The 72,089-nt window shown below is 37.0% G+C and overlaps 1 protein-coding gene across 1 annotated transcript; it reads left to right on the plus strand.

The window, feature by feature from the left end:
* The first annotated feature begins 9,887 nt into the window (after positions 1 to 9,887).
* On the plus strand, positions 9,888 to 45,423 carry LOC128666159 (olfactory receptor 1019-like). The gene is made up of 3 exons (XM_053720605.1): positions 9,888 to 9,925; positions 17,440 to 17,551; positions 44,461 to 45,423. Exons 1-3 carry the CDS (start codon positions 9,888 to 9,890, stop codon positions 45,421 to 45,423), a joined length of 1,113 nt encoding a protein of 370 aa, XP_053576580.1.
* The last annotated feature ends 26,666 nt before the right edge of the window (positions 45,424 to 72,089 follow it).

The following is a 72,089-nucleotide window of genomic DNA, read 5'->3' on the forward strand; positions in this document are numbered from 1 at the left end:
CCATTATTAACATAACCCATCAAACAAACACACCAATAATGCCCCTGTTTAAATGCCTTTAACAGTCCTAAACATGTTTATGGTTAATTGCACATTATTTATCACATACTGTACAAATGGATTAGTAAACTCACCTTTTATGTAACTGCTAAACCCATGAATTGGACATTTGGAAAAATTTGGTTCGGTTTGGATCGATTCGGACCGATTCGAATTTCGGTTCGGATCGATTCGAATTCGGAAGAAATCAAATGAATTAGTTTCGGATTCATTCGGATTCTTTCGGATTTGTGTGAAATTCAGTTCGGTTCGATTATGTTCGAATCGATTCGGAATTTCGGTACTGTTAAGTGGGATGTGCTGTGTATTACACTAGTATACTGTACAATACTAGTGTAATACATGGCCATCCGAATCCATCTGAATCGATTCGGATTTATTCGGTAGATTTATCACTGCCGCAATTCGGAAATTCAAATCGATCCGAATTTCGAATTCAACAAAATTCATCTGAATTTCGATTCGGTCCAAACCGAATCGCACATGTCTACTTGTCATCATTCATTTAGTTTTTTTAATTCTATTATTGTGAATTTAACAATGAATACCATGTTTTTAATTTACTTTCAGTACAAACAAACCCTTTTCACAGCTGAGGGGATTAATGACAGAAATAATTTGGGATTGTGATCACCCAATAGTGTGCATATGTTCAGTCTCCCTCCAAATAAGAGGGTATTAAAAAGGCAACCAAGAAGAACAAGGATGGTACTGGGTTAAAATTGTGTTGAGGGTCAAAGGAATAGTTTGCTGTGACACATTAACTTTTTTTCAGCAAAAATAAAAGAAGCAAAAATAGTAGTAATATATTTTCTCCAACTATAAATCCTGTTGAAACTGATTATTTATTCAGTGCCACCTGTATCAATCCTGTCCCAGCTGGCAGTGCATCCTGTGCCAATTCTGCCCCAGATGCCAATGCACCTAGCAAAACACAGCCCTCTTTTACTCACTGATGATACTCACAAGAGTAATGTATTTTCAGAACTTAAAGGGATATTAAACCCCAAAATTTTCTTCCATTATTCAGATAGAGAATACAATTTTTAAAAAGTTTCCAATTTACTTCTATTATCAAAAATGTTTCATTCTCATGCTCTTCTTTGTTAAAGAGATACCTAGGTAGGTAGCGTGCACATGCCTGAAGCACTACAGGACAGGAAATAGTGCTGCCATCTAGTGCTCCTGCTAATGTATAACATTGTTACAAAACTGCTACTCTTGAGCTTACATTTCTGCTTTTCGAATAAGGATAACAAGAAAACGAAGACAATATGATAATAGAAGTAAATTAGAAAGTTGTTTAAAATGTTATGTTCTATCTAAATCATGAAAGAAAAAAATTGGGTTTTACGTCCCTTTAACGTGACTGTTCATATTTCGGGTGATCTTTAGCTGCATATTCCATGTCCAATTAAAGTGCTTAAGGAGGGGCAGTGACATTGGCGGATGCTTTGTTTAATGTTTTCAAATGGATATTCCAGTTCTTAAAAGCATCAAACTCATATTATTTATAAGAAAAAATATATAGGCAGGGTCAACTCCCTGTGTAGTAATATACTACCATGTGTCATCATATAACTGGTAAATCATCTGAGTAGTATTGAATCTACCATCTCTCCATTATATCTATGCCAAGCACTGAAGCAAATGTTGTTCATAATCAAGCAACACAAGCAAGTCCACTGTTGTTTTTTTGTGCCAATCTCAGCACTTCTTTGACTTCAAGAGGTTTTCTTTGAAGAAACACTAAAGCCAAAACTAAACTTTCATGGCAGGGGCTTGGCTTAGCAGCAGCCATGCCATGTCGAAAATTATTAAGCTCCCAGCGCATTACTGATAATTTATCTAATATCCCATAAGATATAACTTATCTATGATTCAGCTACCTTACAACTTGACAAAATTGATCATTTTATTTACACATCCTGGGATCTGATCAAGCCCGTTGCGAACTTGGGTAAATACCTTCACTTAGGATCTCAACACACACCCCCTTTGATTACTTGGGTTAGAGTAGCTACTGATCTGCTGTCAAACTGAGCGCTATTGTTCTACTAATATAACAGCCTATTGTGCTATTCAACTGATCTAACAGCCACCGCAGTTGATCATTTAAGCCTAAGCCATACATGGCAAGTAAAAACTATGCACCTTGAGGAATTTTATGAGACACTGAAAGATTTACTGGGCAATTTCAAGAGATGGATGGAGGAAACATTTGATAACCTCTTGGCCCTCTTACGATCAGGGTCCAAGGATCAACCCAATCTGCAGCCACCACTGATCAAAGATTTGAGCTCTACTGAGACTAAACCAATATAACCCACCTTGCTCCGAGCAGAGTCAGGGAACCACGAGACGAACGTGAGCAAAGTTGTAACAATACCTACCTTATCGTCGATGCTGGTTTTAGATAATATTGTCTGGCCCCGACCCAACTCCTTCAAAAGTAAAAGTAATGGGGGTATTGAACTTTCCGGCTCCAGAGAATGTGCAGCTGGCTTCCCGGAGCTCAATAGGCTTTAATCACCACCAAGAGCTTTAACACATTCAGTGGGTCAATTTTTAGAAAGTAGCAAAAGTGAGAATAAACCAAGGCCTACAAGTCTCCACCTGAAACCGGTTGGAACATCCTGGGGTTATACTATCAGATGCCACATTGAGCTCAGCAAATTAGATCCAGAAGTCACTAAAAGAGAAGAAGGCTCAAAAGAACACCATTCTGAAACTCAGAGTAGGCTAAGTGTACTATGAGCCGAAAGAGACTTTTTTGGATTTTACATTGTCTCCAGGGACATCCAGCATACTATCACATATTAATTAATATTGGTTACCTTTCCTCATAAATAAATTGCAAAGTATTATTATTATTATTATTATTATTATTATTATGTTCTAGCCTGTTAAGCCTGTTTGTAATATAGATTCTTAACTGTATCAGGGTAATTAATCTACATATTAACCCAAAGGCCACCTAACTCTCAGCTACTTTTTAGGCTAGTTGTTTAATGTGTAAATGACTGCATTCTCTCTTAAATTAATGATAGTTGTCAACATTTGCTTGGCCCTATTTAGCAGCCCTCTCTAATGGTAGATAGCAGTTTAACTAGACTAAATTATATAGACTTAAGTGCAGGAGTCAGAGAAATAATATATTACTCTTGTTATATATTCTTTATGACATAGTATGTGCACTTACCCCTATTACCTATGAATGAAGCTTGGTTAAAACTTGTTATCCTATACTATCTCCTAATACACAGATACATGTGCAGGATGGGATCTAGAGCTACAATACACTACCATACTAGCTAAAGTCCCTAACCTTCAGTATAACTGGATACACATACTAATCCTGACTGACATTCACATTCAACTGAGACACTATAGCTCCTTATTATATACCTTCCCCCTAGCCTAGACTCCATTTATCCATATTTATGTTTTGAGAAATCCAAAAGTTGCTAGGCCAATCATATATGGGGTATCTTTCAATATATAACAACTATCCTGTTATTAGGGGCCTTTATCCTACAATATAATATTTCAATATAATATATTAATTGTACATCTGGCTGTTAACTCTCATGTACATTTAAACATCTAGCTACCATTTTTGTAGATATAATCACGTTTTTAATTAGCGTTCATATTTTTTAATCTATTATATATTCAATTTATATTATCAGTTTATAGTTCTGCTTAAAATCTTGTACTAAGGTCCAAGAGCAACCTATACCAATACTAGATTACCTCACCTCAGAGCCATAAGATTAACTAGGTTCAAGAGTGTCCCTTTGGTAAATGTGAGGTACAGCTACTAGAAAAATGAGGTTCAATTTATGGAAGACCAACTGTATTCTTGACTAAAATAGTAATGTATTACTAATACGTATATGTACTTATTTTTGTTTATCCTTTCAGCAGGTTAAAGCTGTCTCATTGATATATTCAGTATATGTTTCATTAGTTATGTGCTTTGCTATTTTGATTTGAAACCGACATGAAAACCTGCCTTTATTGTTGAAGGTCAAATATTATTATTTTTTGTCTTGTGATCTACTAAAACCCTCAATAAAAAATGTATGATTTAAAATAAAAAAATAAAAAACTTTCATGATTCAGACAGAGCACCCAATTTTAAACAACTTTTCAATTCAGATTAATTATCCAGTTCCTACTGAGAATGTGCAAGATTCACAGAATATATGTTTATGCATTTTGTGATTGGCTGATGGGTGTCACATGAGGCAGTGGGAAGGAAAATAAAACTAACTTTCGTCAGAAAAAAATCTACTACTCTTGAGAAGTGCTTTTGCATTGTCTATTTATTATGCATTTATTGATTATGCTATCCTACTGCATTTAGTGGTACTTTAATAATTATCTTAATGTCCAATAACTCTTTTTACAGTTTTTTGGATGAAACCTTCTGGATGGAAGTGTCAGGAATGCCTTGTTATCAGAACATAAAGGGCTAGATTACAAGTGTACAAGTAGTTTGCGCTCGCGTTAAAACTACTAAAAGTATTTTTTTGCGCTCATAGATTTACGCTCATATTACAAGTTGAAAGTAAAATGTTTGTTACGTTGCAGTAACTAATAGACTATAAGAAGTCGCAAATACAAAATCACATTCCCCATAGACTTCAATGGAGCCGAAAAAGTAAAAAAAAAAGCCTAACACCAACAAGTCGCGGTCATTTAAAAAATCATTCTAGCGTAAATCACAATTGTACTCACACATTCGCAAATACTTTCAACTTGTAATATGAGTGGAATTTAACTTGCACACAAATGGATGCAAAAACCCGATATCGCTGGGTCATAAACGATAGCGCTCCAATCATAATATAGACAATATTGTAATAAATACTACACTTTGAGTGGAATGCGCTTCTGTTTGTATGTTCCATTTACAATTGGTACTGCCTGCTTGACAGAGTAGCCGGGGAGGATTTTTATTTTTAGAGTTACCAGTATATCGACTATGGATTGTGAAGCTATTTTACCGTAGAATACTACTGTATCAAGGTCCAAGACAGATTCCCCTGTACCCAGTATGCAGACTACAGCTTATTTAGCCTCAGAATCTCCTGCTCCTTGTTCTTATTCTATTCCCTGTAATGCTGTGACCGACACACCTGACTCTGATGCCTATTCCATTATTAATGAGTTCTCTGATCCTGCACACAAAACTCCTCAAACTGCTTTCTGGAGATGCGGTACTGTCAGTTTAACTCACTTTATCAGTAAAACCTAATCCACAGGACCCAATTCTTGCAGCTATCAACAAAGCTCCTGTACTGAAAAAAAAACTTTAGCCAAGTAATTACCTCCAATTGCATTTTTGCCTTTAATAGAACTCTGGTTAGGAAGCAGGTCTTGCATGTTTAGGAAAAATCTAAGTCTGTGCAGAGGTTTTGGATCAACAAGCTGCAAACTTTGAAACCTTATGTTGTTGGTATAAGTTAAAAATGTATACAAAAGTGTCCATGATATCTGTATAAACTGCTTGCATTAACATTTTCTGTATTTACATTCCTGTCCATATGATTGCTGTAATTTTGGTGTGTGCTCTGTATCTGATATCTGGTCTAATTATGATTATATTTTCAAATGCAGCTTCTCATTTTAATTGTATGCATAGTGACTATATGTATATGTTTTAATTGTAATTTTTGTAATTTTGTCATTAAACATTAAACACAATGCTTCTTTAAGATTAGATGTACCATCTTTAGAAATGTTTAACATTTACACTAGATGGCGCTGTGTTTTAATTAATATGTAATAGATTTACACCTGTGCATATGTATAAAGGTAGTCTCTTTTGTTTATTCAGGTAGACATGATTAAGGACCTAATGAGGGTCTGAAACGTTGTTTCTGTTTTTGTGGACCAAGGCACAGTAAAGGTATTTTACATTAATATGCTGGAGTACTCTTTTTGGAGATTTATTGATATGGAGGAGGTGGCTGCCTCCCTGCTCCTGTGCATGATTGTTTGGTTGCTGCTCGCCACCTTTTGCTTATCAGAGGTCATCCTTGGTAGGGGGTTGTGTCATGTCTGTGCCCCCAATTGAACCTGGGTCTCCTGGTTTGTGGCCATTTACTTTGTCTTTGTACCACTGGAGGGCTTTGGCTATACTCACCATATTTGAGACCTGCTGCCTGCACTGGCTTTACAGTTTAGATCTTCCTGCCTGCCAGCTACAGGTAGTTCTCTCATTAGTCAGATTATAAAATACTGCATCACTGTCTCTTCCCTGCTCTGACATTACTGTTCACTCACTTGGTTTGTGCTTCTGACCTGTATCCTTCTATGTTGTTCATTTCCTGGCTTCTTGAACCTGGTAAGTCTTCTGTACATTCTTCTGGATTATCCCTGTAAGACTGGACTGCTTCCTGGTTTACTGAACCCTGGCTTGAACCTGGATTTTGCTTTTGTCTTGTCCTGTAAAACTTATGCCAGTGTATACCGATCTTGTCCTGTTCTAGGCCCCTGTGTGGGCATTAATCATGTCCTAGGCCCCTGTGCAGGCATCACTCCAGTCCCTGGCCCCAGTTTGGGCACTCCAGTCTTTGACCTGTCAAGACATAGATCTTCTTCTAGCATATGATCACCTACCAAACTACAGACCCTGTTACAGTGTAAGTTTATCTGCCAAGACATAGACTCTGTTCCAGTGTAAGTTCAGTGGAAAAATACAAAAAGCAAGGTTGCGCCTATTTAAACCTGAGTGGCCAGGCTAAACTAATTGTCTAAAAGTGAAAAAACAGCACTAAACTGAACTAAATAGTGAATGATTATTTCTTTGTTGAGAATAATACTTGAAAAGAGATAAGGATAGGACTTATAAATATGGTTTATTGAATATTCTTATGAGAGAATAGATAATCCTTTAATGAATAATATATTCTAAAAGCACTATATTAAAAGCAATGGATCATATATGATCCACTTACTGGAAAAAAACAGGAAAAATTGATATAAATAAAAAATAAAGAACATAAATAAAAAATATAAAGAATATATGAAAAATGTATCTAAGAGTTGATTGGCCAATCAATTTAAAATGTTATATAAAATGTATTTTTAATAAATTGGACACATTGCATCAGTAACCTAAGGGAACCATTCGAGCAATATATGCAATAATTCAAAAAGACATATATATATAGATAAATTGTATAATAAATAAATAGATAAAATAAATGAATAATGTGTATGTGATTATACAAAATGTTCACCTTTGATATAAAACCATCTGTTTGACAAAAACAGTTGTAGTTAATATTAAAGAATAAATTGTTTGTATTGTATATACATATATTTGTTAAATCATCAATTCCTTGTGTCTATTAGCATATGCTTATTGTCCAACTTTTGGCAGGGTAAGGCAAGAAATTACTTTTCCAAAAAAAAATTTTGTCCAGATATGATGAGATGTTCAGCGAATACCGGTATAAGCTTAGTCTTTAAACATAATCCTTTGTTAAGGTAAAGATTTATGGTAAGTCTTACTTTCAGATTTGTAGAAGGGAAACGTTATCCTAGGTTCTTATAGATGTTTTGAAATCAACCGCTCCTTTGTTCAGTAGCGTTTTTTACTCACGCTAGCGTTGGTTGTTTCAGAGCCCAGGCCGGTCCGTCACATGTAGTCTTCCATCACTTCCTGTTTAGCAGTGACTCGGTATCATCAGGATGGATGTCCACAGATTTGTGTGTTCTGAATAATTTGGAAAAGTTTTGAACGCTACGCGTTTCAGCTGTCACTACAGTCTTTCTCAAGCAAATTAATTCTTAGCCTTATCTGTCCTGCTTTTATAAACCAAAGTGTGACAATTTAATTGAATAATTGCAATTCTAATAAACATTGGTTAGATTATATGGAAAATGGCGATAATGGCAAAATGGAAGAGGAAAAAGAAAAAGAAAACTTTCAAAAAGTGTAATGATTAAAGAGACACATTATATTAATCAATATCATTCTAGCATCGTTAATAAATGTTCATTAATACAAAAATATAAAATAGTAAAAAAAAAAAATATTTATAAATATATTCTCCAGGTGGGTTTCGAACTCGTGGTTTTATAGTTGGGAGAGTAATGGTTTTTCCACTATGCTAACCCTAAGTCAATTATAGCGGTCGGTATTCATTATATTTAAAGCTCTAATTGTGTAATTTCACTACCAGAATTTTTCCTATATTTGTTCTTAGCAGAACAAGGTACCCCTTTTTTCAAGTTTTATTTAAATATTATTAAGCTTTATTTTTACTGTATTTGTAAAGTAAATATCAGTAGAGACCTAATAGTAAAACTAATAATATTAATTGGGCTTTTTTTCTAATTGGGATTTGAACTCATGGACTTCTGGTTTAGAGGGTGGTTGTTTTACCACTGAGCTAACAAGGATATCAATAACAAACAGGTATTTTTATATATATTTTTTTTAAAAAAACATTTTTTTTAATTTTTTTTAAAAAAGTTAGATTACAATGGATATAAAAGTGCTGTTGAAAAATATAAAAGATAATATAGATATGGAATTAATGTCAGAAATGTTATACAGAACATTAATATAAAAAATTATATAAAAACAATTATTTATGTAAAAAAAAAATATATATATAGATAATTATTAATGCAAAAAAGGGGTTAGGTGAAAATCTATATTCAGACCTTTAGGGTGTTTAGTCTCTAACTCGTATATCCACTTATATTCCAATTTTAAAAGCTTGTTTTGCACATCACCACCCCTCCAATCTGGGTTTAATTTATCTATAGCTATATATTTAAAATGTTTCAGATTACAATTATTACAAGTCAGAAAATGTCTTGGTACAGGGAGGTCTTCGTTTCTTTTTTCTGTGGCGTTCTCTATTGATAAAATATGTTCTCTCACTCTTTCTAAATAGGCGCAACCTTGCTTTTTGTATTTTTCCACTGTATCCATTCAATTATCATTTTTTAAAGGTTTTATTGATATAGCTGGGTTGTTTAGTGAAACTACAGTTCATTATTAGTACTAATATCTTACATCTGCCTTCCAGCGTAAGTTCACCTGTCCAAGGCAAAGCATTCTTCCTTTCCAAGGTGCTGGAGAAGGCAGTCCTGTGTCTCCTGCTGGACAGCATCCACATTTTGAGTCTTCTGCTACACAGCATCTAAGCTCTGTGTCTCCTGTTGCACAACAACCATATCCTGTGTCTCCTGATGCAAGTGTGCTGTAAAATACACTTGTTTTCCATAGTGTTGCCATTATGCCTAAAATGAGAATTTGCTCTATGAAACACATCCAAATGGCACCTTTTACTACACAAGCCAGACACCTCTACCTCAGAGCTACAAACCCATCAGAGCATAGCAATGCTGCTCACAGCTAATTTTCTAATTCTGTGTTGTGTACATTGCATTTTCACACTTAACAAATTTCACGTGTCATGTCATTCCAGACTTCAAATTCATCACTAATTTAAATATGTTCATGTATCAACTGCATTAATTATGCACATTTTTAAAAAATCTATAATATTTTTTGTGATATGTGTGATGGAATCTTGCCATATGTATTCCCTTCTCAGGAAATCTCTAGAAATCCTAGTTTCAGATTATCTCCATAGATATGTCAAATAAGTATAAAAATCATCAGATCCTGAAGAAATGGTGTTCATATAGGCACAATGTAAAAAAAAAAAAATTCAGCTCACTGAATGGAATAGAAATTAAAATTGAAGTTTATGACCATTTAAAGGCAAAATCAAAGCAACTTGGAGATGTGGAAATGTTAGAAATGTAAGTAGCATTACATGAAAACCATGACAGTGAGGCACTGGCAGTTTGAAATGAACACAAGGTAAGTAAGAAATTAAAGGCCCTTCTTTATTGCTCTTTATAAGGTGGTAGGAACTATTATGAAGAACCTATTTTGGTCAATCACACCTCAAACGTTGAACTCAATCACTCATTTTTTTTTACTTTTAAAAGGTTTATTATTATTGATATAGATGCTGTAATAGGCAGCAGATTTTCTATAATGTAGGGACCTATATACCTCCCTCTCCTCTGTGTGCCATAGCATAATGACCTGCCCCTCTCTTTTCACCTCCCACAATGGGCCACCCAGCAGAATCCTTTCATTCATCCCACACCTCCCACCACAGCACCACTGTCTGCAACAATCATTGATCTGATTTCATATGGTAAGACAGCATGATCAGTGCTCCCTAACCATATGAAGGCAGATGCCTTCTTCTCCCTGGTGGTCATGAAGGTACTAAATTAAGACATTGGGCTCCATTTATCACTAGGTAGGAGGACAAGGTTTGCTGTCATGAAACTCGTGCGCTTGTGCTATTCCACTCCCTGTTCGTGTGGCCATTCTTGTAAAGAGGGAACTGTCAATCATCCCAATCAGATCCAATATTATTGAAATCCGACACACTTTAGGTGGTGGAGAGGTTAAGTAGCAGCAGTCATGGTAACATGAAATGCTGGGGCTGCAAAACTACTATCGCAGCTTGGTAAATGGAGCACATTATTCTGGGAAAAGTACTGTGTCAGATAGCACCTATAAAAGAGGCTCAAGGCATTCCTGTATATTGATTTTACCTTCTGGTGTACATTAAATTGTTTACAAATAACTCAAGTACCTTTATTTGAAACTGCCACATATACTAAACATGTCAATACTGTATCAATGGCTAATGAAAAGATATGAACACAAGATATATCAAAATAAATCATCCTCCCAGTTGTGAGGGTGAGAGAGCTCAGCCTTTTTTAAAGGGTGCTCCTACACAAGATATAAATGATATCAAGTCCTATCTGCTGTTTGCCTTAATACACTGTCCCTTTAATGCCATTTATCTGTTGGGAAACTACTACTTTTTTCTACTGCATATTATACTAAAATATATATATCATTTTGTGGTTTTAAAATAGAAATTTCTCAGCACAGAGATGAGAACTGACATTGCACTGAAAGGGTTATAATAATCTATTCCCTGCTTGACTGCACTTTATGTCCTCTACATTAAAGCAAACTTGTTAAGTAAACCAGTGGGAATTTATATTGATACAACAAACCATATAAAATCTTTAAGTTCAACACAAGTAATAATAAGCAAAATAAGCAAAACTGAAAGAAAGGCAACAGGTTGCAAGGCTTCAAGGTACAGTACTATGTGTTATCATTTGAATAAAATGGTCACACTTTGAATTGAGAAACAGTTATAAAGTATTTCTTACTAACAGCAAGATTTAAAAAGATTCTACACCCATTTTGTTAAACAGACAAGCCAAAAATGAATTGATAAAAAAAAACACAGCAACTCACTGTGACTTATTTTTCTTATGGCTGGACAAATATTTTGGACTAAACATGTGCACAGGCAAAATGTCATACTTCATATTTTAAATATTCAGTGCTTGTGCTGTTCGTTATTCGTCTCGTTTTAAACTAAACAAATACAGACCATTTATGGAACATTAACATTTCTTTCTATTAAACAAATGTACATGTTCCACTGCTACAGGTAAAAAAGTTCCCCTTTTAGTAACTAAAATACTTACCTAAGTGCGCTGGAGTGCTGCGCTAACCCACTCCTTTTCTTCAGAGAGCCTTGGTCACGGTATCAGAAGCCTTTGCGTGGTGGCTCCCAGGGCCTACAATAAATTACCTTCTCCTTTAGTGCAGGCCTGAGAGCCACCACACTATGCATCCTGTTAACGCAGCCAAGGCCATGTGAAGAAGAAGAGAAGATTAGCGGGACTCTCTAGCACGCTTAGGTTTAACTATTTAAAGGAACCAAAGGAGTACTATTAAATTTGACATTAATCCTTCATTTTCTTTAAATGTTGTGCTGCATTCAGTTGGATATTTGCCTCATTAAAGCAAGACAAATATCCTTGTTTCATTAACGAATGTGCATTTTTAACAAAACTGTCTATTTTTGGACCAATAAAAAAGTAAGCACAAGTTAAAACCATTTTAAAAATTGTTCATTTGCATGAAAATCATATGAAAACTTGTATCTTTGTGTGCACAAACATGAACATTTCTAATTGGTTCAATTAGCACAGCGGAATCTGTTGGCGCTCTACAAATAACCGATAATAATAATAATAATTATTATTAAGTTTATGTTTTTGGGACTAATGATCAAAACTTTGCTGGCATAACATGAAATCATGCTTTGGGGACATTTTTTATAGTGTAATGTAAGTGTCTAAATACAGAACTCTGTAATTTATTCAGTAATTTTACCTAAAACAATGTTCCATTCTAAGTTACAATTATATGCAGCTGTGGTTACTTTGCACCTTTATGAAGAATCAGTGCCATGAGACAAGTGCTGATACACTTTCAGTGTGTACAGCTATTTTGGCTATGTTTGTCCATTTCCTGTTAATGGAGATCTCCAACAAGCAGATGAAGAACATTTGTAGCATGTTTAGTAGATGTGCATTTCGGCTTTTGTTCACTAAACAAACATCTAAAATGGCTGCAGTCTGTTGCATCTGGCTCTTTTTAGAGCTGGATTTAATCATAAAAAGTGCAACACACAAAATCTTGATTTACACTAATAATTCCAGTACCGACATGAACCAAATGCAACAGACTGAGTTTATTTTGGGCATTTGCTTAGTGAACAAATGCCAAAATGCATAATAATTAGATGGGCTTGTTGCGTGGCTGAGATTTGCTTTTTTTGTTTTTGTTTTATTTATCAGTTCCAGACAATAACGCTGTTTGAGGTGCAAGAATTGCATTTCATTTTTTGCAAAAGTCAACCTGTCTGTGGAAATGAAAGGAAAACACTTTCATCCTATTGGCTGATTTGAATTTGAAGAATCAAACCAGCCAATAGGAATGAAAGATTACCCCTGGACTGGAGACTGCATGAAGAGGACCTCCATGTTGATGGTATGAAGAGGAGGACCAACGTCGCCGCTGCCATCGCCACTGACCTCGCCGCTGGCATGGGGATGAAGATAGAAGATGGACAGCGGTTCAGATGAAGATGAAAGAAGGACCCACGATGGATGAAGATAAAGTGCCACTGGGATGAAGATGGAGCGACGCCATCATCCTCGGTGAGTACCAATTGTGGGGTTAGACTTTGGGGTTTTTTTATTTATTGGGGTGGAATTTGTTTTTTAGATCAGGGTTTTTTATTTTATTTGGGCAGAAAAAGAGCAGAATGCCCTTTTAAGGGCAATGCTCACCCAAATGCCCTTTTCTGGGAAATGGGTAGTTTAGGTTTTTTTAGTTAGTTTTTTTTTTTTATTTTAGGGGGTTGTGGGGTTTAATATTATTAATATCTTTATGCAAAAGAGCTGTTTGCTTTAGGGCAATTCCCTACAAAAGGCCCTTTTAAGGGCTATTGGTAGATTATTTGAAGAATAGGTTTTTTATTTTGGGGTGTTTTTTTATGGGTATTAGAATAAGAATAATCTTTTTTATTTTTGGTAATTTCGGTTGTTATTTTTTTTTGTGTAAATGTTAGGTTTTTTATTTATTGTAATCTATTTTTTTTTTTACGAAATGTTATTTTTTTTTTTAGGGTAAGCTTAGGTTTTAATTTAATCTTACAGGTAAGTTTTAATTTTTTTAAATGTAGTTTAAATAACATTTTTGGGTATTTTAATTGGGGTTAAGTTAGAGGGTGTTAGGTTAGGGGGTTTAGATGTTAGTTTATTACTTCGCATTGTGGTAGATGGCGGTTTAGGGGTTAATAGTTTACTTAGATAGTTTGCGTTGTGGGGAGATGGTGGTTTAGGGGTTAATAGTTTATTTAGATAGTTTGCATTGTGGGAGGGTGGCAGCTTAGGAGTTAACATTTTTATTCAGTGTTTGCAATGAGGGGGGATGGCAGATTAGGAGTTATTAGGCTAGGTGCTTATAGTAGTTTTTTTTTCACTCTGTTGTCATTTTCACAAGCATGGTGTTATTTTTTTTCACTTTATTTTCTCCATTGATTTCTATGGGGGTACACATGCACGTGCATACACCGCTAGCGATTTTTGTGCAAAAAGCATTTAGCTAGCAGTGTTTTCATTAATGCAAAATTTTGATTTACTGTGGCACTTGTACTCTCACCCTAAATGTGGCTAGATTACAAGTGGCACGCAAATGATTGCGCTAGCGTTATCGTGATAGCTTGCACCCCCTTTCCATTGTGCTGACATAACAAGTCGAGTGCAATCGCAATTTTGCTTGTGCAATCTTCATTTACATGAGAATCTTTACCACAATTTCAGAGCTGTGGTTAACTATTTTCTGAAAATAAAAAGTTGCATAAAGCACCTAAAAAATAAATTACAAAGTACACACGTCTAAATATAGATATGTATGTATATATATATATATATATATATATATATATATATATATATATATATATATATATATACAGGGAGTGCAGAATTATTAGGCAAATGAGTATTTTGACCACATCATCCTCTTTATGCATGTTGTCTTACTCCAAGCTGTATAGGCTCGAAAGCCTACTACCAATTAAGCATATTAGGTGATGTGCATCTCTGTAATGAGAAGGGGTGTGGTCTAATGACATCAACACCCTATATCAGGTGTGCATAATTATTAGGCAACTTCCTTTCCTTTGGCAAAATGGGTCAAAAGAAGGACTTGACAGGCTCAGAAAAGTCAAAAATAGTGAGATATCTTGCAGAGGGATGCAGCACTCTTAAAATTGCAAAGCTTCTGAAGCGTGATCATCGAACAATCAAGCGTTTCATTCAAAATAGTCAACAGGGTCGCAAGAAGCGTGTGGAAAAACTGCCCATGAACTGAGAAAAGTCAAGCGTGCAGCTGCCAAGATGCCACTTGCCACCAGTTTGGCCATATTTCAGAGCTGCAACATCACTGGAGTGCCCAAAAGCACAAGGTGTGCAATACTCAGAGACATGGCCAAGGTAAGAAAGGCTGAAAGACGACCACCACTGAACAAGACACACAAGCTGAAACGTCAAGACTGGGCCAAGAAATATCTCAAGACTGATTTTTCTAAGGTTTTATGGACTGATGAAATGAGAGTGAGTCTTGATGGGCCAGATGGATGGGCCCGTGGCTGGATTGGTAAAGGGCAGAGAGCTCCAGTCCGACTCAGACGCCAGCAAGGTGGAGGTGGAGTACTGGTTTGGGCTGGTATCATCAAAGATGAGCTTGTGGGGCCTTTTCGGGTTGAGGATGGAGTCAAGCTCAACTCCCAGTCCTACTGCCAGTTTCTGGAAGACACCTTCTTCAAGCAGTGGTACAGGAAGAAGTCTGCATCCTTCAAGAAAAACATGATTTTCATGCAGGACAATGCTCCATCACACGCGTCCAAGTACTCCACAGCGTGGCTGGCAAGAAAGGGTATAAAAGAAGAAAATCTAATGACATGGCCTCCTTGTTCACCTGATCTGAACCCCATTGAGAACCTGTGGTCCATCATCAAATGTGAGATTTACAAGGAGGGAAAACAGTACACCTCTCTGAACAGTGTCTGGGAGGCTGTGGTTGCTGCTGCACGCAATGTTGATGGTGAACAGATCAAAACACTGACAGAATCCATGGATGGCAGGCTTTTGAGTGTCCTTGCAAAGAAAGGTGGCTATATTGGTCACTGATTTGTTTTTGTTTTGTTTTTGAATGTCAGAAATGTATATTTGTGAATGTTGAGATGTCATATTGGTTTCACTGGTAAAAATAAATAATTGAAATGGGTATATATTTGTTTTTTGTTAAGTTGCCTAATAATTATGCACAGTAAAAGTCACCTGCACACACAGATATCCCCCTAAAATAGCTATAACTAAAAACAAACTAAAAACTTCTTCCAAAACTATTCAGCTTTGATATTAATGAGTTTTTGGGTTCATTGAGAACATGGTTGTTGTTCAATAATAAAATTAATCCTCAAAAATACAACTTGTCTAATAATTCTGCACTCCAGGTATATATATATATATATATATATATATATATATATATATACTGTATATGTGTGTACATATGAATGTATGTATTTATATGTGTATATATATGTATTTAAAGACATATGTACACATATAAACACATACATATATAAGTACAGATATATAGACATATTATCTGTAATGTGCATTGGAGCCCTCTGTAGTTAATTAGAGGAAAACATCTAAAATCATATTTATGCAATATTCATATTTAACAAAAGTTTTAACAATCTATTTACTGTAAATATTTCCCATTCCAATAGTCTGTACATAGGGAAATATGTTCTGAGTATTTATAAATAGATATTCCTATAGATATCTGTATATATCTATACCTATATATAATCATGTATATACAAAGGTATAAATATATATTTGTTTAATAACCATTCAAATTTAAGTAGAAATATTTAATTATGAATAAATAGAAGATATTCTGTTATATAAAGAACATTGGAAAATGAAATATTCCTTGATTCATATCAGGTTAGCATGAATTAGAATATGATATGTTGTTTGCATTATAGTGAGGTGTTTTTTTTCCAACTTTTTTTCGTATATATTTTTTTAAATATATACCTATATATTTGCTTATTGATATAAATATATTGTATATATATATATATATATATATATATATAAATATATATATATATATATATATACACTGTATATATATATATATATATATATATATATATATATATATATATATATATATTATTTTATTTATTTTAATAAAAGAAAATTTTCTTCTAAGTGAAGAACATAGGTATTTGAAGTATTCCTATTAAAAAACCCAAAACATATAAAATTTTGTAAAAATTAAAATTTTATATGACAAGTTGTTTGACTGGGGAGGGCTCAAAAGCGTGTATATGTGTATATATTTATGTGTGTGTGCACATACATATATACACATATAAACACATATATATACCATTGTGAGCTTTTCCCAGTGAAACACTGTGATATATAATATCCCTTTAAACATTTATTTAAAAAATTAAAACTATATTTTATTTTTGTGGCCCTAACACTTTACTTCAGGTATAAAGTCACGCTAGCTTTTTTAGTGCTAATATGTGTTGAGATCATAACACATAACTTTCAACTTGTAATACAAGCAATGGTTAGCACAATTGTTAAATCCATTGGAAGTATAAGGCGTGCTAAAGAGATTTCAGTTTACGCTACACATTCTTATTTTATTCACTTTTAGCATGGACTTGTAAAACCAATTTGTGTGCTAATCTTATCACAGTCCAGCAATATTGATAGTTCACCCTGCCTTTGTGGAATATCACTATTCTGGTAAAGAGTTATTGTGTGCACAGTGGTTTTTGTTATATGCCACAGTATTGTACTATATGTTTTTCTTTTTAGGTTTCATATATCTGGATTTAGGACACAGATCATTAAAGACTTACTAAATCCTCTGGACATCTTTGGATTCTTAAATGGACTGATTTGGGACTTTTTTCACTTTTTAGCCCATGTGTGGTTTTTGTTAGTACTATATGGATCCATATATTTTATTTTGTGAAGTTTTATTCATTATCTGGGACATCCTAAAACATTTAATGTGAAAATGGCTTAATGTAGCTTAATGAGTAAAAAAAGTGGCCAAATGTTAATCAATAGCTGCATAATTTTGCACAACCCAAGATTTCCACTATCCAAGCCTTTCCTAGAAGTTTTATGGATTTTTGAATGCCACAAGGCAAATGAGTGACATTAAGCTTGTTTTTTGGGGAGCTTAATGTGGCTTAACGTACAAAATTGAACTTAGATCTTAACCAATTTCCCCCAAACATCTCACAATATATTAATCTATCTATTCAAACATATTCTGAAAATTTCAGGAAATTTGATAAAACATACCAAAAATTATTCACATTTAACAATTTTTTTACAATCCTAAAACATTTAATGTGAGCAGCTTAATGTAACAAGAGCTTAATGTACCAAAATTCACCAAAACTTCAATCAATTGCCTTGAAACTTGGCACAAACTCAGTTTTTTACTTTCCAAACATATCCTAGAAGTTTCATGGATTTTGGTGTCCCACAAGGCAAATGAGTGAAATTAAGCTTGTTTTTTGGGGAGCTTAATGTGGCTTAATGAGTAAAAAAGTGGCCAAATGTTAATCAATTGCTGCATAATTTTGCACAACCAAAGATTTCCACTATCCAAGCCTATCCTAGAAGTTTCATGGATTTTGGTTTTCCACAAGGCAAATGAGTGACATTAAGCTTGTTTTTTGGGGAGCTTAGTGTGACTTAACGTACAAAATTGAACTTAGATGTTAACCAATTCCCCCCAAACTTACCACAATACATCAATCTATCTATTCAAATATATTCTAAAAATATCAGGACATTTGATAAAACATACCAAAAGTTATTCACATTTAACTATTTTTTTACAATCCTAAAACATTTAATGTGAGCAGCTTAATGTACCAAAATTCACATAAACATCTATCAATTGCCTTCAAACTTGGCAAAAACTCAGTTTGTCACTTTCCAAACCTATCCTAGAAGTTTCATGGATTTTGGTTTCCTACAAGGCAAATTAGTGACATTAAGCTTGTTTTTTGGGGAGCTTAATGTGGCTTAACGTACAAAATTGAACTTAAAGGTTAAGCAATTTCCCCCAAACTTCTCACAATACATTATTCTTTCTATTAAAACATATTCTGAAAATTTTAGTAAATTTGATAAAACATTCCAAAAGTTATTTGCATTTAACATTTTTTTTACAATCCTAAAACATTTAATGTAAGCAGCTTAATTTAAAAAGAGCTTAATTTACCCAAATTCACCTAAACTTCAATCAATTGCCTTGAAACTTGGCACAAACTCAGTTTTTCACTTTCCAAATCTATCCTAGAAGTTTCATGGATTTTTGTTTCCCACAAGGCAAATGAGTGACATTAAGCTTGCTTTTTGGGGAGCTTAACCCCTTAATGACCACAATGTACCCTGTATGTCACTGGTCGTTAAGGGTTTTTTCAGGACATAATAGCACAAGTCTAGCAAGAAAACGCTATTAATGCCCTCCCTCCAGCAGGCTTTGTGGAATAGAGCCGTCTCAACGCTGGTGGCAAGACCGCGCTATAAAACAATCACGTCCCAAAAAAAGGCCAGCGACATACAGGGTACGTCGCTGGTCCTTAAGGGGTTAATTTGGCTTAACGTACAAAATTTAACTTAGATGTTAACCAATTTCCCCCAAACGTCCCACAATACATTAATCTATCTATTCATACATATTCTAAAATTTTCAGGACATTTGATAAAACATACCAAAAGTTATTTACATTTAACAGTTTTTTTACAATTATAAAACATATGGGGGCTTATTTATCAAAGCGTCAATCTCTGTGCTTTCGCAGGTGTCAATATACTCGCCAGACATCGCTGCCGTGGATCCACATGCAATGCTCTTATTTATAAAAAAAACATGTAAAAAAAAAAACGTGCGTCAAGTATGGTGCAATGAGCATTGATGTTGCAGTTATTCAGGTTGTTCCCAACTTTATTTATACCATTTCATTACTGTCCATGAACAAGCACATTTCTCTAAAGCTAATCTTTTATTTCTCATCTGTTAATGTCCAAGAAATAGCTTGATTTATACCTCAACAAACAATATCTCATAGAAAGTTATTTTTATATTTATTTGTTATATGATACTTTCACATAAATTAATGTGCATTTGTATTTCTAGAAGTCATGATATGCTTTTATCTCATGTTATTTTTTTTATAAATGATTTTTAATGTTAGAATTTGTACATATATCTTTGCACATACTTGTGTGTATATATATATATATATATATATATATATATATATATATATACAATAAATAAAAAGAGAGAAGCGCTCAACCTGAGAACGAACAATAGCATAATAGCTTGTTACCACCCAAGAAGCAGTCTCTTTTTGCCCAACATGTGCCTTTCACAGAGAAGAACTTTCCTGAAGCATATCAGTCTGATCCTGATTTCACAGTACAGTCCAGCCCCGAAATACCAGGCAATCCCTCTCTGAACCAGAGATACAACAAAACCCCAGACGTATGTTTCGTAATTCTTTTATTAGAGAAATAATCATATATGCATATATACAAAATAAAATCATAATAACAAATGCAAACAAAATATCTCTTGTTACAAAACTGAAATATTGACCCAAATTTTTGTCATCAGAAAAAAATCAAAATGCAAACATTAAACTTAAATAATCACACAAAATAAAATTAAACATATTTCAAATACAGACAAAAACAAACTGGAGGAAAAAAACAAAAACAAAAACTAAATAATCCAATCCTTCCACTTCTTTGTCTTCCAGATGCCTTCAGAATCTAATTCCCCATATCGCCTCCTATCAAAAGAAAAATACAAAAACAACTTCCCACGGATCATACCCACACAATTACCTACAGTAACTACCTCTTTCTTAAAAATCAAAATATTACGCACATCCCACAACACCTCCTTCACACAACATGCCAACAACCATATCAATCTTGCTTTCTCTTTTTCCACACCACTTCCACACAAACCATACATCATCATATTAAAAGTAAAAAACTGCACTCCAGTCAAACCCTTAATCATCCTTTTCAAACTTCTCCAAACATCCCTAGCATACTCACAATTCCAAAACAAATGAATAACACATTCTCCAAACCATATTTTTTAATCCAACATTCCACCCTTACATAAAACCACGGAACAGCAAAACATACCGGTTTCTTTCTATCAATCTCAAATAAACCATATAGTCTTGAAACATTTCCACAAGCATACTTTACCATACAACCAGCCATGCTATTCTTACCACTCAGAACCACACACCTACTAACATATTTCACAGCCAAAAATCTCTCTTAACAACAACATCTCTTTTCAAACGCTCCATACCAGAACTCCAGAAAAAAGAAAACAACACTCTCAAAATTCTCCAAAAAATCCTCTCAGGTGGCGGAAAAACTAACGCCAAATATAACATAATAGGGATCAAAACCAATTTAATAACTAACATTTTTCCTTCCAAAGATAAAGTCCTTAAAGACCAAAACTGAAGTTTTCTACTCACTTTATCAAAAACATTCTCCCAACTTTCCAAGCCTTTCAAATCCACATCAAATTTCACACCCAACAACTCAATTGCACCTTCAGTCACAGGCCATCCACTGGAATCAATCTCCCTATCATTACCAAAAACTTTAACTTTACACTTATTCCAATTAACTCTGAAACCAATTGCCATACAAAAACATTCAACTAAAGTTTTCACCCTCCTCAAACCAGCCTGAGTCTCACATACCACACTCACATCATTAATATACCCAATCACTTTTAAACACCTTCCATTACTACCAGGAACACTCACACCTCTAACTAATTTATCCTTCCTCAAACTAGTTAATAATGGCTCAATGACACATACAAATAACACAGGAGACAAAGGACATCCTTGACGCACTCCAGATTTAACACAAAATTCCTCAGTCAAAAAACCATTAACCTGGACTTGACTCAAAATATCACTATACAAACATTTAAACCATCCAATAATCTTACCAGAAAAACCTAAACGTTCTAAAACATGAAACATAAAATCATGCACTACCCTATCATACGCTTTTCAAAATCCACAATAGCAACAGCAACAGACCTCATCCTCTCCTTCACATACCACAGTACATCACGTAGTAACAACAAACTTTCAGAAATCTGACACCCAGGAACAGCACACACTTGCTCTTCACCAACAACCTTACCAATCACTCCATGCATTCTATTTGCCAACACCTTTGCAATAACCTTATAGTCAACATTCAACAACGTAATCGGCCTCCAATTCCTCAAATCTCTCTTATCACCCTTTTTAAATAACAAAACAATCAAACCTCTCCTCATTGAAACAGGCAAAACATTCATTCTAAAAACAAACTTACAAACATCCAACATATCAACCCCAATCAAATTCCAAAAACAAGTATAAAATTCAACAGGCAAACCATCACAACCAGGTTCCTTCCCATTCTTAAAACTCCTAACAACCTCTGCAATCTCATCCAAACTTAGATCCCTTTCTAACAAATCATTATCATATTTTTCAAACTTAACCTCAATGTTTTCCAACAACTCATTTTCCAATAAAACATCTCTTGTTTTTTCTTTACACAGCTAACTGTAAAACTCATGAACTTCACGCAAAACACCATCCGTACCATTAACTTCACACTCAACCTTATCAAAAACACTAACAAAACCAGCCTTTCCTTCAAAAGCTTTCTTAAAAAAATATTTACTACAAGACTCATCCTTTTCCATTTTCTCCAATCTTGCCATAAAAACAATTTTCTTTCCTTTTTCATGCATACACTTTTTAATTATCTTTCTTGCTTCAGCAATTTCCTCATGCATATCAATACCACAATTTCTCAATTCATACAAATACAACCTCAGATACCATTTATCATACAACTCCCTTTCCATTCTAGCTTTCTCACAGCCTTTCTTAATAAAAAAAACCCTTTATTTCCACCTTCAACCATTCCCACCACATAAGCACATTACTAAAATCACATTTTCTTTCACGCCACCTTTCATACATCCAAACAAACTGATGCTTAAACTTCTCATCTTCTAACAAATCCACATTCAGTTTCCAAACACCCTTACCATACTTGATCTTCAAATCACAATTCACCTTACACATCAAAAGGGCATGATCCGTAAAGGGCATCCGCTTTAAAGAAAAATCATCAACACATAAAAATTTAGATAAAAAACAAAAATCAATTCGAGATTTTATCCCACCACTATCACTAAAGAAAGTAAAACCCTCCCCTGAAAAAGAAACAGACCCGAAGGCATCCTTCAAACCGAAAGATTTAAGCAAATCAAGTAAAAACTTCCCTGAGCTATCCACCCTACAATCACTCCCACCCTCTCTGTCCCCATTCTTAACAATACAATTAAAATCCCCAACCAAAAAAGTTGGCTCTCGACCTGGCAGAAAAAACTTTAAAGTTTCAAAATTAAGCAAACGTTCTACCCTATTTGGAGAAGCATATACATTAAACAAATGAAAAACAGTCCCACAAAAAACTAAAACTAACCAAAAGTACCCGACCTGGTACAATATGAACTACATTAAGGATAGAAAAACTAAACCCCTTAAACAAAACCCCCCCCCCCATTCCTATCAGAAGAACAAGACCATACTTTAGGACCATATTCCCAGTCAGCACATTTAGGATGTTCAGAGAGACCACATTCCTGCAAACAAAAAATATTAGCAGAACATACAGATAATAATTTAAAAATTGCAGCTCTCCTTGCTATAGTTGTCATGCACCTGACATTAAGGGAAGAAATGGTCAGAAACATCACAAAAATAAATTAAAGAAAAACAAAAAAAGAAATAACATCAGGACTTCTTCTTTCCTTTCTTTTTCTTAGGACTCAAAGGAGATCCTTTAAATCTGCCTCTGTGATGTTCCAACCTCCTATGCTCCCCTTTGCCAGCCTTATAAACAAGAACTTCAGCAAGTTGGTTCACATCTCTTTTATCTAGATAACCAACAGAAGAGCCATCAGAAAAGTCACCTATACACTGGCTTGAGTCAGAAGGAACGTCTTTAGTAGAGACAGAAGGAAACTCTGAAATTAAAGAGTCAGCATCACTTGTAGTATCTGGATCTGCACCCTTGACTACTGGAAGATTCAAATCAGGACTCTCCCATCCATCAGAATCCGCATCTATTTTTCGCTTGGAGGCAGATTTTTTCCCTTCAGTGTCCATATCCTCCTCAGAACTAGAGGGCACAACAGCAGACCAATCAATGTTCTCCCCTTCACCAAGAACAGCATCAGGAGCAGCATCACAAGATGACTCAGTGAAGGAAAAAGTATTTGTCCCAGGAACAGCAACAGTATCATCCACAGAATTGGGCAACAGGGCTTCAAGAACATCTGAAGCAGCTATCACATTAGATGTAGCAAGATCCACCTCCTGAAGATCAGATTGGGCTTCCTCTACCTTCTCAGCCACAGGAACCACCACAGGAACATCAGACACCTCTCTGACAGGGACCCCAACTGCAGATTTCTTACACAAAAGAGGTAATATAGAGTTCAATGCCTCATCAGAGACCTCCTCCTCATTCACAGATGGCTCAACTGCAACTGAAGATGTTTTTTTGCAACATCAGCATAGGAAGGCTTCACTCTATCAAGCTCCTGAAACATCATCAAAGGACACATCCTGCACAGATTACTTGAAGAACCACACAGGTCACAAGTCCGGCGTTTACTACAGTGGGCAACAAGATGATCCTCCTCACTGGAATTTCGACATCTGGCACCTGGGCAATTTTCAGCAATGTAACCAAACAGGTTGCAACTACGGCAAAAAAGAGGCATGTCATCATAGTATAGGAAACCTCTATTTCCACCAATGGCAAAAGTCTGTGGAGGGTGTTTCTTTCCACCAATACCTAATTCATCTGGCACAAACCGCACCCAGAACCTGCGCTTTGCATTGAAAGTCCCAAACTGATTCTTCAGCTTGCTACCTCCTTGAACATCATCAAAGTAGCGACAAAGAAACAGATGAATTTCCACATCAGTGACCCAAGGGTTGTACATATGTACTGTCACCGGGATTCTTCTCTCCCTCTGCACACAGGCAACAAATTTCATGCCAAAAAACTCTGGAGCAGCAGCCATATCAATAGTCCGTTGATAGCAGGTCTGTAAATAATGCTCATCGGTGAAAGCCACATCAAAAATCCCTCTTGACTGAACACAATGCAAACTTGCTCTTGGCATCTTCAAAACACCCTCCAAAACCACCTGCTGGACATGAGCCAAACCAATCTTCTCTCGAAAGTCCTCAGAAATCAACACCCGAAGTGTAACCCGAAGTGTATGGGGAACATTTGGCACATTGGTAGCCATATTTGCCCTATTGCCTCTTTAGGCTGGATTTCAGAGCGCCCCCCCAAAAGCAGCATGTGGCTGAAGTCCAGGGACGATGCCACAAGGCCAAGGGGACGGCCCTACTACCCAGTTGCTCTACGCCTAAGGAGCAGCCACCCCCCCAATAGCAGCAGGAGCCCAAACCCCAAAGGGAAAGGACCCCAGGCCGAAGGAGCAGGTCTCCAGGCAGCAAATCTTTCAACCAAGACCAAGCACAGAAAACTGCACTTGATCCAAGCCAAAGGTCCGAGAAGCAGCCTCAGGTGATCATTTCGGCCTATTGTGGGCCTCGTCAGTGAGGTGCAGCCATATCCCTCTAGGTACACTAAGCAACGGGTCCATGTCTGGATTCCTGCATCACACATAGGGAGACTTTCCTAAGTGTCATAATTTGCATATATAGATATGTGTGTTTGTGTGTGTGTTATGTCAGAAATCTTTTGCAAACATATTTACATGTCCCTAAATTCCTTTTTTTGTTCTAAACAATGTTGTCTTTCATGTCTCTGTGTTTATTTATACCAATATATGTATATAGTGTAAATGTATTATTATTCTGAGCAGGAATAATTGTGAATATAACATGTCATCAGGGTATCATATGTATTTATTTACAATCAATGAATATTTAAAGAGCTGGGCCAGTTTTCTCTGTGTACCTGTGTAACCCCTCCGAATTGCAATCTAGTTTTAAAAACCACCCCTACACAGGTGTTATAAAATCGGCTGGCATATAAGATGACATTTCTTAATGAAAATGAAATTCAAGAGAAGGAAGAAATACACTAAAAATAGCATGACAGTAAAGAGGTGACTTTAATTTCTGCTGTATCTGAATCATGATAGTTTAATATTAGGTGGGCTAGCCCTTTGAGCTATCACCTTAAAATTATATTGAATCAAACATCATTCAAATTTTAAAATCATTGTCTAAAATATTACATTGTGTGTCCTAATGTCAGCATCAATGTTTATCTTTAATACTAATTACACATATACATACTTTCAAAGTATAATATACAATGTAACAGATAGCACTTACAAGTTCTGATGGGTGATCAATGACACAAGTATTGAGCAATTTTATTCGTTAGTGATACTATACAATGTATTTTTAAATTTGATTAGCTAATGTCATGAATCATGTGATTATGCATATCCCTATCAAAAAAAGGTAGAAAAATTAATTAGTGTGTGGGTTGTCTAGGAGTATTGCATCATATTTGGTGTGAAGTGGTGAGTGGGACTTGTATTACATACCTTAAACATGGTGTATATAGATTTATCCAAAAAAGAAAAGAAAAAAGAAAGTTACCTATATTATGTTATGTATTTATTTAATTTGTATCTCTATATCTACTAGTGCACCAAGTTTGGAGCAATAATATTGTCCTCTTGCTTTGTAATAATAGACAAAGATGTAACATAATCCATAAGTAGTAATGTATTTCATTTTTATCCCTATATCTACTAGTGCATTAAAATTGAAGCAATACTTTGCACCAAATTTGGAGCAATAATATTGTTTGATTTAGAAAGAGTATATAATTTTAATAAATTTTATAATTTACTTTTATTATCTAATATGCTTTATCATCTTGCAGCATCGAACATAACCATCCTGTGTTTTCAGACTCCCATTGATTTCTATGGCATCTGCGGCCTCAAGGGTGGCGGTTTGAATGATCAGTACACTGCGCTGCAATAGACGCAAGTACCTGTTAAATTTTTGGTAAATTGGAAAAAGGGTCATACAGGGAGTGCAGAATTATTAGGCAAATGAGTATTTTGACCACATCATCCTCTTTATGCATGTTGTCTTACTCCAAGCTGTATAGGCTCGAAAGCCTACTACCAATTACACATATTAGGTGATGTGCATCTCTGTAATGAGAAGGGGTGTGGTCTAATAACATCAACACCCTATATCAGGTGAGCATAATTATTAGGCAACTTCCTTTCCTTTGGCAAAATGGGTCAAAAGAAGGACTTGACAGGCTCAGAAAAGTCAAAAATATTGAGATATCTTGCAGAGGGATGCAGCACTCTTAAAATTGCAAAGCTTCTGAAGCGTGATCATCGAACAATCAAGCGTTTCATTCAAAATAGTCAACAGGGTCGCAAGAAGCGTGTGGAAAAACCAAGGCGCAAAATAACTGCCCATGAACTGAGAAAAGTCAAGCGTGCAGCTGCCAAGATGCCACTTGCCACCAGTTCGGCCATATTTCAGAGCTGCAACATCACTGGAGTGCCCAAAAGCACAAGGTGTGCAATACTCAGAGACATGGCCAAGGTAAGAAAGGCTGAAAGACGACCACCACTGAACAAGACACACAAGCTGAAACGTCAAGACTGGGCCAAGAAATATCTCAAGACTGATTTTTCTAAGGTTTTATGGACTGATGAAATGAGAGTGAGTCTTGATGGGCCAGATGGATGGGCCCGTGGCTGGATTGGTAAAGGGCAGAGAGCTCCAGTCTGACTCAGACGCCAGCAAGGTGGAGGTGGAGTACTGGTTTGGGCTGGTATCATCAAAGATGAGCTTGTGGGGCCTTTTCGGGTTGAGGATGGAGTCAAGCTCAACTCCCAGTCCTACTGCCAGTTTCTGGAAGACACCTTCTTCAAGCAGTGGTACAGGAAGAAGTCTGCATCCTTCAAGAAAAACATGATTTTCATGCAGGACAATGCTCCATCACACGCGTCCAAGTACTCCACAGCGTGGCTGGCAAGAAAGGGTATAAAAGAAGAAAATCTAATGACATGGCCTCCTTGTTCACCTGATCTGAACCCCATTGAGAACCTGTGGTCCATCATCAAATGTGAGATTTACAAGGAGGGAAAACAGTACACCTCTCTGAACAGTGTCTGGGAGGCTGTGGTTGCTGCTGCACGCAATGTTGATGGTGAACAGATCAAAACACTGACAGAATCCATGGATGGCAGGCTTTTGAGTGTCCTTGCAAAGAAAGGTGGCTATATTGGTCACTGATTTGTTTTTGTTTTATTTTTGAATGTCAGAAATGTATATTTGTGAATGTTGAGATGTTATATTGGTTTCACTGGTAAAAATAAATAATTGAAATGGGTATACATTTGTTTTTTGTTAAGTTGCCTAATAATTATGCACAGTAATAGTCACCTGCACACACAGATATCCCCCTAAAATAGCTATAACTAAAAACAAACTAAAAACTACTTCCAAAACTATTCAGCTTTGATATTAATGAGTTTGTTGGGTTCATTGAGAACATGGTTGTTGTTCAATAATAAAATTAATCCTCAAAAATACAACTTGCCTAATAATTCTGCACTCCCTGTATAGAGTCGAATGTGTATTCGAAACATCTGGGATGACGCAAGCATCGATCTGCGTCAGATTGAGATCGCGGGAGGGCATATTATGTCACACATTTCAACATTTGACAATCTTGACACTTTGATAATTACGGTGGATTCCATTTGCATCAGATATGACGCAAGATTCTAGCGGATTCCATCATATTATCAGTTGAAGCTTTGATAAATTGGCCCCTAAATGTTTTAGGATTGTAAAAAAATGGTTTCATGTAAATAACTTTTGGTATGTTTTATCAAATGTCCTAAATTTTTCCAAATATATTTGAATAGATAGATTAATGTATTGTGAGCAGTTTGGGAGAAATTGGTTAACATCTAAGTTAAATTTTGTACGTTAAGCCACATTAAGCTCCCCAAAAAACAAGCTTAATGTCACTTATTTGCCTTGTGGGAAAACAAAATCCATCATACTTCATGGATAGGTTTTGAAAGTGAAAAACTGAGTTTATGCCAAGTTTCAAGGCAATTGATTGATGTTTAGACAAATTTTGGTACATTAAGCTCTTTTTTGCGTTAAGCCATTCACATGAAGGGGCCTATTTATTATGTGTCTGTCTGACATGATCCGATCAGCGGATCATGTCCGACAGACATCGCTGAATGCAGAGAGCAATACGCTCTCCACATTCAGCATTGCACCAACAGCTCTTGTTAACTGCTGGTGCAATGCTGCCCCCTGCAGATTTGCGGCCAATCGGCCGATAGCAAGGGGCTGTAAATCAACCTGATTGTATTCTATTGGGTTGAAATGCGGCGATGTCTGTCCGCTTCCTCAGAGCAGGTGGACAGGTTATGGAGCAGGGGTCTTTAGACCGCTGCTTCATAACTGGTGTTTCTGGCAAGCCTAAAGAATCGACAGAAACACGGGCCCTCAAGCTTCATTCGGAGCTTAATAAATGGGCCCTGAAATGTTTTAGGATTGTAAAAAACATATTTAAATGTGAATAACTTTTGTTATGTTTTATCAAATGTTCTTACATTTTCAGAATATGTTTAAACAGATAGATTAATGTATTGTGAGAAGTTTGGGGGAAATTGGTTAACATCTAAGTTCAATTTTGTACGTTAAGGCACATTAAGCTCTCCAAAAAACAAGCTTAATGTCACTCATTTGCCTTGTGGGAAACCAAATACCATGAAACTTCTAGGATAGGTTTGGAAAGTGACAAACTGAGTTTGTGCCAAGTTTCAAGGCAATTGATAGATGTTTAGGGGAATTTTGGTACATTAAGCTCTTTTTACATTAAAGGGACTGTAAACACTTGATCCCCAAGACTTTTATCTGTTAAATTAACACTTATTTTTATACATAATCCTTTGATGCAGAGAAAAAGCGCAGTGGAAGCGTTACAAACACATATATTATATACTCATAAAATACCTTTATCTGGCCGCCTATCTAATAAATCTTTTTTTCGGACCGCTTCGTCATAGTCCCTGCATCCAACCGCCGTTAGAACGTCCGTCTTCTCCTCTCCTCACAGCGCGCGTTCCCTCATGACGTGCGCATGCGCAGTGACATCCATTCCTTACTTGTAATTTCAGCCTTATACAGAATCGCAATGCTTCGTCGTGCATTGCGATTCTGTGTGTCTGATAGAGCGGTGAGTCACTCCTACAGACGGACGAGCAAACAGTAGGAAAAGATTTTGAACCTATTTTTTATACTTGAATTGTCTGCCTAAGTGTTTTGTTTCGTATCTTTAATTTTTGCTTGAAATAATGCAATTGTGAGAGTTATGCCTAAACACTTAAGGAGCAGTGCATAAGCATATGAAATACTCAATTAACAAGAATAGACTATACAGGCTAAATAAACCTGATAGTCTTAAAGAAATGCTTATGTTGCACTGTGAACAATGGATTGTAGTAATTAATTCGGTAGATTACTGGAACTTGTGGTTGAGAAAGAATTTGTGTCATTAAATTAAAATATAACCTTTATTAGTTTTATTTATAAAAAAGACATAAATTGTGTGTGTATGCTACCCTGGAGAGAGTTAAAAGCACACTCTCTGTTGATTATATGATACTTAGCTTGTATGATATCACTGATATAGAGTACTTGGTAAACCAGTTTTAAGACAGAGTTTATATTATAGGTGTATCTGTGTATTTATCTATCTAAGGACTGTGTGGCCTAATATCTGGCCAGTCCTAGAGATTTTCCCAAGTGGGTATTTATATATGGTATACCTATTATACTTAAACTTAATGGTTTTTATAGATAAATAGGCTTTAAGGCACTGTGAACATCGATGTCCAGTTATATAACCAGTATACAGTGAGCTAATACCAATGTATACACTTGTAATAAAATTTCTGTGGAGACTGGGAGGTCTGGAGGATTACCTATATGTCAGTCTCTATATTGTATCACCAACACTTGATTATTGCGTTAACTTAGCAACTCTGACTGATATTAATTAAGTTCAGTATGATTGTGCACATAATATTGCATCAAGGGATAAGCTCGGTTATGCAGGTGCAGCGGTTAACCATTTTTTTAAACGCTATGGTACATAGTAATAGCAGCTGCTTAAGCCTGTGAAAAACAGACTTGTTTTTTCTGTCACTCAATTTTGACTACAGTAGTATTACAGCGTTACTAAATTACAGCTTTTAATAGTATGACACTATGTGTCTAAATTTGTATTAACTTAGTGATGACCCCTGTCAGTTGTTTTCCTTCTATGGTAGTGTACAATATTGTATAGACAAAATTATCTTTAGAACTTAATCCCCCAGATATTGTATTACCCACTCGTTATCGTATTATGTTATGCAAGTGCAGCGGTTACCCATTTTTATATACTGGGATAAATAGTAATAGCTGCAGCTTAAGCCTGTGAAAAGCCACAGGTTACCAAGTACTAATTAAGAAAAGTTTTTTTAAGCTAAGATATTTTTTCTAATTATTACAACAAGAGAGGCAGTTAAAAAATAGCGAGGACCCCTGACGCAGCGTTTCACTAACGCATTTTGTCTATACAATATCGTACACTACCATAGAAGGAAAACAACTGACAGGGGTCATCACTAAGTTAATACAAATTTAGACACATAGTGTCATACTATTAAAAGCTGTAATTTAGTAACGCTGTAATACTACTGTAGTCAAAATTGAGTGACAGAAAAAACAAGTCTGTTTTTCACAGGCTTAAGCAGCTGCTATTACTATGTACCATAGCGTTTAAAAAAATGGTTAACCGCTGCACCTGCATAACCGAGCTTATCCCTTGATGCAATATTATGTGCACAATCATACTGAACTTAATTAATATCAGTCAGAGTTGCTAAGTTAACGCAATAATCAAGTGTTGGTGATACAATATAGAGACTGACATATAGGTAATCCTCCAGACCTCCCAGTCTCCACAGAAATTTTATTACAAGTGTATACATTGGTATTAGCTCACTGTATACTGGTTATATAACTGGACATCGATGTTCACAGTGCCTTAAAGCCTATTTATCTATAAAAACCATTAAGTTTAAGTATAATAGGTATACCATATATAAATACCCACTTGGGAAAATCTCTAGGAATGGCCAGATATTAGGCCACACAGTCCTTAGATAGATAAATACACAGATACACCTATAATATAAACTCTGTCTTAAAACTGGTTTACCAAGTACTCTATATCAGTGATATCATACAAGCTAAGTATCATATAATCAACAGAGAGTGTGCTTTTAACTCTCTCCAGGGTAGCATACACACACAATTTATGCTGTCTTTTTTATAAATAAAACTAATAAAGGTTATATTTTAATTTAATGACACAAATTCTTTCTCAACCACAAGTTCCAGTAATCTACCGAATTAATTACTACAATCCATTGTTCACAGTGCAACATAAGCATTTCTTTAAGACTATCAGGTTTATTTAGCCTGTATAGTCTATTCTTGTTAATTGGACGAGCAAACAGATTAACATTTAAAATTTCAATTATATGTTTTGTTTCTAACCTTTAAAACCTTATTAGTTAAATAACACACAACTGTGAAATATTTAAATATAATATATCAAGTTAAAATTTAAATTCTATTATTCCCTATTATAAACAGTCATTTACCGTAATTGAGCTATATATATATATATATATATATATATATATATATATATATAGATGTATATATATATATATAAATATATATATATATAAATATACAAAACATGGAAGGGAACTGCACTCCAAGACCGGATCAGGTACACATCCTGTGACTCAGTAACATCCAGCCCTGGGTGCTAAATAGCACTCCAAAAAAGCTGTGATGTCACCAGAGCCACAGGCAGTTAACCCCAGTCAGGAATGGGTGCAAGAACCAAGGGAGATTACAAATAAAAAGTAATACAACACATAGAAACACCCAGCACTCACCAGCTAGCTCACAGCTAAGATAAAATCACAACTGGAAAGGTTAGTCACCACATCTGGCCAAATGGGAAAGCTCAGGCACCACGTCAAGGTCCTTTCCTTAGCCTGAGTCCCTAACACAGGCACACCATCATGCGAGCTCACAAAGCTAAACAAACTGAGAACAAAGAAGGGGTGCACAGGTGGCTGTAATCACCCATAGAAAATACAAAACATGGAAGGGAACTGCACTCCAAGACCGGATCAGGTACACATCCTGTGACTCAGTAACATCCAGCCCTGGGTGCTAAATAGCACTCCAAAAAAGCTGTGATGTCACCAGAGCCACAGGCAGTTAACCCCAGTCCGGAATGGGTGCAAGAACCAAGGGAGATTACAAATAAAAAGTAATACAACACATAGAAACACCCAGCACTCACCAGCTAGCTCACAGCTAAGATAAAATCACAACTGGAAAGGTTAGTCACCGCATCTGGCCAAATGGGAAAGCTCAGGCACCACGTCAAGGTCCTATCCTTAGCCTGAGTCCCTAACACAGGCACACCATCATACGAGCTCACAAAGCTAAACAAACTGAGAACAAAGAAGGGGTGCACAGGTGGCTGTAATCACCCATAGAAAATACAAAACATGGAAGGGAACTGCACTCCAAGACCGGATCAGGTACACATCCTGTGACTCAGTAACATCCAGCCCTGGGTGCTAAATAGCACTCCAAAAAAGCTGTGATGTCACCAGTGCCACAGGCAGTTAACCCCAGTCCGGAATGGGTGCAAGAACCAAGGGAGATTACAAATAAAAAGTAATACAACACATAGAAACACCCAGCACTCACCAGCTAGCTCACAGCTAAGATAAAATCACAACTGGAAAGGTTAGTCACCGCATCTGGCCAAATGGGAAAGCTCAGGCACCACGTCAAGGTCCTTACTGAGTCAAGGATGTTACTGAGTCACAGGATGTGTACCTGATCCGGTCTTGGAGTGCAGTTCCCTTCCATGTTTTGTATTTTCTATGGGTGATTACAGCCACCTGTGCACCCCTTCTTTGTTCTCAGTTTGTTTAGCTTTGTGAGCTCGCATGATGGTGTGCCTGTGTTAGGGACTCAGGCTAAGGAAAGGACCTTTACGTGGTGCCTGACGCTGTTGGAAGTATCCAGAAAAGCTCCCCGGTAAAGCTCCCCAAAAAAAGAAGCTTAATGTCACTCATTTGCCTTGTGGAAAACCAAAATCCATGAAACTTCTAGGATAGGCTTGGATAGTGGAAATCTTGGGTTGTGCAAAATTTTGCAGCAATTGATTAACATTTGGCCACTTTTTTATTCATTAAGCTACATTAAGCCATTTTCACATTAACGGCTAGATTTAGAGTTTTGTCGGTAACGACCCACGTAGCTAACGTTGGCTTTTTCTTCCCCGCACCTTTTAAATACCGCTGGTATTGGGAGTTCACAGAATGGCTGCATTAGGCTCCAAAAAAGGAGCGTAGAGCATAATTTACCACCACTGCAACTCTCAATACCAGAGGTGCTTACGGACGCGGCCAGCTTCAAAAACGTGCTTGTGCACAATTCCCCCATAGGAAACAATGGGGCAGTTTGAGCTGAAAAAAAACTAACACCTGCAAAAAAGCCGCGTTCAGCTCCTAACGCAGCCCCATTGTTTCCTATGGGGAAACAGTTTCTAAGTCTGCACCTAACACCCTAACATGAACCCCGAGTCTAAACACCCCTAACCTTACACTTATTAACCCCTAATCTGCCGCCCCGCTATCGCTGACAGCTGCATATTTTTTTAACCCCTAATCTGCCGCTCTGTACACCACCGCAACCTACGTTATCCCTATGTACCACTAATCTGCTGCCCCTAACACCGCCAACCCCTATATTATATTTATTAACACCTAATCTGCCCCCCCAATGTTGCCGCTACCTACCTACGATTATTAACCCCTAATATGCCGACCGGACCTCACCGCTACTCTAATAAAGTTATTAACCCCTAAAGCTAAGTCTAACCCTAACCCTAACACCCCCCTAAGTTAAATATAATTTAAATCTAACGAAATAAATTAACTCTTATTAAATAAATTAATCCTATTTAAAGCTAAATTCTTACCTGTAAAATAAACCCTAATATAGCTACAATATAAATTATAATTATATTGTAGCTATTTTAGGATTAATATTTATTTTACAGGCAACTTTGTATTTATTTTAACCAGGTACAATAGCTATTAAATAGTTAATAACTATTTAATAGCTACCTAGTTAAAATAATTACAAAATTACCTGTAAAATAAATCCCAACCTTACAATTACAGTTACAATTAAACCTACACTATCAATAAATTAATTACATAAAATAACTACAATTATCTACAATTAAACCTAACACTACACTATCAATAAATTAATTACATACAAATACCTACAAATAAATACAATTACATAAACTAACTAAAGTACAAAAAATAAAAAAGAACTAAGTTACAAAAAATAAAAAAATATTTACAAACATTATAAAAATATTACAACAATTTTAAGCTAATTACACCAACTCTAAGCCCCCAATAAAATAACAAAGCCCCCCAAAATTAAAAAATGCCCTACCCTATTCTAAAATAAAAATTGAAAAGCACTTTTACCTTACCAGCCCTTAAAAGGGCCTTTTGCGGGGCATGCCCCAAAGAATTCAGCTGATCGAAACAGCCAATAGAATGCGAGCTCAATCTGATTGGCTAATTGGATCAGCAAATCGGATTGAACTTGAATCTGATTGGCTGATTCCAGCAGCCAATCAAAATTTTCCTACCTTAATTCTGATTGGCTGATAGAATCCTATCAGCCAATCGGAATTCGAGGGACGCCATCTTGGATGACGTCCCTTAAAGGAACTTTAATTCTGTGTTAGGACATCGGAAGAAGAGGATGGATCCGCACCGGAGGTCTTGAAGATGGAGCCGCTCGTCGTCGGATGGAAGAAGATAGAAGATGCCGCTTGGATGAAGATGTCTACCGGTCCGGATCTCCTCTTCTGCCCGGATAGGATGAAGACTTCTGCCCGATGATAGACCTCTTCAGCCGCCGCTTGCGCCAAGACTTCAACCGGATCATGGATATCTTCAGCCCCTGCTTCGGCTTGGATGAAGACTTCGGATCCTGGACCGATCGATGATACCCGGCGTGGTAAAGATAAGGTAGGAAGATCTTCAGGGGCTTAGTGTTAATTTAAGAGGGGTTTGGGTTAGATTAGGGGTATGTGGGTGGTGGGTTGTAATGTTGGGGGGTATTGTATGTTTTTTTTTTACAGGCAAAAGAGCTGAATTCTTTGGGGCATGCCCTGCAAAAGGCCCTTTTAAGGGCTGGTAAGGTAAAATAGCTTTTCTATTTGTATTTTAGAATAGGGTAGGGCATTTTTTTTTATTTTGGGGGGATTTGTTATTTTATTAGGGGGCTTAAAGTAGGTGTAATTAGCTTAAAATTGTTGTAATATTTTCATAATGTTTGTAAATATTTTTTTATTTTTTGTAACTTAGTTCTTTTTTATTTTTTGTAACTTAGTTCTTTTTTTATTTTTTGTACTTTAGTTAGTTTATGTAATTGTATTTATTTGTAGGTATTTGTATGTAATTATTGATAGTGTAGTGTTAGGTTTAATTGTAGATAATTGTAGGTATTTTATTTAATTAATTTATTGATAGTGTAGTGTTAGGTTTAATTGTAACTTAGGTTAGGATTTATTTTACAGGTAATTTTGTAATTATTTTAACTAGGTAACTATTAAATAGTTAATAAATATTTAATAGCTATTGTACCTGGTTAAAATAAATACAAAGTTGCCTGTAAAATAAATATTAATCCTAAAATAGCTACAATACAATTATTATTTATATTGTAGCTATATTAGGGTTTATTTTACAGGTAAGTATTTAGCTTTAAATAGGAATAATTTATTTAATAAGAGTTAATTTATTTTAGTTAGATTTAATTTATATTTAACTTAGGGGGTGTTAGTAATAGGGTTAGACTTAGCTTTAGGGGTTAATACATTTATTATAGTGTTGGCGAGGTCCGGTTGGCAGATTAGGGGTTAATTCTTGAAGTTAGGTGTTGGTGATGTTAGGGAGGGCAGATTAGGGGTTAATACTATTTATTATAGGGTTTTTGAGGTGGGAGTGAGGCGGATTAGGGGTTAATAACTTTATTATAGTAGTGGTGAGGTCCGGTCGGCAGATTAGGGGTAATAATTGTAGGTAGGTGGCGGCGACGTTTGGGGTGGCAGATTAGGGGTTAATAAATATAATATAGGGGTCGGCGGTGTTAGGGGCAGCAGATTATGGGTACATAGGGATAACTTAGGTGGTGGCGGTGTGCGGTCGGCAGATTAGGGGTTAAAACATTTTAATAGAGTGGCAGCGATGTGGGGGGGCCTCGGTTTAGGGGTACATAGGTAGTTTATGGGTGTTAGTGTACTTTAGAGCACAGTAGTTAAGAGCCTTATGAACCGGCGTTAGCCCAGAAAGCTCTTAACTCCTGGCTTTTTGCTGCGGCTGGGGTCTTGTCGTTAGATTTCTAACGCTCACTTCAGTCACGACTCTAAATACCGGTGTTAGAAAGATCCCATTGAAAAGATAGGATACGCAATTGACGTAAGGGGATCTGTGGTATGGAAAAGTCGCGGCTGCAAAGTGAGCGTTAGACCCTTTCCTGACTGACTCTAAATACCAGCGGTAGCCCAAAACAAGCGTTAGGAGCCCCTAACGCTGGTTTTGACGGCTAACGCCAAACTCTAAATCTAGCTGTAAATGTTTTAGGATGTCCCCATTCTCTTTTTCATGTACCATAATACATTTATTTTTATTTAATTTGTATTATAGTTGCTTTTCCTCTTTATTGGATTAGTCACATTAAAAGGGACAAAAAACACTTGTTTCATAATTCAGAAAGACCATATAATTTTAAACAACTTTTCAATTGACTTATTTTATCTAATTATCTTTGTTCTTTTGATATCCTTTGTTGAAAAGCATATCTTAATATGTTCTGTAGCTACTGATTGGCTGCTGCACATGAATACCTCTTTTTTTGGCTCATCCATGTGCATTACTATTTCTTCAACAAAGGATATCTGAAGAATTAAGCAAATTATATAATAGAAGGAAATTGGAATGTTGTTTAACACTGTATGATCATAATTTATGAAAGAAAAAATGTGAGTTTCATGTCCCTTTAAGCTGCTAGTGGCACTTCTGATTGGTTTTTTTTATGTATGTATTTTTTATGAATATTTTCGGAGGATTCCTATTCATGTAGTGACCTTTTTTCTAGTGCTGGCTACAGTTAACACAATAGAATTGCATAACCATTAACGTTAACAGTTTTGCACAAGCAAAAATGGGTATATCGCAGGTTTTTGTACGAGTCAGGTTTACTGCTCATATTACAAATTGAAAGTAAATGCGATCGCTTGGATGCAATCGTGATTTCTGCTAGAATGATGACCGTGTCCTCAGAGCTCTGTTAAAGGGACAGCATACTGTAAAATAGTTTTTTGATTAATGTATTTTCAGTGACTTGTTACACCAGCTGCTGCTGAGTATAAAATGTATGAGAAATTGTATTTTCAGGTATATTTGTGTATATGAATTAGCTGGTTTTGTGCCTTTAAACCAAGCCTATTGAAAAAGGTTAATATTGCAGTTAATATCAGAGATCTTCACTTTGTGTACACACACTTGCTTCCTTATCTTATATTTGTCAGTAAACCAAGCTAAAATATTCTGCTTTGTAAAGAACATTGGAATTTGAAATGCTCGAATTTTCAGGCTTGTGAATATGCAAATGGGTTTGCGAGCAAGTAGGGTTTTTTCCACTTTGTTTGCTACATTATCGCATGCAATATTCTAAGTTTGGCTTTTTTCACACATCGGGTTAGCACGCAAACTGTTTACTTTCAACTTGTAATATTAGTGCTACCCGACGCGCACAAAAAGCTTACTTCTAGCAGAGTTAGCGCTTGAGCAGGATCGTTAAATACCGATCCATTTGTAATCTCGCCCAAAATGCTAAACAAAAAGGATAGTGAAAAAGCACAGTTTGAGTTTCTTTCTGACAAATTTTACAGTTAGTTTTTTTTTCCCTCCCACTGCATCATGGGAAGCTATTAGCCAATCAGAAAACACATATACATATATTCTGTGTATCTTGCTCATGCTCAGTATGTGCTGGTGCTTTAATAAGTGTGTTTATAAAAAAGATTGTGCCCATTTAGATAATCAAAGTAAATTGAAAAGTTGTTAAAAATTGTGTGTGAATTTTTTTTTTTTAATTTTGACTTTAAGTAAAATCTAATAAAGTAACTAATAAAAACAGAAGCCCACATTTTTTTATAGTTCTTTGTATGTTTGATGAGGCTCTACACTGCTCTAAAAAAACTGTCGGCTAGATTTAGAGTTCTGCGGCCAAAGGGGTGCGTTAGCTACACATGCTTTTTTTCCCGCACCTTTTAAATACCGCTCTTATTTAGAGTTCACAGAAGGGCTGCGTTAGGCTCCAAAAAAGGGAGCGTACAGGCATATTTACCACCACTGCAACTCTCGATACCAGCGGTGCTTACGGACGTGGCCAGCTTAAAAAACATGCTTGTGCACGATTCCCTCATAGGAAACAATGGGGCTGTTTGAGCTGAAAAAAAACCTAACACCTGCAAAAAAGCAGCGTTAAGCTCCTAACGCAGCCCCATTGTTTCCTATGGGGAAAGACTTCCTAAGTCTGCACCTAACACCCTAACATGTACCCCGAGTCTAAACACCCCTAACCTTACACTTATTAACCCCTAATCTGCCGCCCCCGCTATCGCTGACCCCTGCATATTATTATTAACCCCTAATCTGCCGCTCCGTACACCGCCGCAACCTACGTTATCCCTATGTACCCCTAATCTCCTGCCCCTAACACCGCCAACCCCTATATTATATTTATTAACCACTAATCTGCCGCCCCCAACGTCGCCTCCACCTACCTACACTTATTAACCTCTAATCTGCCGACCGGATCTCGCCGCTACTATAATAAATGTATTAACCCCTAAAGCTAAGTCTAATCCTAACACTAACACCCCCCTAAGTTAAATATAATTTAAATCTAACGAAATAAATTAACTCATTAAATAAATTATTCCTATTTAAAGCTAAATACTTACCTGTAAAATAAATCCTAATATAGCTACAATATAAATTATAATGCCAATAGAATGCAAGCTCAATCTGATTGGCTGATTGGATCAGCCAATCGGATTGAACTTGAATCTGATTGGCTGATTCCATCAGCCAATCAGAATTTTCCTACCTTAATTCCGATTGGCTGATAGAATCCTATCAGCCAATCGGAATTCGAGGGACGCCATCTTGGATGACGTCCCTTAATGGAACCGTCATTCATCGGGAAGTCGTCGGTGAAGATGGATGTTCGCGTCAGCGGGATGAACTACATGGATCCGGAAGAAAGAAGATTGAAGATGCCGCTTGATAGAAGACTTCAGTCGGATCATGGACCTCTTCAACTCCCGCTTGGATGAAGACTTCAGCCGGATCATGGACATCTTCAGCCCCCTGCTTGGGCTTGGATCAAGACATCGGAGGCTCTTCTGGATCGATCGGTGAACCCGGCGTGGCGAAGACAAGGTAGGGAGATCTTCAGGGGCTTAGTGTTAGGTTTATTTAAGTGGGGGTTTGGGTTAGATTAGGGGTATGTGGGTGGTGGGTTGTAATGTTGGGGGGGGTATTGTATGTTTTTTTTTACAGGCAAAAGAGCTGAATTCTTTGGGGCATGCCCCGCAAAGGGCCCTTTTCAGGGCTGGTAAGGTAAAAGAGCTTTTCTATTTTAATTTTGGAATAGGGTAGGGCATTTTTTTTATTTTGGGGGTCTTTGTTATTTTATTAGGGGGCTTAGAGTAGGTGTAATTAGTTTAAAATTGTTGTAATATTTTTCTAATGTTTGTAAATATTTTTTTATTTTTTGTACTTTAGTTAGTTTATTTAATTGTATTTATTTGTAGGTATTGTATTTAATTAATTTATTGATAGTGTAGTGTTGGGTTTAATTTTAGATAATTGTAAGTAGTTTATTTAATTAATTTATTGATAGTGTAGTGTTAGGTTTAATTGTAACTTAGGTTAGGATTTATTTTACAGGTAATTTTGTAATTATTTTAACTAGGTAACTATTAAATAGTTATTAACTATTTAATAGCTATTGTACCTGGTTAAAATAATTACAAAGTTGCCTGTAAAATAAATTTAATCCTAAAATAGCTGCAATATAATTATAATTTATATTGTAGCTATATTAGGGTTTATTTTACAGGTAAGTATTTAGTTTTAAATAGGAATAATTTATTTAATAAGAGTTAATTTATTTAGTTAGATTTAAATTATATTTAACTTAGGGGGGTGTTAGGGTTAGGGTTAGACTTAGCTTTAGGGGTTAATACATTTATTAGAGTAGCGGTGAGGTACGGTTGGCAGATTAGGGGTTAATGCTTGAAGTTAGGTGGCGGCGATGTTAGGGAGGGCAGATTAGGGGTTAATACTATTTATTATAGGGTTATTGAGGCGGGAGTGAGGCGGATTAGGGGTTAATACATTTATTATAGTAGCGGTGAAGTCCGGTCGGCAGATTAGGGGTTAATAAGTGTAGATAGGTGGAGGCGACGTTGGGGGCGGCAGATTAGGGGTTAATAAATATTATGTAGGTGTCGGCGGTATTAGGGGCAGCAGATTAGGGATACATAGGGATAACGTAGGTGGCGGCGGTGTGCGGTCAGCAGGTTAGGGGTTAAAAAGTGTAGGTAGGCAGCGGCGACGTTGGGGGGCAGATTAGGGGGTAATAAATATTATGTAGGTGTTGGCGATGTTAGGGGCAGCAGATTAGGGGTACATAGGGATAATGCAGGTTGCGGCGGTGTGCGGTCAGCAGATTAGGGGTTAAAAAATTTTAATAGAGTGCCAGCGATGTGGGGGGACCTCGGTTTAGGGGTGCATAGGTAGTTTATGGGTGTTAGTGTACTTTAGAGCACAGTAGTTAAGAGCTTTATGAACCGGCGTTAGCCCAGAAAGCTCTTAACTACTGACTTTTTCTGAGGCTGGAGTTTTGTCATTTCAGCCAAGACTCTAAATACCGGCGTTAGAAAGATCCCATTGAAAAGATAGGATACGCAAATGGTGTAGGGGGATCTGCGGTATTGAAAAGTCGCGGCTGCAAAGTGAGCATTAGACCCTTTCCTGACTGACTCTGACTGACTCTAAATACCAGCGGTAGCCCAAAACCAGCGTTAGGAGCCTCTAACGCTGGTTTTGACGGCTACCGCCAAACTCTAAATCTAGCTGTTTATCTTTTTAGTACAGTAACTTGGTATATTTAACCACCAATCAGCAAACAAACCCAAAATGGGTCGACCCTAAGATTTACATTCCTGCTTTTTAAATAAAGATACAAAGAGAGCAAATAAAAAATTATGATAGGAGTAAATTAGAAAGTTGCATGAAATTATTTTACAAAAATTTTAAACAAAAAGATTATAATAAGTTTAACAGAATATGTGCGAGGTTTGTATGGGTTGGGGAAAAAATAAGATGTGCAGCAGAAACATTATCATTCCCATGGAAAGCAGGAGGCCTAGCACTACCCAACATAAAGCTATATAATCTTGCGGCATTGGCTAAATATGCTATAGATTGGATCATAGAAGGGGACTATGTTACTTATTGGAAGTTAGAATCGGATCTATGTGCCCCTTTTGCTCTAAAAGTGCTCCTACATTGTGAGGCAAAGAAGGTACCCAAACTTATCTCTCAATATATGGTGATTAATAATGTGATAACGGTATAGCATTAGATCGGTAAGGGCGCAGGACTGAATCTATGTGTCTCTAGATTCCTATCAATTTTGGGTTACCCCAATTTCCAACCAGGGTATAGCAAGAAAGGGATATTCTATTGATGGTACAATAAGGGCCTTATTAACATGATTCAATTGCAAGATGCTACATCTTATTCTATCAAATTGTTTGAAATGTTAAGGAGGGAATTCCAATTACCTAATACAGATTTTTTGCATATCTGCAAATTAGGCATCTATTTAATGAACTACAGGAAAAGTTTGGGAAAGTTTGGAAACTAGGAGGCTTAGAAAAAATTATTATGCCTAGATTACGAGTTCTGCGATAGCCTACAGCGTTAAGGTGTCCTAACGCTGCTTTTTAACGCCCGCTGGTATTACGAGTCAGGCAGGTACAGGTGTACCGCTCACTTTTTTCCTGCGACTTTTCCATACCGTAAATCCTCTTACGTCAATTGCGTATCCTATCTTTTTAATGGGATTTTCCTAACGCTGGTATTACAAGTCTTGGAAGAACTGAGCGGTACAGCCTCTACCTCCATGTCTCCTACCGCATATAAAAGTCAGTAGTTAAGAGTTTTATGGGCTAACACCGGAACATAAAGCTCTTAACTACAGTGCTAAAAAGTACACTAACACCCATAAACTACCTATAAACCCCTAAACCGAGGTCCCCCCACATCGCAAACACTATAATAAAATTATTTAACCCCTAATCTGCCAACCGGACATCGCCACCACCTACATTAACCCCTAAACCGCCGCACTCCCACCTCGCAGACACTATAATACATTTTATTAATCGCTAATCTGCCGTCCCTAACATCGTCGCCACCTACCTACAATTATTAACCCCTAATATCCCGTCCCCAACGTCGCCGCTACTATAATAAAGTTATTAACCCCTAAACCTAAGTCTTACCCTAACACCCCCTAAGTTAAATATAATTTAAATAAATCTAAATAGCACAATTTACAGCTGAGATGATAAATCAAATGATAATGGAACAATATAATATACCACCAGATTCTGAGAAAGATTTAAAAAGGTTTTTCCTTAAATGGTTAAAGGCAATAGTGGCCCAGACAACAAATACGCAGTTGCAAATGATCAGGCCCCTAGCAAAATCTAATTTAGTTAAATATTGGATAAATACCAATGAATTACTGATCCTTTGGAATAGCATAATATAAAGGGGGTTGATCAAGGCCATGTACTCCCTCCCCCCTCCTCTGGCACACCAGCAGGGAATAGGTAGTGCTTTCCACTGGACCATAGTGAGGGACGGTTTAATGTTGAGCAAGCTCTAGAATGGTCTTGTATCAGACTAGATTTATTAAGCAGATGTATAGGTCTATATGTAATATAAGGAAGATTATTACTGTTATGACCTAAGGGGGAGCTATGCTAAAAGTTGTGTAATATATTTTCCCAGGTTTTTGTTTGTTTTTATGTATGTTATTATGTTACTTGATATATGATAGAAGAGGTGAGCTGAAGTGTGCCACTCTGAACTGAATAATGATGTATTGGTATGTTAAGCTCACTATCTGTGACTGTAAATGTGAATAAAATAATAAAAATTATGTTAAAAAAAAGAAAGTTGCATAAAATTGCATGCTCTATTGGAATCAAGAAATAAAAAAATGGGTTTAATATCCCTTTAATTTACTAGAATAAATTAGAGATAATCAGTAAAATGGTAATAGATTGTTAATAATTAATTGATTCTTCTTTTTTTTAACACATCAGAAAGAAGGATTTATGGAAGAATACAAAAATATGACCCAATTCTCTGATTTTTATCTTATTGGATTCAATGACCTCCCTCAATGGAATGTTTTTCTTTTAGTTTTATTTATTTTCTCGTTTGTGGTTTCTTTGTTTGGAAACTCTCTTATAATTTTTTTAATCATCTTGGATTCCAGTTTACACAATCCAATGTATTTATTTTTAATGAATCTTTCCTTTTTAGACATGTGCTCTATTTCAGTTACTGCCCCACAAGTCATGATACTGTTTAGATCACCATATTACAAAGTTTCTTTCCCAAACTGTATAGCACAGGTATATTTTTATCTTGTCTTCACCAATGCAGAATTCTTCCTTCTCCCGGTCATGGCATATGATCGTTATGTTGCAATCTGTAATCCATTGCAATATCATAAACTCATGAAAAAGGGAGTCTGTATCATCCTTGCAGCAGCACCTTGGGTCTTTGGATTTGTGGACACACTTTCTTATACCATATTAACCTCTCAGCTGTCTTACTGCAAGTCTCATGTGGTCAATCATTTCTTCTGTGACCTTACAGCTCTTATGAAATTATCGTGTAGTGACACTTCCACCATTGAACTTGTAACGTTTATTGACGGAGCTATCTATGGCTTTGCACCATTTTTCATAACGCTGACTTCATATGCATATATTATTGCAAATGTGCTGAAGATTCGCTCAGTTAATGGCAGGAGAAAAGCATTTTCCACATGCTCATCACACATCACCGTTGTTATTCTATTCTATGGGACAATCATAAGTATGTATATGAGACCCACCTCAGACTATTCACCAGCACAAGATAAACTCTTTGCTGTTTTCTATACAACTGTTATTCCAATGTTTAATCCTTTGATATACTCATTAAGGAACCAGGATGTTAAAAATGCTTTTAAGAAAATGGTTACACATTCTTTTTCTTCATTGAAAAATAATTAAATAACTGTGTTTAAAGAAAAGTTAAAGGGATGTTAAACAGTCTATTTCATTGTTGTAATAAAAAAAACATTAAGCAGTTGCTTAAACTTACTAAAAAAGCATTGCAATATGTGTTATTCATCTCTTTAAATCAGGGATGGTTAACCTTGGTCCTCCTGATGTTTCAGAACCACATTTCCCATGATGCTCAACTGGACTTCAGAGTACCTAAGCATCATGGGCAATGTAGTTCTGAAACATCAGGAGGGCCAAGGTTCCCCATCGCTGAATTAAATGGATTTTACTTTTAATTAGAGATACACAAAGGGCTTTAACATAGAGATACATACATATACATGTCTAAATATGTATATGTATATATGTGTGTACATATGTATTTATGTTTTTTTATGTGTATATATGTATTTAGAAAAAATGAAGAAATGTCTTGCTTCTATAAAATATAACCTTTATTAATTCAAGGATAAAAACAGATAGGAAGTTGCCATAGAAAAAAACACACATGGAGAGTGTTGCACCACTGGCTTATGCGTTTTGGCAATCAACTGTAGTCATATGTCACCAAGCTATGACTACGGATGATTGCCGAAATGCGTGATCCAGGGGTGCTATGCTCTCCATGTTTGTTTGTTTTTCTATGGGAACTTCCTATCTAGTTTATCCTTGGAGTAATACAGGTTATATTTTATGGAAGCAAAACATTCCTTCATTTTTTTCTATTGATTGACCAGCCGGGTCCTGCTCTATTATCCCAGTGACTGCTTGGGACCGGGCCATTCCTCCCCCTGGATGACATCATCACACCAACGCCGCTAGCCATACACTGGTATGGGCAAAGTCACACACTAAGAGAGGCGAGAAGTGAAAAGTTGGTTGAACTCAGACCGTGTATAAAAGTTGGTTAAACTTATATAAGACAGAAGGCACTCAGTACCTACTGTGAATTTCTGGCAACAATGTGAATCCAGCTAAAAAACGCTAACCTTGTGACAAAGGTATTGTGTGTTTATGCTTATGACTGTTTTGCCTGTTGGGGAGTAGTGAGGTTGATACAATACACCCTGAAGACTGTGTATCTATCAATATATCTATTAATTTTTGGATTGTTTTTACATCTATCTGAGACTCACTCTTCCTTTACTCTTATATATTTATTTACAGATATATAAACATATAAAACATACATACATATGTAAACTAAATAAATTGTGTTTCTTGTCTCTTTAACTTTTGTATTGTCTTGATAATAGAAATAAATATGCCAATTTAGATGAGCTTTTTTTAAAAAACTATCTTGACTTTTCACATATTTTAATATGTAAATGCTCTTATTACTAGGAGATTAACTATAGTTTATCTTTATAACATAAACAGATCGCTTGCGGCACTTTCTTCTTATAGAAATTATTAATATATTGCCAAAGAAGTTTTCTTATTGAACTAAACAAATAGTAATAATAATTTAAACATGTTAAAGCTTAAAAAAAAACATATTTTATCACTTATCATAAACGCTAATCTATCCAATTGCAAACATTACCCGGACTCCATTAACCCTTTTAAATCATTTGTTATTTTAGTGATTAACATCCATTATAGGCTGAAAAGCCATTGTGGAAAAATAGAGCTTAAATCTTGTTTGAGTAAACATTCTTAGCTGTGTTTGACTAAGAAATATTGTGATCACTTTGAACCAGATTACGAGTAGAGAACTGTGGTTAGCATGAGGAGCGTTAACGCGATTGTGAGATTGCTGTGAACTTTATGATCAAATCCATATTATAAGTGTCACGCTGTTTAAATTACCGCAAATTAGTTTGTGCAAACTCGCAGTAATTAATGCTCCCCATATTTTCTATGTGCAGCACTGAGTGGCAATGTCCGCTAGTATTAAGAGTTGAAAGTAAATGTGATCGCTTGAATGCAATCACATTTAATGCTAAAACTTTTATGCAACCTTATGGCTGGAGGAAACAATAGCACTAAACTACTCTATTAACCCATAAACTGCCACAACCCCATCACAAAATACCACACTACACTACTAACCCCTAAACTATCACAATCCCGTCACATAATACCCCACTATATTAACCCCTAAACCACTACAATCCCATCACAAAATAATAAATAAAATCTAAACCCCCTAACCTAACACCCTCCAAGTTAACCAAAAAAAAACTTAATATTACCTAAAAAAAACCCTAATCTGGCTGTAGTGGCCCATCTTCATCCTAGCGGCGGTGTTCAATCTTCATCCTGTCAGCAGTCTTCTATTTTCATCCATCTTCTTATCTTCAGATTTTCAGTCCCCAACGTCCTCTTCATGTGATCATGCCCCGCACAATGAATTTTGAATGCGAATTACCACCTTTATATACAGATACCCTTGCATTCCGATTGGCTGATTTCCATTTTCAAATTCAAATCAGTGTCTAGAATGAAAGCTTTTTTTATTGGCTGATTTGAATTTGAAAATGAAAATCAGAAAATAGGAATGCAATGGTACCCCTTAATTACGTTAAAGGGGTACCTCCCATTTAAAATTCATTGTGTGGTGGATGACTGCATGAAGAGGACGTCGGGGACGGAAGATCTGAAGATAAGAAGATGGATGAAGATAAAAGATTGTGTCAGGGATGAAGATAGACCACCATTGCCGGGATAAAAATAGAGCGCCACCTCCACTTAGGAGTCAGATTTAACTTTGGTGAGTACAATCTTTGGGGTTTAGTAAAAGGATTTTTTTTTTTTTTAGATAGCCTTTTTTTGGGGGGGGGGGGGCGTAGAATGGATTAGTATTTATTTTAGTGAAAAAAGAGCTAAATCACTTTAGGGTTTATTGCTATAGTTTAGTTTAGTTGTAGTATAGTTTTTTTATTTTGGGGTGTTTTTTAAGTGGGGCTTTAGTTTTAGAATAGGCATAACTAGTTTTTTTTTTGTTTTTGTAATGGTAGTTTTTTTTATTTTCTGTAATGGTAGCTTTTTTATGTAATGTTAGGATTTTTATATTTTCAGGTAAGGTTAGTTATTTTTTTAGGTAGGGTTACATTTTTTGGGGTGTTAGGTAGGGGTTAACTAGTTAGGGGGTGTTAGATTTGGGGGTTAGCTGGTTAGGGGGTTCAAATGTTAGTGGGTATTTTGTGATGTGGGTATGACTGTTTAGGGGTTAATAGTGTAGAGGGGTAGTTTGCAGTGGGCTATCTGGTGGTTTAGGGTTTAATAATGTTGTGAGGACTTTTTGGTTGGCTATTTGGTGGTTTAGGTGTTGATTAGGGGACTTATGGCAGTTAGGGTTAGCACGCGAGTATGGATCTTAGGTATTTTCCACTTTAGAAGAGTAACACATTCATGATATTATAACTTTGGAAAGTAAAAAAAAAATCACCTTTCATACACGTTATACCTGATGCACATAAAGAGCAGAAGTCAAGCGAAGTTAGTGTGCAAGCGGGATCGGTGATAACCGCTCCATTCATAATCTAACCCTTTGTTAATTAAATTTAAAAAAAATGTCTTTTCCTGTTTTTCCACTTTCTGATTTTTTTAATGTGTTATAGTAAAGATTAAATTGTTGCTAGCTTTGATAAGAAATTAGTTTTTAAGCACATTCCCTACTTGGCCACCCTTTATTTGATTATCTTAAAAGTAAATTAATTAAAACTTTAGGGATTTACATACAGACAACAGACCATATAAAAATCTGCAAATCTTTATGATTAAACAAACAAGACGAAAGAAAGCAGGATGAAGAACCTCATGGTATATAAATAGTTCCTTATTTATTACTTAAAGTGAATGTAAATTTTGATGCTAAAGTGCCCGGTTTTTAAAACTTTGATTAAAAACAGGGGCACTTTAATTCATCAATATTTTCATTTCATTCCTGTTGTGAAAATAAACTTACTTTTTAATCTTCACAGCAGCTCCAGCTTCCTCCACCTTTTTCAAAGCCTCTTCCTGGGTCTAAAATGAGGTATCTGGCTTCCTCCAATCACAGCAGTGAATCAGACACTGAATCCCCCGGGGGGGGAATCTGTGATTGGAGGATGACCTATCAATCATTGCTGACATCAGAAATGGCTTGTGAGACCGGAGGAAGCAGCAGCTGCTGTGAAGTTTAAAAGGTAAGTTTTTTGTCACAACAGGAGTGAAATGTAAATTTTGATGAATTAAAGTGCCCCTGATTTTAATCAAAGTTTTAAAAACCGGGCACTTAAACATCAAAATTTACATTCACTTTAATCCTTTTTATTGTGCATATTTTATTTTCACGTGTGAACAAATATATTTATCAGCATAATAGTTTTAGTTCAGATAGGCATTCTATTTTAATTCCATGTGTTTATATTATTTCTTATTCATTTTAATGCAATGGTGCAATTAACTCATATTTCAAAATGTGATTCCCAATACCTGTTCCAAAACAATGAATCCACAGTGACAACAATAATTTCTAATATAAAGCTTGTAGGAAGTTTTCACCATCTTTTTTCATTATCCATCTGAATATTTACATAGGGCTGCAGACTTCTGTCTGTTCATTATAAGGTAATTAGGTAATTTCATGGTTTAATGTCTGGAACTAATTGAGCAGGGGATGGACTGAAGAAACTTGTCCAAAAGTAGAAAAATCTATAGACTGGCAAGGGGTTAGTACTAAAAGAGCCATCCAAAATCCGGCATCAGAACAGAAGGGTGAAACAGGATCTTTAACTAGGTGACAGTTTAAGGCGTCTTCAACCAGTAAATCAGTCCATGGATAGTGTATCCTTGTAAAGAAGTCAGACAAGTTAAATAAGCCAGAAACTTTGCCAGGAAGACAGGTCAGGAGCAAGAAAACTTTAGTCTTCATACAAAATAACCAAGTACTGAATGGGAGTCTGAGATGACCTTTTAACACTTCCCATTCAAGCTTGGCACCAGAAACAAGACCAATGTCACTTCCATCAAGAATAGTATAAAATTTGCTAACATTGCACCTCCAGCCAGATAAACATCCAGGGAGTCAGCCCAGCCATGCTAATCTGACACTCAATTAGCACAGCCTCTAGCTTTTACCACAGCAACGTTTCCATTCTTATCATGCCCGCTGGCCAAGACCCTCACAACAACATGATGGCAGCAAAGCCTAACATCAGGTTGTTTCATGAGATTCACTGAAGAAGCCACATAATGCTCTTCCTGGATGCTCTATAGTATTTATTGTAGAAGGTTGATGTTGAGCCTTCGCCTACACCAAATTGGCTGGGTTTGAATATGGGTGAGGTTTAGGGCTACCAAGTGCTGACTGTGGATGCATTCTACATTGGTTTATGACACTGTGAGCACTGTTTATATAAGTGGTGTACTTTGATAAAACTAATAAAGTGCTTAAGATATTTCCATGTGCAAACTGCTTTTTAGAGTATACAGTCACCCATAGTTGGAACTGCACAGCCTTTTTTATGCAGCGTGTTCTGTTTCTATTTAATTGATAAATACATGTGTTGATTTTTTTTATGGGTAATTTTCTATTTTTGCTCCAGTCTGGAAGAATTTCTGTTTCTCATTATCTTTTTATTATTTCTTTATGCTTTGTTTATTTAAAAAGCTGTTGTTCTGAGGCAGCATCTTTTTCTTCCATCAAAAATCTTCTTTTAAATTTTCCATGTTTGTATGTAGTATAAATGGTCTGCGAGACATTATTGCAACAGTCAGAGGATACTGCTAATAATACCCCATAGCCCCATTAGTGTAAGGATTTTTTGTTGTTGTTGCTGTCACTTGTGAGCTCAGACAATATAGTGAAATACACATTATTTTTATATTTGTCTGTGTGTAAAAGAGGTTTAAATATTTTTTTTAAATTAAACTTGAATCTAATGGGAAATGCATGACAATATACAGGGACATACATTTAATAAATTTTAAGATGTTCTCTTTTAGGGGATGATGATTTAAAGCTCTCCATTAACAAGGAAACATTTGAGTAAGCTTGATTAATATGATTGGGTCTTCTTTTGACCATAAATTAGTAAATTATTATGCAATAGCATAAATGTATAGATGTGTACATATAGGGCTAGATTACAAGTGGCACGCTAAAGCAAGCACAGGGCGGGATAAGAAATATTATGATTCAAACAAAAAGCAAAGTGCAACAGCACTACACTTATAATATGGGAGATGCCTATATTATTGAACGTTATTAACCTTTCATGGGCTGGACTGCTGGTGCATATACAGACTAGTGTAGGCTTGTCAAAAAAGGAATTTGGCCAAAAAATGTATCTAAATAGCACTTCACACTCCCTATTGTGTCATAATCAATGTAACATCATAGTCTAGTAAGTAAGTAAGTAATGATGTCGTGAATAGTTCGCCGGCGAATAGTTCCCGGCGAACATAGCTTGTTTGTGTTCACCGCGGCAGGCAAACATATGCAATGTTAAATCTGCCCCCTATTCGTCATCATTGAGTAAACTTTGACCCTGTATCTCACAGTCTGCAGACACATTTCAGCCAATCAGCAGCAGACACTCCCTACCAGACCCTCCCAGCTCCTGGACAGCAGCCATTTTAGATTAATTATGATCCTGCATTCTTAGTGAGAGGAGGGATAGTGTAGCTGCTGCTGATTTTATAGGGAAATTGATAGCTAGGCTAGTGTATTCAGTGTCCACTACAGTCCTGAAGGACTCATCTGATCTCCGCTGTAAAGACAGCACCCCAAAAAGCCCTTTTTTTTTTTGGCCTGTGTAATGACTGTGAAACATCAGTCTGCTAGTGTAATCTAATTACAGTTGCCTGCCTGCAGTGCCACCACTCATATCTAGTGTAAATTTAAAAAAAAAAAAAAACTTTTTTGACTGTGAAACATCAGTCTACTAGTGTAATCTAATAGCAGTTGCCTGCCTGCCAGCGTGTGTGCCAGACCCACTTGCCAACTAGTGCCACCACTCATATCTGTTGTAACAGTAGTGTAATTTAAATTAAAAAAAAAAAATTTTTAACTGTGAAACATCAGTCTGCTAGTGTAATCTATTTGCAGTTGCTTGCCTGCCAGCGTGTGTGCCAGGCCCACTTGCTAAGTGCAACCACTCATATCTGTTGTAACAGTAGTGTAAATTTTTACAAAAAAACTTTTTTGACTGTGAAACATCAGTCTGCTAGTGTAATCTAATTGCAGTTGCCTGCCTGCAGTGACACCACTCATATCTAGTGTAATTTTTTTTAAAAAAAAAACTTTTTTGACTGTGAAACATCAGTCTACTAGTGTAATCTAATAACAGTTGCCTGCCTGCCAGCGTGTGTGCCAGACCCACTTGCCAACTAGTGCCACCTCTCATATCTGTTGTAACAGTAGTGTAATTTAAATTTAAAAAAAAACTTTTTTAACTGTGAAACATCAGTCTGCTAGTGTAATCTAATTGCAGTTGCTTGCCTGCCAGCGTGTGTGCCAGGCCCACTTGCTAAGTGCAACCACTCATATCTGTTGTAACAGTAGTGTAAATTTTTACAAAAAAAACTTTTTTGACTGTGAAACATCAGTCTGCTAGTGTAATCTAATTGCAGTTGCCTGCCTGCAGTGCCACCACTCATATCTAGTGTAAATTTAAAAAAAACAAAAAACTTTTTTGACTGTGAAACATCAGTCTACTAGTGTAATCTAATAGCAGTTGCCTGCCTGCCAGCGTGTGTGCCAGACCCACTTGCCAACTAGTGCCACCACTCATATCTGTTGTAACAGTAGTGTAATTTAAATTAAAAAAAAAACTTTTTTAACTGTGAAACATCAGTCTGCTAGTGTAATCTATTTGCAGTTGCTTGCCTGCCAGCGTGTGTGCCAGGCCCACTTGCTAAGTGCAACCACTCATATCTAGTGTAAATTTAAAAAAAAAAAAAAACTTTTTTGACTGTGAAACATCAGTCTACTAGTGTAATCTAATAGCAGTTGCCTGCCTGCCAGCGTGTGTGCCAGACCCACTTGCCAACTAGTGCCACCACTCATATCTGTTGTAACAGTAGTGTAATTTAAATTAAAAAAAAAACTTTTTTAACTGTGAAACATCAGTCTGCTAGTGTAATCTATTTGCAGTTGCTTGCCTGCCAGCGTGTGTGCCAGGCCCACTTGCTAAGTGCAACCACTCATATCTGTTGTAACAGTAGTGTAAATTTTTACAAAAAAACTTTTTTGACTGTGAAACATCAGTCTGCTAGTGTAATCTAATTGCAGTTGCCTGCCTGCAGTGACACCACTCATATCTAGTGTAATTTTTTTAAAAAAAAACTTTTTTTGACTGTGAAACATCAGTCTACTAGTGTAATCTAATAACAGTTGCCTGCCTGCCAGCGTGTGTGCCAGACCCACTTGCCAACTAGTGCCACCTCTCATATCTGTTGTAACAGTAGTGTAATTTAAATTAAAAAAAAAACTTTTTTAACTGTGAAACATCAGTCTGCTAGTGTAATCTAATTGCAGTTGCTTGCCTGCCAGCGTGTGTGCCAGGCCCACTTGCTAAGTGCAACCACTCATATCTGTTGTAACAGTAGTGTAAATTTTTACAAAAAAAACTTTTTTGACTGTGAAACATCAGTCTGCTAGTGTAATCTAATAGCAGTTGCCTGCCTGCCAGCCTGTGTGCCAGGCCCACTTGCCAACTATTGCCACCACTATTATCTGTTGTAACAGTAGTGTAATTTAAAAAAAAAAAAAAAAAAACTTTTTTAACTGTGAAACATCAGTCTGCTAGTGTAATCTAATTGCAGTTGCTTGCCTGCCAGTGTGTGTGCCAGGCCCACTTGCTAAGTGCCACCACTCATAACTCTTGTAACAGTAGTGTAAATTTTTACAAAAAAAACTTTTTTGACTGTGAAACTTCAGTCTGCTAGTTTAATCTAATTTCAGTTACCTGCCTGCCAGTGTGTGTGCCAGGCCCACTTGCTAAGTGACACTACTCATATCTGTTGTAACAGTAGTGTAATTTTTTAAAAAAACAACTTTTTTTTAACTGTTAAACATCAGTCTGCTAGTGTAATCTAATTGCAGTTGCTTGCCTGCCAGCGTGTGTGCCAGGCCCACTTGCTAAGTGCCACCACTCATATCTATTGTAACAGTAGTGTAATTTTTATTTTTTAAAAAACTTTTTTGACTGTGAAACATCAGTCTGCTAGTGTAATCTAAATGCAGTTTCCTTGAGTGTCACCACTCATATCTCTTGTAACAGTAGTGTAAATTTTGACAAAAAAAAAACGTTTTTGACTGTGAAACATCAGTCTGCTAGTTTAATCTAATCGCAGTTGCCTGCCTGCCAGTGTGTGTGCCAGGCCCACTTGCTAAGTGCCACCACTCATATCTGTTGTAACAGTAGTTTAAATTTTTACAAAAAAAACTTTTTTGACTTTGAAACATCAGTCTGCTAGTGTAATCTAATTGCAGTTGCCTGCCTGCCAGCGTGTGTGCCAGGCCCACTTGCCAACTAGTGTTACCATTCATATCTGTTGTAACAGTGGTGTAAATTTTTACAAAAAAAACTTTTTTGACTGTGAAACATCAATCTGCTAGTGTAATCTAATTGCAGTTTCCTGCCTGCCAGCGTGTGTGCCAGGCCCACTTGCCAACTAGTGCCACCACTCATATCTGTTGTAACAGTAGCGTAAATTTTTTTTAATTTTTTTTTTTTTTACTGTGAAACATCAGTCTGCTAGTATAATCGAATTGCAGTTGCCTGCCTGCCAGCGTGTGTGCCAGGCCCACTTGCTAAGTGCCACCACATATATCTGTTGTAACAGTAGTGTAAATTTTTAAAAAAAAACTTTTTTGACTGTGAAACATCAGTATGCTAGTGTAATCTAATTGCAGTTTCCTTGACTGCCAGCCAGCGTGTGTGCCAGGCCCACTTGCCAACTAGTGCCACCACTCATATCTGTTGTAACAGTAGTGAAATTTTTTTTTTAAAAAAACTTTTTGACTGTGAAACATCAGTCTGCTAGTGCAATCTAATAGCAGTTGCCTGCCTGCCAGCATGTGTGCCAGGCACATTTGCCAACTAGAGCCACCACTCATATCTGTTGTAACAGTAGTGTAAATTTTGTAAAAAAAAAAAAATTTTGACTGTGAAACATCAGTCTGCTAGTGTAATCTAATAGCAGTTGCCTGCCTACCAGCGTGTGTGCCGGGCCCACTTGCCAACTAGTGCCACCACTCATATCTGTTGTAACAGTAGTGTACATTTTTTTAAAAAAAAAATTTTGACTGTGAAACATCAGTCTGCTAGTGTAATCTAATTGCAGTTGCCTGCCTGCCAGCGTGTGTGCCAGGCCCACTTGCTAAGTGCCACCACTCATATCTGTTGTAACAGTAGTGTAAATTTTTACAAAAAAACTTTTTTGACTGTGAAACATCAGTCTGCTAGTGTAATCTAATTGCAGTTGCCTGCCTGACAGCGTGTGTGCCAGGCCAACTTGTCAACTAGTGCCACCACTCATATCTGTTGTAACAGTAGAGTAAATTTAAAAAAAAACTTTTTTGACTGTGAAACATCAATCTGCTAGTGTAATCTAATTGCAGCTGCCTGCCTGCCAGCATGTGTGCCAGGCCCACTTGCTAAGTGCCACCACTCATATCTGCTGTAACAGTAGTGTAAATTTTTACAAAAACAAACTTTTTTGACTTTGAAACATCAGTCTGCTTGTGTAATCTAATTGTAGTTGCCTGCCTGCCAGCGTGTGTGCCAGGCCCACTTGCCAACTAGTGTCACCATTCATATCTGTTGTAAAAGTAGTGTAAATTTTTACAAAAAAACTTTTTTGACTGTGAAACATCAATCGGCTAGTGTAATCTAATTGCAGTTGCCTGCCTGCCAGCGTGTGTGCCAGGCCCACTTGCCAACTAGTGCCACCACTCATATCTGTTGTAACAGTAGTGTAAATTTTTATTAAAAAAACTTTTTTTACTGTGAAACATCAGTCTGCTAGTGTAATCTAATTGCAGTTGCCTGCCTGCCAGTGTGTGTGCCAGGCCCACTTGCTAAGTGCCACCACTCATATCTGTTGTAACAGTAGTGTAAATTTTTAAAAAAAAAACTTTTTTGACTGTGAAACATCAGTATGCTAGTGTAATCTAATTGCACTTTGCTTGACTGCCAGCCAGCATGTGTGCCAGGCCCACTTGCCAACTAGTGCCACCACTCATATCTGTTGTAACAGTAGTGTACATTTTTTAAAAAAAAAAAAACTTTTTTGACTGTGAAACATCAGTCTGCTAGTGTAATCTAATTGCAGTTGCCTGCCTGCCAGCGTGTGTGCCAGGCCCACTTGCTAAGTGCCACCACTCATATCTGTTGTAACAGTAGTGTAAATTTTTTTTAAAAAAACTTTTTTGACTGTGAAACATCAGTCTGCTAGTGTAATCTAATTGCAGTTGCCTGCCTGACAGCGTGTGTGCCAGGCCCACTTGCCAACTAGTGCCACCACTCATATCTGTTGTAACAGTAGTGTAAATTTAAAAAAAAAAACTTTTTTGACTGTGAAACATCAGTCTGCTAGTGTAATCTAATTGCAGCTGCCTGCCTGCCAGCATGTGTGCCAGGCCCACTTGCTAAGTGCCACCACTCATATCTGCTGTAACAGTAGTGTAAATTTTTACAAAAACAAACTTTTTTGACTGTGAAACATCAGTCTGCTAGTGTAATCTAATTGCAGTTGCCTGCCTGCCAGCATGTGTGCCAGGCCCAGTTGCCAACTAGTGTCACCATTCATATCTGTTGTAACAGTAGTGTAAATTTTTACAAAAAAAACTTTTTTGACTGTGAAACATCAATCTGCTAGTGTAATCTAATTGCAGTTGCCTGCCTGCCAGCGTGTGTGCCAGGCCCACTTGCCAACTAGTGCCACCACTCCTATCTGTTGTAACAGTAGAGTAAATTTTTTTTAAAAAAAACTTTTTTTACTGTGAAACATCAGTATGCTAGTGTAATCTAATTGCAGTTGTCTGCCTACCAGCGTGTGTGCCAGGCCCACTTGCTAAGTGCCACCTCTCATATCTGTTGTAACAGTAGTGTAAAAATTTTTTTAAAAAAACTTTTTTGACTGTGAAACATCAGTATGCTAGTGTAATCTAATTGCAGTTTCCTTGACTGCCAGCCAGCATGTGTGCCAGGCCCACTTGCCAACTAGTTCCACCACTCATATCTGTTGTAACAGTAGTGTAAATTTTGTAAAAAAAAAACTTTTTTGACTGTGAAACATCAGTCTGCTAGTGTAATCTAATAGCAGTTGCCTGCCTGCCTGCCAGCGTGTGTAACAGGCCCACTTGCCAACTAGTGCCACCACTCATATCTGTTGTAACAGTAGTGTACATTGTTTTAAAAAAAACTTTTTTGACTGTGAAACATCAGTCTGCTAGTGTAATCTAATTGCAGTTGCCTGCCTGCCAGCGTGTGTGCCAAGCCCACTTGCTAAGTGCCACCACTCATATCTGTTGTAACAGTAGTGTAAATTTTTACAAAAAAAACTTTTTTGACTGTGAAACATCAGTCTGCTAGTGTAATCTAATTGCAGCTGCCTGCCTGCCAGCATGTGTGCCAGGCCCACTTGCCAACTTGTTCCACCACTCATATCTGTTGTAACAGTAGTGTAAATTTTTAAAAAAAAAAAAACTTTTTTGACTGTGAAACATCAGTCTGCTAGTGTAATCTAATTGCAGCTGCCTGCCTGCCAGCGTGTGTGCCAGGCACACTTGCCAACTAGTGCCACCACTCATATCTGTTGTAACAGTAGTGTAAATTTAAAAAAAAAACTTTTTTGACTGTGAAACTTCAGTCTGCTATTGTAATCTAATTGCAGTTGCCTGCCTGTCAGTGTGTGAGCCAGGCCCACTTGCCCAGTGCCACCACTCATATCTGTTGTAACAGTAGTGTAAATAATTAAAAAAATATATATATTTTTTGACTGTGAAACATCAGTCTGCTAGTGTAATCTAATTGCAGCTGCCTGCCTGCCAGCATGTGAGCCAGGCCCACTTGCTAAGTGCCACCACTGATATCTGGTGTAACAGTAGTGTAAATAATAAAAAAAAAAAAAACGTTTTTGACTGTGAAACATCAGTCTGCTTGTGTAATCTAATTGCAGTTGCCTGCCTGCCAGCATGTATGCCAGGCTCACAACGTATACTTAGTGATGTCGCGAACCTTAAAATTTTGGTTCGAGAACGGCGGACTCGAACTTCTGCTACTGTTCGCGAACCGGCGAACTGCACAAACCACCATTGACTTCAATACCCAGGTGAACTTTAAAACCCACAAGGACTCTTTCTGGCCACAATAGTGATGGAAAAGTTGTTTCAAGGGGACTAACACCTGGACTGTGGCATGCCGGAGGGGGATCCATGGCAAAACTCCCACGGAAAATTACATAGTTGATGCAGAGTCTGGTTTTAACCCATAAAGGGCCTAAATCACCTAACATTCCTAAATTGTTTGGAATAACGTGCTTTAAAACATCAGGTATCATGTTGTATCGATCAGGTAGTGTAAGGGTTACGCCCGCTTCACAGTGACAGACCAAACTCCCCGTGTAACGCACCGCAAACAACCGCAAACAGTCCATTTGTACAACCACGAGATAGATAGATTTGATAGATAGATACATAGATTACATAGATCAATAGATGCAATATACATATGATAGATACAAATTACATAGATCAATAGATACAATATAAATTTGATAGATACGAATTACATAGATCAATAGATGCAATATACATTTGATAGATATGAATTATATAGATCAAAAGATGCAATATACAGTCAATTTTTTTTTTTAATTTTTACAATACTGTTATAACAAATATGATTGGTGGCACTAGTTGGCAAGTGGGCCTGGCACACATGCTGGCAGGCAGGCAACTGCAATTCAATTGCACTAGCAGACTGATGATTTACAGTCAAAAAAGTTTTTATTATAAATATTTACAATACTGTTATAGCAAATATGATTGGTGGCACTAGTTGGCAAGTGGGCCTGGCACACATGCTGGCAGGCAGGCAACTGCAATTCAATTGCACTAGCAGACTGATGATTTACAGTCAAAAAAGTTTTTATTATAAATATTTACAATACTGTTATAACAAATATTATTGGTGATACTAGTTGGCAAGTGGGCCTAGCACACACGCTGGGAGGCAGTCAACTGCAATTAGATTAAACTAGCTGACTGCTGTTTCACAGTCAAAAAAGTTTTTTTTAAAAAAAAATATTTACAATACTGTTATAACATATATGATCGGTGGCACTAGTTGGCAAGTGGGCCTGGCACACACGCTGGCAGGCAGGCAACTGCAATTCAATTGCACTAGCAGACTGATGATTCACAGTCAAAAAAGTTTTTATTTCAAATATTTACAATACTGTTATAACAAATATGATTGGTGGCACTAGTTGGCAAGTGGGCCTGGCACACACGCTGGGAGGCAGGCAACTGCAATTAGATTACACTAGCTGACTGATGTTTCACAGTCAAAAAAGTTTTTTTTTTAAATATTTACAATACTGTTATAACAAATATGATTGGTGGCACTAGTTGGCAAGTGGGCCTGGCACACACGCTGGCAGGCAGGCAACTGGAATTCAATTGCACTAGCAGACTGATGATTTACAGTCAAAAAAGTTTTTATTTTAAATATTTACACTACTGTTATAACAAATATGATTGGTGGCACTAGTTGGCAAGTGGGCCTGGCACACACGCTGGGAGGCAGGCAACTGCAATTAGATTACACTAGCTGACTGATGTTTCACAGTCAAAAAAGTTTTTTTTTTAAATATTTACAATACTGTTATAACAAATATGATTGGTGGCACTAGTTGGCAAGTGGGCCTGGCACACACGCTGGGAGGCAGGCAACTGCAATTCAATTGCACTAGCAGACTGATGATTCACAGTCAAAAAAGTTTTTATTTTAAATATTTACAATACTGTTATAACAAATATGATTAGTGTCACTAGTTGGCAAGTGGGCCTGGCACACACGCTGGCTGGCAGGCAGGCAACTGCAATTCAAATGCACTAGCAGACTGATGATTCACAGTCAAAAAAGTTTTTATTTTAAATATTTACACTACTGTTAGCAAGTGGGCCTGGCACACACGCTGGGAGGCAGGCAACTGCAATTAGATTACACTAGCTGACTAATGTTTCACAGTCAAAAAAGTTTTTTTTTTTAAATATTTACAATACTGTTATAACAAATATGATTGGTGGCACTAGTTGGCAAGAGGGCCTGGCACAAACGCTGCCAGGCAGGCAACTGCAATTCACACATCAGTTGTTCTCCGGCGAACAGTTTGCGACATCACTACGTATACTGTGCCCACTTGCCCAGTGGCACCACTCATATCTTGTTTAATAGTAGTGTAAGTGTACATTTAAAAAAATAAAAACTTTTTGAACTGTCAAACATCAGTCTGCTTTTTTGTGTCAGGGTCACAGTGTATACTGTGCCCACTTGCCCAGTGCCACCACTCATATCTTGTTTAATATTAGTGTAAGTGTACATTTAAAAAAAAATGACAGGCAGAGGCAGGCCACTCCGCAGGTGCCGTTGGGGTGCTGTGATTCCCTTTGGCCATAGAATAATGCCCAGTGTTCAGAGGCCACGTCCCATGAACTCAAAAAGTTCTGAGGAGGACATAGTTGACTTTTTAACACAGGACACCCAATCTTCTATAGCTTCTGTTCCGAACCTTGACGCACCATCCTCCTCCAGCTTATCTTCGGGCACCTCTCAAGTTACCAACACTCGCCCGCCTGCCACCACCACCAACACTAGCACCACAGCCGCTTCACTTGATGTGTCAGAATAGTTTTTTACACATCAGTTGGAAGACATGAGTGATGCGCAACCATCATTGACAGAGGATGTAGATAACAGTGATATGTCTCAGTCAGGTAGCATTACAGGCATGGACGTACGGTGTGATGATGATGATGCTGCATCTTTTGTTGATTTTTCAGATACAAGTGAAGCGGTTGATGATGATGATTCGTCCGTGGATGTCACGTGGGTGCCCGCTAAAAGAGAAGAAGAACAGGGGCAAAGTTCAGATGGGGAGACAGAGAGGAGGAGGAGACGAATTGGAAGCAGGGGGAGGTCATCGCAAGGAGCTAGTGGCACAGTCAGACAGCATGCATCGGCACCTGGGGTCAGCCAGACAGCACGCCAATCAACGCATGCTGTAGCCACCACCAGAATACCATCATCGCAGAGCTCAGCAGTGTGGCATTTTTTTGTGTATCTGCCTCTGACAACAGCGATGCCATTTGCAACCTGTGCCAAAAGAAACTGAGTCATGGGAAGTGCAACACCCACCTAGGTACAACTGCTTTGCGAAGGCACATGATCGCCTATGGGATCAACAAATGAGTAGAAGCAGCACACAAACTCAAAGCCGTCATCCTCCTCCCGGTCCAGCATCTTCAGCCACGTCAACCACTGCTGTCCTCCTTGCCCCCTCTCAACTATCCGCCACTCCGCCTCTCTTCCGGAGCAGTTCCTGCTCATCTGCCCACAGTCAGGTGTCTGTCAAGGACATATTTGAGCGTAAGAAGCAAATGTCACAAAGTCACCCCCTTGCCCGGCATCTGACAGCTGGCTTGTCTGAACTCTAAGCCCGCCAGCTTTTACCATACAAGCTGGTGGAGTCTGAGGCATTCAAAACATTTGTAGCTATTGGGACATCGCAGTGGAAGGTACCTGGTCGAAATTTCTTTTCACAAAAGGCAATCCCCAACCTGTACTCGATTGTGCGAAAGGAAGTAATGGCATGTCTGGCACACAGTGTTGGGGCAAGGGTCCATCTGACCACTGATAACTGGTCTGCAAAGCATCGTCAGGGTAGGTATATCACCTACACTAAAGGAAATATATATTATTGAATATAGATAGGGGGCGCCATATAGAAAATTTCTTAGAGAAAAGATATGTTGCTGAGTACTGAAAAAATATATTTGGAAAAAATCTGTGGAAAAAAGTGTGTATCTATGTGGCAGAATTTTTGTTATAAATAAACCGAAATGTTTTCAAAGCTGAGGTGGTGTTTGTGTTATGTCTCAGACAGGTGAGTGATTCTGAGGTAGAATATAGTGGAATTGATAATGGTAATGGTAGTGCTTATAAAACTTGGTGATGTGATGCAATTTATAACATAAAAATAAAGGTAAATGGTCAAGTGAAAAAAAAAAACGGTGATTAATAATTATAAAATAATGCAAACCCAAAAGTGTCCATCAGTGATGCCAAAAATAAGATAAAAGTCTTATGAAAGTTCAATCAATCAAACAGGCAAAATCCGTGCGGCGAGGCTGCTTCTCTTGGTGCTGTCGGTGAGTCAGAAATCTAAATGGTGAAGAGAAAAAGAGAGCGCCTCATAGTGCAGATATCTCTAGACAGGTGAGAAGATTTAGTATAAACCAAAAGACAGGTACTCACAAGTGGAGTGGCACTTTTCGTTAAAAAAGTGCATACAGGCAGGCTGACATTCTCAGCAGTCAGCACGCTGACCAAAGCGATAAGGTGCTGGTCTCTCGGTGTCTTACGATCCCAGGACAAAATTCCCAAACTCTCCTTTGTTGGATGCCGTACTCGGTAAGGTGTTTGTTTGTTTATTCCAGTTGGAATCGGAACCTCTTAAGCAGTAGTAAACAGTATAAACTGTTATAAGGCTGAAGTATGCGTCTCTTTGCACAAGAAAATAAAATGGAACTCAATCCAGGCTGAGTAACTGGAAAAAAAGGGGGTTTTATTTTTGGAGCTGATAACGCGTTTCTCGGCCGTTAGCTCCTGGCCGTTTCATCAGATCAATTACATACATTGTTAACAGGTACATTTAAAAAGGTGTACATATCACCTGATTGGATAGAGCAGGACCAATAAGCATATTGGTAACGTTGTTGCAAAGAGACGATTTTGTTAGACATTCTTCTAAGTGGCTGAATGGAATAATTTCTAAAAGATGTAACAACAATAACTAACTGGTTAGATAAAAACATATGTCTATATAAAATATCAAATAGGAAATATTGTTAAAAACATATTAAAATTGTTTGGATAAATTTGTGTCCAAAAATTTTTTCTGTCTTAATCGAAAAGCGAAAAAAACGGAAAAAATGGAAAAGGCGAAAAAAGCGGATAAAAATATAATCTGCAAATAACCCAGGTTATTTTCGTTTGCTGAAAAAGATGTCTGCGCTGTTTAAATATATATATTTACTTAACGTATTTTCCGATATCTGTGAGTATATAAAAAACTCAACAAGATAGGTTTATTCTAGTTCAATAGGTGCTGGTTTTTTATATTTGTTCCTTAATCCTAGAAGTAAATAGGGACTTAGTGTTTTGTCTTTTGGGGAGTTTTTATGTGAATGCTGAATATAGGCAAGGTTTAATAACGCCTAGAACAAATGATTTTCTACATGTTTATATCTTAGTATGATTTATAGAGAACAGTTATTTGTAATGATGTGATAGAGTATGATAGTAATTATGGCTACCGATGTATTTGTATATATGATATTAACATCTTTTATGTTCAGTATATGTAATGGACGCCGAAAATGCAAAATGAGACAGATGTGCTATTAATTGAAGGCAGCTAGGTCTAAATTGGAGTTGAGGCCTGCTGGATACAAAGTTTTAAGTTTGTGTATCCAGAAAGTCTCACGTTGTCTGAGTGAGATCATTCTGTTATAGTCTGTGGAGGGGGGGATGAAGTCTATCGGATAAAATTTGAATATGGATGGGTTGCCCCCATGTTTATGGAGGCAGTGTTCAGGTATACTGTGTTTGATAGTGGTCTTTTTACAGTTCTTGCAATTGCGCCAATGTTCCCCCCAGCGTGTCCTAGCTTTCCTGGAGGTGCGACCCACGTATTGTACCCCACAAATGCATTCTAGGACATATATGACATAACTGGAGTTGCAATTGAAAAATCTAGTTATTTCAAAACTTTCTCCTGTTGAGAATGATTTAAAAGTTTTTTTACCTGAAGTAATATGTTTGCATGTTTGGCATCTCTTCATGCCACATTTATATATTCCCACCTGTTTTAGAAAAAGGTTTGCTTTTTTATTGTTGTTCTCGGATTAGAAACTGTATGTTTTACTTTTTTACTGGGGGCCAATTTACTTCTTAATGTGGGCGCTCTGGTATATACAATTCGGGGTTGTTCTGATAATAATGGTTTTAGAATTGGGTCTCTACATACTATGTGCCAGTGTTTGTTCAAAATATGTTGAATTTGTCGATAATTATTATTGTATTGGGTTATGAAAAGAGGATCTAACTGTAGGGTGTTAATGATATTGCTTTTCCCAGATTTCTTCTCTAGAAGGATGTTTCTATCTAATGATCTAACTTTGTTTAAACAGTCATCTAGGAGTTTTTTTGGGTATCCTTTGTCAATAAATCTCTCATATATGATGTTACTCTGTTGTTCGAAGGTTTCTAGGTGTGAGCAATTTCGTTTAATCCTTTCGAATTGGCTATAAGGGATATTTGCTAGCCTTTTTTTATGATGGTTGCTAGTGAAATTGAGATAGCTATTGCTATCCACACTTTTGAAAAAAGTTTTTGAACAAAAAATACCCTCATTATCCCAACTTAAAGATAGATCTAGGAAATCTATTGTTTTTTCATGTATAACTGATGTAAAATTGAGACCCATTTGATTCTCATTGAGCGATGCAACAAAAGCTGTAGCTGATGTTTGATCCCCTCTCCATAGAAAGATTATATATATATATAAATGTGGCATGAAGAGATGCCAAACATGCAAATATATTACTTCAGGTAAAAAAACTTTTAAATCATTCTCAACAGGAGAAAGTTTTGAAATAACTAGATTTTTCAATTGCAACTCCAGTTATGTCATATATGTCCTAGAATGCATTTGTGGGGTACAATACGTGGGTCGCACCTCCAGGAAAGCTAGGACACGCTGGGGGGAACATTGGCGCAATTGCAAGAACTGTAAAAAGACCACTATCAAACACAGTATACCTGAACACTGCCTCCATAAACATGGGGGCAACCCATCCATATTCAAATTTTATCCGATAGACTTCATCCCCCCCTCCACAGACTATAACAGAATGATCTCACTCAGACAACGTGAGACTTTCTGGATACACAAACTTAAAACTTTGTATCCAGCAGGCCTCAACTCCAATTTAGACCTAGCTGCCTTCAATTAATAGCACATCTGTCTCATTTTGCATTTTCGGCGTCCATTACATATACTGAACATAAAAGATGTTAATATCATATATACAAATACATCGGTAGCCATAATTACTATCATCCTCTATCACATCATTACAAATAACTGTTCTCTATAAATCATACTAAGATATAAACATGTAGAAAATCATTTGTTCTAGGCGTTATTAAACCTTGCCTATATTCAGCATTCACATAAAAACTCCCCAAAAGACAAAACACTAAGTCCCTATTTACCTCTAGGATTAAGGAACAAATATAAAAAACCAGCACCTATTGAACTAGAATAAACCTATCTTGTTGAGTTTTTTATATACTCACAGATATCGGAAAATACGTTAAGTAAATATATATATTTAAACAGGGTAAACTTGCTGACGGCTGCCAAGCATGGAATGTGTGGCTCTGCAGAGGAGGAGTTGGTGACACTGCCACGACTTGCAGGCAGGCCTGCTGCCACCTCCTCTACTCCTCCTACTCCATCCTCTTCCATAACCTCCTTGGCTGAGTCCTCTTCTCCTGCTGCATCTTGCTCCACATCAACAGCACCCCCCAGCTCCGCAGGTACTATTCCACATCCCGGATACGGCAGTCTCACGCGTCTTGGAGTTGACTTGCCTGAAAGCAGAGAGTCACACCGGACCAGCATTCCTGCCCGCCCTGAACGCACAGGTGGATTAATGTCTGACTCCGCACCAACTGGAGATCGGCAAAGTGGTTTCTGACAATGGAAGTAATCTGGTGTACTCAGGCTTACAGGACATCCTGAAGCAGGCCAGGAAGGTGTGTGGCCATTTGAGGTGTTCCTACATGGCCATGGCGTACTTTTCCAATATCCAGCGGCGAAACAACATGCCAGTGAGGAGCTTGATTTGGGACAGCCTGACACATTGGAATTCAACACTCCTAATGTTCGACCTCCTGCTCCAACAAGAAAAAGCCGTTAACGAGTATATGTATGACTAGGGGTGCTAGGACAGCCTCTGCGGAGCTGGGAATTTTTTTGCCAGATTACTGGGCACTCATGCGCAATGCCTGTAGGCTCATGCGTCCTTTTGAGGAGGTGACAAACCTAGTCAGTCGCACCTAAGGCACCATCAGTGAAATCATACCATTTGTTTTCTTCCTGGAGCGTGCCCTGCGAAGAGTGCTGGATCAAGCCGTACATGAGCGTGAAGAGGAAGAGTTGTGGTCACCATCACCACCAGAAACAGCCTTATCAGAATCGCTTGCTGGACCTGCGGCAACGCTGGAAGGGGATTGTGAGGAAGAGGAGTCAGAGGAGGAATGTGGCTTTGAGGAGGAAGACCAACCACAACAGGCATCCCAGGGTGCTCGTTGTCACCTATCTGGTACCCGTGGTGTTGTACGTGGCTGGGGGGAAGAAGATACCTTCAGTGACATCACTGAGGATGAGGAACGGGACATGAGTAGCTAGGCATCCAACCTTGTGCAAATTTGGTCTTTCATGCTGTCGTGCCTGTTGAGGGACCCTCGTATAAAAAGCTGAATTAGAACGACGTGTACTGGGTGTCCACGCTACTAGACCCCCGGTATAAGCATAAAGTGCCAGAAATGTTACCGAATTACAACAAGTCGGAAAGGATGCAGCAATTCCAAAATAAATTAAAAAGTATGCTTTACACAGCGTATAAGGGTGATGTCAAAGCACACCGTGAATCTAACAGGGGAAGAGCTGTAAGTAATCCTCCGACTCCCACGACCACACCAGCAAGGACAGGACACTTAATACACCACTCATATCTGGTGGCACAGTAGATTGCACGCGCAGTGCCCCAAATTTGAAGTAGGAGGACCGACCAAGCATCTTTTTCTATCTCCCAGTTCCTAAAATCCATGCCATATACACGTCCCCTGGCACCGCAACTGCCTCTAGGAACCTTACCATGGGTCACAGACCGCACATCTTGTAATTCTCTGTCTGGGAAATTATATATCTATCAAATCTATCTATTTATCTATCAAATCTATCTAACTATCTATCGTATCTATCAAATGTATATTGCATCTATTGATCTATCTAATCTATGTATCTATCTATCAAATCTATTTCATGGCCGGACTGTTTTGTGACAGCTACTTGTGTTTCGGCCAAATGTCCGTCGGCCAAATGTCTGTCAGCCAAATGTCCGTCGGCCAAATGTCCATCGGCTAAAAGTCCGGCCATGACTGCACGCGCAGTGCCCCAAATTTGAAGTAGGAGGACCGACCAAGAATCTTTTTCCATGTCCCGGTTCCTAAAATCCATGCCATATACACCTCCCCCGATAGGGGGAGTAACAGGTATTAAAATTATCAGAATAGTACTTCTTAACACACCACTCATATCTGGTGGCACAGTAGATTGCACGCGCAGTGCCCCAAATTTGAAGTAGGAGGACCGACCAAGCATCTTTTTCAATCTCCCGGTTCCTAAAATCCATGCCATATACACGTCCCCTGGCACCGCAACTGCCTCTGGGAACCTTACCATGGGTCTCAGACCGCACGTCTTGTAATTCTCTGTCTGGGAAATTATATATCTATCAAATCTATCTATTTATCTATCAAATCTATCTAACTATCTATTGTATCTATCAAATGTATATTGCATCTATTGATCTATCTAATCTATGTATCTATCTATCAAATCTATCTATCTCGTGGCCGGACTGTTTTGTGACAGCCACTTGTGTTTCAGCCAAATGTCCATCGGACAAATGTCCATCGGACAAATGTCTGTCGGCTAAAAGTCCGGCCACAATTGCACGCGCAGTGCCCCAAATTTGAAGTAGGAGGACCGACCAGGCATCTTTTTCCATCTCCCAGGTTCCTAAAATCCATGCCATATACACCTCCCCCGATAGGGGGAGTAACAAGTATTAAACTGATCAGAATAGTACTACTTAACACACCATTCATATCTGGTGGCACAGTAGATTGCACGCGTAGTGCCCCAAATTTGAAGTAGGAGGACCGACCAAGCATCTTTTTCCATATCCCGGTTCCTAAAATCCATGCCATATACCCGTCTCCTGGCACCGCAACTGCCTCTGGGAACCCTACCATGGGTTCCAGACCGCACGTCTTGTAATTTTCTGTCTGGGAAATTATATATCAATCAAATCTATCTATTTATCTATCTATCTATCTATCTATCTATCTATCTATCTATCTATGTATCGTATCTATCAAATGTATATTGCATCTATTGATCTACCTATCTAATCTATGTATCTATGTATCTATCAAATCTATCTATCTCGTGGTTGTTCAAATGGACTGTTTGCGGTTGTTTGCGGTGCACTGCGGTTGTTTGCAGTGTAAACCCTTACACTACCTGATCGATACAAAATCATACCTGATGTTTTAAAGCACGTTATTCCAAACAATTTAGAAATGTTAGGTGATTTATGCCCTTTATGGATTAAAACCAGACTCTGCATCAACTATGTAATTTTCTGTGGGAGTTTTGCCATGTATTCCCCTCTGGCATGCCACAGTTAATTGTATCTTGGACTTAACCTAGTGTCTGTAAATATCTATTGCACAACATAGGTCAAATTGATGAGTAAATATGCATATGTATAAATAAGAATAATATTAACAATGTGATACCAACTGAGTTAATATGGGTGTATAATATGGATTACTACTGAAATGGTACTGATTTCAGTTTATATTTAGATGCCTTCATGTAATTTAAAGGGTTAATCACAATTTACATAAATAGATACCACTGAAATGGTACTCATTTCAGTTTATACTTGGGGACCTTCTTGTAATTTAAAGGATTGGTCTTGTAATATCATTATACCAAAATTGTTTTTTATACTCCAATTTGAACTTAATTTAGCAAAGATTCTGTCCCTTCTTATAATTTGAAGGATAATCACTTTGTCTAATTGTGCAAAGAATTTATTTTATCCACACATAGTTATATCTTGTAATATGTATTGATATTGAATTATTACAAAATTCAGTTAGTTTTAATGCCTTGTATAACGCTTGAAAGAGTTAACACCATTGTCTGGTTATATAGAGGTCAGATTGTAAATACTGTTATGTATATCAATAAGAACTGTATAGACTGGCCGTGCTTAGCTGGATTTTGCCAAATGTTAATCAAAGGGTTAATAACCTGAGTCCATTATTCCATGCTGAAATTAACTACTTCCACTGTAATAGTCCCCTAACCTGAGGATGTATATACTGTTAACGGTGTTAGCATGTGGATTCAGTGTGACAAACTCTGAATCTGATACCTAAATTCTCTTATCAGGGCTTATAAACACCTTCCTATTAATGATTTGATGTGTAGTCACAGTCTGTTCAAAGTTATTTGTATAAATATATGATCTATTTGTTAGCTTGTGATTAGGTTGGTACTGGGGATATCATGGATTTACCCTTTACACAAATAAAGATCAGTACTCAAATCTATCAATCTATCAACAAGTATTGAGCAGCTGATGTCGATTCTCAGCTGTTCGTATTAACAGTTAATTCATATGATATAGTATTGGTACTGAAGATCAGACAACTTTTGTTATAAGCTAACCAACATAACCGATTTTCATTCATAAATAACTAACACAGGAGGTGTATGTTAATAAACAGTTACACACTTTTGCATAGTCACTATAAACAATGCCACAGTTTCTTCAGTAGTACTAGGATTAACTCAGAGTTAGAATTCTAGTTATATATTCTCCACTGTTTATATGGATTAAAGTGTAGGTATTTGGCATAAGACTGAATTAATATTACACCAATCGTTAGTGTTCTACGGTAACCAACATAAAGTAGTAGATATAAATGAATAATTCCACCATCTTTTAACTGTCTATGAAGGTTACCACAGTTAATTCATGACTGTTAGTATAAGTTCCAAGTTTGTCAATTGACTTAAAGTTGTATTAATACTAAAATTGTTACAACGTTCCCAAAGTAACCAACATAAAGTTGTTAGTATAGAAGAATAATTCCGCCCTCTTTTAGCCGTCTATCAAAGTTACCGCTGTCAGTTCATGACTGCTAATGAAAACTTAAAGTTCATCAGTTAACTTAAGGTTATGTCAAATGCTTAAATTGTTACAAAGTTCCCACTATGATTGTGTACTAATGATACTGATATTCATGTACCCAGTTCACAGCTTACACTGTTCACTGCTATTAAGAACACAATAAGTGAATCAATTACCCTGTATTTCAACCAAATGCTCTAAACATCATATGTTTAGGTATAAAATTATACCGATATATAATATATTATTAAGGATTGATCTGTATTAACGATAGGAGATCTGGTTACATTGATTGTCTGTTAACGGTCTAAATTCAAATGCTAAATTTAAAAATACATGAGGGTTGAAAGGAGTTCAACACCCTCCCCTGACATGTTTCACTGTGTAAGTGGCGGCTTTTTCGAAAGGTGACATGATCCTGCATCCACAGGTGTTTATCACCTATGCCCCACCTCCAAACTTAATTCAAGACCAATCAGAGCAGTCTTCTTGTCAGAGGGCAAGGCAATGTTATGTCTCAAATGCAACAAGTAAGAGGATTCGCTCTTGAATATTATTGGCAGATTTTTGCTATTTATGCTGATTTGGATTATCTTTATCATCAAATTGTAATTTGAAAAGGAGAAATATCTATAGCTTTGAAATAGGATATTTATCTTTCCCTTCTATAATTACTGTGTTGTAGAATTTTAGAATAAAATTGACATTGAATGGAACACAGTGACAAGGATCAGTTTGTAATAACAGATGATTTGAGAACATGAAAAATATCTTAATATACATTATATAACTTGCAAGTATTGTGTATTGATGTTATACTGTAGTTATATTATTGTTTGAAATGTATACAGCAATATAATGTACCTTTTAACACCAATGTGTATTGATTTTTGCTCAGTTAGTTTCATTCTAATATACCAAGACTGAAACCTGGGGAGTGATTGGAAAATGTGATTACACCATTGAAGGGGGAGCTCACGATTAGAAAGTCGACTAATGATTATATAGCTTTTACAATAAATCACAATCAATGTTGTCAATTATTTGTGAATTCCAATGTGTGCTTGTGTATACTGGGCATTGATTTTGAATGAGTGATTCTTACTATCAAAAGATTAAGAAGGGTTAAGTGTGTGTATGGATAGAATGCATTGTGATGTGTGATGACAGAGTGTCATTATGGTTATATATAGGATTACAAAGGTGTGTGACGTATGTCTGTATATACTGACAATATATTATCTTATTGAGTGATAAAAATGGTGACTGACTAAAAAGTGGAAAAATAGAAAAACTGTGAACTAAAAAAAAGGTGAACACTGTTATAATGTGAGCAACCTCTATGGTATTTGAATTTCTTATGAAAAAATGATAAAAA

Source organism: Bombina bombina, chromosome 1 (assembly GCF_027579735.1).
Source record: "Bombina bombina isolate aBomBom1 chromosome 1, aBomBom1.pri, whole genome shotgun sequence".
Classification (NCBI taxonomy): domain Eukaryota; kingdom Metazoa; phylum Chordata; class Amphibia; order Anura; family Bombinatoridae; genus Bombina; species Bombina bombina.

Excerpts from the sequence above, each read along its gene's own strand:
- LOC128666159 (XM_053720605.1), top strand. The coding sequence starts at position 9,888 with ATGACAGTGAGGCACTGGCAGTTTGAAATGAACACAAG. Across the intron at positions 9,926-17,439 it reads CAGTTTGAAATGAACACAAG|GTTTCATATATCTGGATTTA; the intron begins GTAAGTAAGAAA and ends TTTTCTTTTTAG. Across the intron at positions 17,552-44,460 it reads TTTTTCACTTTTTAGCCCAT|AAAGAAGGATTTATGGAAGA; the intron begins GTGTGGTTTTTG and ends TTAACACATCAG.